Source organism: Carcharodon carcharias, chromosome 19 (assembly GCF_017639515.1).
Source record: "Carcharodon carcharias isolate sCarCar2 chromosome 19, sCarCar2.pri, whole genome shotgun sequence".
In the NCBI taxonomy this organism is placed as follows: Eukaryota; Metazoa; Chordata; class Chondrichthyes; order Lamniformes; family Lamnidae; genus Carcharodon; species Carcharodon carcharias.
In genome coordinates this window covers 60,550,861-60,622,949 of record NC_054485.1, presented here as the reverse complement: position 1 = coordinate 60,622,949, position 72,089 = coordinate 60,550,861, and the positions used below count along the sequence as shown (strand labels likewise).

Below are 72,089 nucleotides of genomic sequence, written 5' to 3'. Positions count from 1 at the left end.
GAGGGAATACCGCACTGTCAGAGGATGAATATTGAGGAACTTCCGCTCTGTTGGAGGTTCTGTACTGAGGGAGTTCCAAACTGTTGGAGGTTTAGTCCTGAGGGTGTGCCGCACTGTCAGAGTGTTACTACTGAGAGAGTGCCACATTGTCAGAGAATTAGTACTAATAGAGTGCCACAGTGTCAGAGGGTCAGTGCTGAGGAAGCGCAGCACTTTCTGAAGGTCAGTACTGAGGGTGTGCCGCACTGTCAGAGGGTCAGTACTGAAGGAGTGCAATACTGTCAGAGGGTCAGTACTGAGGGAGTGCTGCACTCTCAGGGGGTCAGTACTGAGGGAGTAGCGCACTGTCGGACCGTCAATATAGAGGAAGTGCCACTGTTAGAGGCTCAGTGCTAAGGGAGTACTGCACTGTCAGAGAGTCAGTACTGAGGGAGTGTGCAGTATCAAAGGGTCAGTACCGAGGGAGTGCCACACTATTGGAGGGCCAGTACTGAGGGAATACCGCACTGTCAGAGGGTGAATACTGAGGAAGTTCTGCTCTGTTGGAGGTTCTGTACTGAGGGAGTTCCAAACTGTCGGAGGGTCAATCCTGAGAGTGTGCCCCACTGTCAGAGTGTTACTACTGAGAGAGTGCCACATTGTCAGAGGCTCATTGCCAAGGGAGTGCTGCACTGTCAGAGAGCCAGTACTGAGGGTGTGTTGTACTGTCAGAGAGTCAGTACTGAGGGAGTGCTGCACTATCAAAGGGTCAGTACTGAGTGAGTGCCGCATTGTCAGAGGGCCACCACTGAGAGAGCACCACGCTGTTGGAGGCTTAGTACTGAGGGAATGCCGCAATGTCAAAGGGTCAGTACAGAGGGAATGCCACACTGAGGGTCAGTACTAAGGGCGTTTTGCGCTGTCAGAGGGTCAGTACAGAGGGAGTGCTGCACTGTCAGGGGGTCATACTGAGGGAGTGCCACACTGTCAGAACTCAGTGCCAAAGGAGTAATGCACTGTCAGAGAGTCAGTACTGAGGGAATGTGCACTATCAAAGGGTCAGCACCAAGGGAGTGCCATTCTGTTGGAGGGCCAGTACTGAGGGAATACCGCACTGTCAGAGGATGAATATTGAGGAACTTCCGCTCTGTTGGAGGTTCTGTACTGAGGGAGTTCCAAACTGTTGGAGGTTTAGTCCTGAGGGTGTGCCGCACTGTCAGAGTGTTACTACTGAGAGAGTGCCACATTGTCAGAGAATTAGTACTAATAGAGTGCCACAGTGTCAGAGGGTCAGTGCTGAGGAAGCGCAGCACTTTCTGAAGGTCAGTACTGAGGGTGTGCCGCACTGTCAGAGGGTCAGTACTGAAGGAGTGCAATACTGTCAGAGGGTCAGTACTGAGGGAGTGCTGCACTCTCAGGGGGTCAGTACTGAGGGAGTAGCGCACTGTCGGACCGTCAATATAGAGGAAGTGCCACTGTTAGAGGCTCAGTGCTAAGGGAGTACTGCACTGTCAGAGAGTCAGTACTGAGGGAGTGTGCAGTATCAAAGGGTCAGTACCGAGGGAGTGCCACACTATTGGAGGGCCAGTACTGAGGGAATACCGCACTGTCAGAGGGTGAATACTGAGGAAGTTCTGCTCTGTTGGAGGTTCTGTACTGAGGGAGTTCCAAACTGTTGGAGGGTCAATCCTGAGAGTGTGCCCCACTGTCAGAGTGTTACTACTGAGAGAGTGCCACATTGTCAGAGGCTCATTGCCAAGGGAGTGCTGCACTGTCAGAGAGCCAGTACTGAGGGTGTGTTGTACTGTCAGAGAGTCAGTACTGAGGGAGTGCTGCACTTTCAAAGGCTCAGTACAGAGGGAATGCCGCACTGTCAGACGGTCAGTACTGAGGGAGTAGGGCACTGTCAGAGAGTCAGTCATGATGGAGTGCCACACTTTAGGAGAGTCAGATCGGAGAGAGTGCCGCACAGTCAGAGGTGAGCACTGAGGAAATGCCGCAATGTTAGAGGGTTACTACTGATGGAGTGCCACATTGTCGGAGAATCAGTACTGAGAGAGTGCCGCACTGTCAGAGAGTCAGTCAGGAGTGAGTCCCGCACTGTTGGAGTGTCAGAGTTGAGGGAGTGCCGTATTGTCAGAGGGCCACGACTGAGGGAGTGCTGCACTGTCAGAGGGTCAGTACTGAGGGAGTGCCGCACTGTCAGAGGGCCACTACTGAGGGAGTGCTGCACTGTCAGAGGGTCAGTACTGAGGGAGTGCCACTTTGTCAGAGGGCCACTACTGAGGGAGCACCACGTTGTTGGAGGCTCAGTACAGAGGGAATGCTGCACTGTCAAATGGTCAGTACTGAGGGTGTAGGGCACTGTCAGAGAGTCAGTCATGAGGGAGTGCTGCACTGTCAGAGGGTGAATAATGAGGGAGTGCCGCACTATCAGGGGGTCAGTACAGAGGGCATGCTGCACTGTCAGAGGGTCAGTACTGAAGGAGTCCCGCACTGTCAGAGGGTCAGTACTGAGGGAGTGCTGCACTGTCAGAGGGTCAGTACTGAGGGAGTGCCATACTGTCAGAGAATCAGTACTGAGGGAGTGCTGCACTGTCAGAGGGTCAGTAGTAAGGGAGTGGTGCACTGTCAGAGGGTCAGTCATGAGTGAGTGCCACACTTTTGGAGGGTCAGAGTTGAGAGAATGCACCATTGTCAGAGGGCTACTACTGAGAGAGTGCTGCACTGTCAGACAGTCAGTACTGAGCATGTAGGGCGCTGTCGGAGAGTCAGTCATGAGAGCGTGCTGTGGTGACAGACGGTGAATACTGAGGGAGTGCCGCACTGTCAGGGGGTCAGTACTGAGGGAGTGCTGCACTGTCAGAGGGTCAGTACCAAGGGGGTGTCGCACTGTCAGAGGGTCAGTACTGAAGGTATCCGGCACTGTCAGAGGGTCAGTACTGAGGGAGTGTTGCACTGCCAGAGGGTCAGTACTTAGGGAATGCCACACTGTCAGAGGGTCAGTACTGAGGGAGTGCTGCATTGTCAGGGAGTCAGGACTGAGGGAGTAGCACACTGTCGGAGCGTCAATATTGGGGGAGTACCGCACTCTCAGAGGCTCAGTGCCAAGGGTGTGCTGCAGTGTCAGAGGGTCAGTACTGATTGAGTGCCCCACTGTCAGAGAGGCAGTACTGAGGGAGGGCTGCACTGTCAGTGGGTCAGTACTGAGTGAGTGCTGCACTGTCAGGGGGTCAGTACTGAGGGAGTGTGCACTATCAAAGGGTCAGTACCAAGGGAGTGCCACACTATTGGAGGGCCAGTACTGAGGGAATACTGCACTATCAGAGGGTGAATATTGTGGAAGTTCCGCTCTGTTGGAAGTTCTGTACTGAGGGAGTTCCAAACTGTCGGACGGTCAGTCCTGAGGGTGTGCCACACTGTCAGAGTGTTACTACTGAGAGAGTGCCGCATTGTCAGAGAATTAGTACTGATAGAGTGCCACAGTGTCAGAGGGTCAGTGCTGAGGAAGCGCAGCACTTTCTGAAGGTCAGTACTGAGGGTGTGCCGCACTGTCATAGGGTCATTACTGAGGGACCGCTGCACTGTCAGAGGGTCAGCACAGAGGGAGTGCTACACTGTCCGAGGGTTAGTACTGAGGGAATGCTGCACTGTCAGAGGGTCAGTACTGAGGGAGCGCTGCACTGTCAGAGGGTCAGCACTGAGGGAGTGCTACACTGTCGGAGGGTCAGTACTGAGGGAGTGCCGCATTGTAGAGGGTCAGTACTGAGTGAGCGCTGCACTGTCAGAGGGTCAGCACTGAGGGAATGCTACACTGTCCGAGGTTCATTACTGAGGGAGTGCTGCACTGTTCGAGGGTCAGTACTGAGGGAGCGCTGCACTGTCAGAGGGCAGTGCTGAAGGACTGCTGCAATGTCAGAGGGTTAGTACTCAGAGTGTGCCGCACTGTCAGAGGATCAGTATCTGAGGGAGTGCTGCGTTGTCGGAGGGCCAGTATTTAGGGAGTGCTGCCATGTCGATGTTCACTAATTAGGGAGTGCTGTACTGTCGGAGAGTCAGTACTGAGGGAGTGCCACACTGTGAGAGGCTCACTACTGATGGAGTGCCACACTTTCAGCGGGTCAGTATTAACAGAGTGCCGCACTGTTAGAGCTTCAGTACTGAAGGAGCGCTGTACTGTCAGAAGGTCAGTACTGAGGGAGTGCTGCATTTTCTGAGGGTCAGTACTGAGGGCATGCCGCACTGTCAGGGGGTCAATAATGAGGGAGTAGCGCACTGTCAGAGGATCTGTACTGAGGGAGGGCCGCATTGTCAGGGTCAGTACTGAGAGAGCACTTCACAGTCAGAGGTTCAGTACTGAAGGAGTGCCATACAGTCAGAGGGTCAGAACTGAGGGAGCACTGCACTGTCAGAGGGTCAGTACTGAGGGAGTAGTGCACTGTCGGAGTGTCAATATTGAGGGAGTGCCACACTGTCAGAGGCTCAGTGCCAAGGGAGTGCTGCACTGTCAGAGAATCAGTACTGAGGGAGTGTGCACTATCAAAGGGTCAGTGCCGAGGGAGTGCCACACTGTTGGAGAGCCAGTACTGAGGGAATGCTGCACTGTCAGTATTGAGGGTGTGCTGCACTGTCAGAGGGTCAGTATTGAGGGTGTGCCACACTGTCAGAGAGTCAGTGCTGAGGGAGTGCCCCACTGTCAGAGGGTCAGTATTGAGGGAGTGCCGCACTGTCAGAGGGTCAGTATTGAGGGAGTGCCGCACTGTCAGAGGGTCAGTATTGAGGGAGTGCCGCACTGTCAGAGGGTCAGTATTAAGGGAGTGCCGCCCTGTCAGAGGGTCAGTGCTGAGGGAGTGCCACACTGTCAGAGGGTCAGTGCTGAGGGAGTGTCGCACTGTCAGAGGGTCAGTGCTGAGGGAGTGCCGCACTGTCAGAGGGTCAGTATTGAGGGAGTGCTGCGTTGTCGGAGGGCCAGTATTTAGGGAGTGCTGCCATGTCGATGGTCACTAATTAGGGAGTGCTGCACTGTCGGAGAGTCAGTACTGAGGAATGCCACACTGTGAGAGGCTCACTACTGATGGAGTGCCACACTTTCAGCTGATCAGTACTAACGGAGTGCCGCACTGTTAGAGCGTCAGTACTGAGGGAGCGCTGCACTGTCAGAGGGTCAGCACTGAGGGAGTGCTGCACTGTCGGAGGGTCAGTACTGAGGGAGTGCCGCATTGTAGAGGGTCAGTACTGAGGGAGCGCTGCACTGTCAGAGGGTCAGCACTGAGGGAATGCTACACTGTCCGAGGTTCATTACTGAGGGAGTGCTGCACTGTTCGAGGGTCCGTACTGAGGGAGCGCTGCACTGTCAGTGGGTCAGTGCTGAAGGACTGCTGCAATGTCAGAGGGTTAGTACTCAGGGTGTGCCGCACTGTCAGAGGGTCAGTATCTGAGGGAGTGCTGCGTTGTCGGAGGGCCAGTATTTAGGGAGTGCTGCCATGTCGATGGTCACTTATTAGGGAGTGCTGTACTGTCGGAGAGTCAGTACTGAGGGAGTGCCACACTGTGAGAGGCTCACTACTGATGGAGTGCCACACTTTCAGCGGGTCAGTACTAAGGGAGTGCCGCACTGTTAGAGCGTCAGTACTGAAGGAGCGCTGCACTGTCAGAAGGTCAGTACTGAGGGAGTGCTGCATTTTCTGAGGGTCAGTACTGAGGGCATGCCGCACTATCAGGGGGTCAATAATGAGGGAGTAGCGCACTGTCAGAGGATCTGTACTGGGGGAGTGCCACATTGTCAGGGTCAGTACTGAAAGAGCACTTCACTGTCAGATGTTCAGTACTGAAGGAGCACTGCACTGTCACAACGTCAATATTGAAGGAGTGCCGCACTGTCAGAGAATCAGTACTGAGGGAGTGCTGCACTATCAAAGGGTCAGTGCTGAGGAAGTGCCGCACTGTCAGAGGGTCAGTGCTGAGGGAGTGCCGCACTGTCAGAGGGTCAGTATTGAGGGAGTGCCACACTGTCAGAGGGTCAGTATTGAGGGAGTGCCGCACTGTCAGAGGGTCAGTGCTGAGGGAGTGCCGCACTGTCAGAGGGTCAGTATTGAGGGAGTGCCGCACTGTCAGAGGGTCAGTATTGAGGGAGTGCCACACTGTCAGAGGGTCAGTGCTGAGGGAGTGCCGCACTGTCAGAGGGTCAGTATTGAGGGACTGCCGCACTGTCAGAGGGTCAGTATTGAGGGAGTGCCAAACTGTCAGAGGGTCAGTGCTGAGGGAGTGCCGCACTGTCAGAGGGTCAGTATTGAGGGAGTGCCGCACTGTCAGAGGGTCAGTATTGAGGGAGTGCCTCACTGTCAGAGGGCCAGTGCTGAGGGAGTGCCGCACTGTCAGAGGGACAGTATTGAGGGAGTGCCGCACTGTCAGAGGGTCAGTGCTGAGGGAGTGCCGCACTGTCAGAGGGTCAGTATTGAGGGAGTGCCGCACTGTCAGAGGGTCAGTGCTGAGGGAGTGCAGGTCCACCGATCACACACCGCTGGCTTGGGGGCAGATGGCCAAGGTGGCGAGGGTCGGCGGTCCTCAGAGAAAGAGGAGGATGAATGAGCTCTTCCGCTCCACCAGGGTACATGCACCTTCTCCTCACTCTGAACTCACACTCTCACAAGCCCATCAGGGAATCACAGTGCTACAGTCCACAGGGCTCTCACACATGACCAGCACAAGAGACATCACCACTGATTCATCTTCCCCTCTTCTCACATCTTGTGTCCTCAGCCCTCAAACACGTCCACTCAGCACACACACAGAAGACAGCATCCCTATCACCTGCTTTGGCATCCGTGCTGCTCACAGTCTGTCTGCCTGTTTCTATGTAGGACAAGGTTGCCCACCATAACAGGGAGAGACCCCTGACTGCTCGGGGTGATGCCTGAGCTCAGGCCCCTCACCACCTATGAAGAGCGTGCAGCAGAGCTGGCTGGCAAAGACCAGGACCGTGCCTGTGCCAAGGTTGAGATCAGGGTCTCCCAAGCCAGTGAGGACCCATCACCAGCTCATCCGACACCAGCTGAAACTGTGAGTGCTTTGTGGTGTTGTTGACAATGCAGCCAATCACTGACTTACTCTTCTCTCTTTGACAGGCACCATGAGGAAATGGAAGAGTGCTGCTGGCAGCCAGCCCATCAGCCCCAGTTCCCATACCACCTCGGGTGTGGATCCTGAGGACTCACTAGACGTACAGCTGTCACAGCGTTCACCCGCACCCTCCACCAGCACCCGTCGGGAGCAGGATCATCAGCTGGACACCTCAGAGCCATCCACCCAGTCACTCCACGAGTGTCCAGCTTCTTGCAGCCCCCTCTTCCTGTGACCCCATCATCTCCAGTTCCACAGGCCAAGGAGTTATGCAACTGCCCCACAGCTGGAGACCCAAAGCAGGCCGGAGCCCTCCAGGTTTCAGTCCTCCAGAGGAGGCCCACCAAGGTCTTCACAGACAACAGGGCATAGCAGTCAGCAGCCTGCCTCCTCCTCTGCTGCAGATGCACCAAGACATAGCGGTAGTATAAGAAAAATTAAGAAATACTAAGAGCACAAAGACGTTCGCAACCTGTATGTAATTTGCACACATGAAAATATAATTTGTTTCACTCAACTTGTCATCTAGTGTATGCCTTTTCAATCTGATGACGTGCTTTGTGGTCAGTCAAGTGTCACAGATGCCCCTGCCCACACCTCACAAATGTCGCATTGTCTGCCTCTGCTCTATGGTGTTTCGCAACATCTCATTACAGTGCCTGACTGTTCTCTGTGCGGTATCCTGACCTCATTACAGCCTTGGTTCAAACATGGACAAAAGAGTTGAATTCCCGAGGTAAGAGAGACTGCCCTTGACTCCAAAGCAGCATTTGACTGAGTGTGGTATCAAGGAGCCCTAGAGTCAATGGGAAGCACAGAAAATGCTCTGCTGGTTGGAGTCATACCTAACACAAAGGAAGATGGTTATGGTTGTTGGAGGTCAGTCATCTCAGCTCCAGGAGTTCCTCAGGGTAGTGTCCTAGGCCCAACCATCTTCAGCTGCTTCATTAATGACCTTCCTTCCATTAGGTCAGAAGTGTGGATATTCGCTGATGATTGTATAATGTTCAGCACCATTCGCAACTCCTCAGATACTGAAGAAATCCATCTCTAAATGCAGCAAGATCTCGGTATTATCCAAGCAAATAAAATTTGTGCCACACAAGTGCCAGGCAATGACCATCTCCAACAAGAGAGAATCTAACCACCGCACCTTGACATTCAATGCATTACCAATGCTGAATCCCCCACTGTCAACAGCCTGGGAGTTACCATTGACCAGAAACTGAACTGGACCAGCTATATAACTACTGTGGCTACAAGACCAGGTCAGAGGCTGGGAATCCTGCAATGAGTAACTCTCCTCCTGACTCCCCAAAGCCTGTCCAACATCTACAAGGCACAAGACAGGAGTGTGATGGAATACTCCTCACTTGTCTGGATGAGTGCAGCTCCAACAACACTCAAGAAGCTTGACACCGCCCAGGACAAAGCAGCCCGCTTGATTGGCACCACATCCAGAAACATTCACTCCCTCCACCACCGACACACAGTAGCAGCAGTGTGTACCATCTACAGGATGCACTGCAGGAATTCATCATGGCTCCTTGGACAGCACCTTCCAAACCCACGACCACTATCAAGGGCAGCACATAGATGGGAACACCACTGCCTAGAAGTCACTCACCATCCTGACTTGGAAATATTTCACCGTTCCTTCACTGTTGCTGGGTCAAAATCCTGGAACTCCCTCCCTAAGAGCACTGTGGTACCTACACCATATGGACTGCAGCGGCTCAAGAAGGCAGCTCATCACCACCTTCTCAAGAGCAATTAGGGATGGGCAGTGAATGCTAGCCCAACTAGAGAAGCCCACATCTCATAAAAGAATTTAAAATAAGAGTTGATATGAATGAAGCTTCTGGCTCTAAGAACTTGGTAGTTGGTAAATGCATCTCTGAGGCCTACTTTAGAGGTTGCTTTCTGAGTTTAGATGCTGCAGGTTGCTTTAGTCTCTTGATGCTTCTGCATTGATGAGTACTCAATGTGGATATTAGAGGATTGAATGTCGATCTGCATTGCAGTCTATCTCAGCCAGTGCATCTTTCACTGACCTCTATGTACTGTACATCAGCCCTCAGTGTTCTTTGCATATGCACCAAAACTTAAGGCTCTCATGTGCTCCTGGTGGTCTGCAGTGTTTTCTCAAATTAGCCTGTACATCTAAGCATCACCTCAAACTTAGTCCTTGCGATTCCTGCTCGATAGTTAAAACCATCTGAGATCAGAGGTGTACGCAAAGGTTCCAGATTCTGAAGTTTGATGCTGGGCCAAGAGGTCTGGCTAATGTCTCTTAACCCTGTGCCATTTCTCAGATAGTTAGTCACAATGGTTATGTGCTCCTTACAATGGCATTGGTGTGCCTGGTTTCCATGGAAGTATGTGGAATAAAAATGTGGAGGCCTCAAATGGGATCAAAGTGAAGGTCCAATACACCTGACGTGTTCTCTTTATTCTCAAAGACTGGAAAATGTAATGCCTAGATGGAGCTTCAGCATGTTCAGTCCCACAGATACCAAGGCTAGGCTGTATAGGAATTTGGGAAACTCCAAACAGAGCCATGGTCAGGATGCTTGACAGAGAGCAGAGCATGTTGCTGCAGCTGAAGCTTTTTCGGTGCACTGAGCTGAAATGCAGCTTTGCATTCATTACTGAGAGTTGCAGATTACTGCTTCCTGAAGATCAATCTCATGCTGGGCACTCAGTATGATGATGAGACCTTATCACACGTCCTTGCATGACTGATTGTTATGTTTGCTACGGGGTCACTTTGCTCGTGAACTGGTTGCACATTTATCTGTCAACGGGTGAGTCGATTACAATATACTGCAGACGCTGAGGCCAATATGAAATGAAGCACATGCTAATTATTTACACAAACAACAGAGCACTAACTTGGTGTGTGCTTCTCTGACTAGACCCTACTCTAGACTAACATTAACTTGGTTGTCTGTGCTGCACAGTTATTGGGTATTAGAGTCACGTGGTCAATCTGCTCACAGTCTCTTAAAGGTGTAATACACCTCAGATTACCACAGATCACCCGTGCAGACACCACACTACGGATTCAGATCAGATCTCAAACATCAAGGTGAGAAGCACTGAGTGATGATTGTCCTCCTAGAGGTGCCTTGCAACACTGCAGGCATTCTGCCACAAGTGCACTGAGGATTGCAGTGCTGCTGCCGCTTCTTGAAGGCTGCCATTGGCATTGGAATGTTGGCGAGATACTTAAAGAAGCTGCACCATCTCAACTCTGCTCACAGAACTCCCTGTTGCAATTAATATCCCATAAAAGAAAGGCCACATGCTCTTGAGGCTGCCTTACCTTCCAAGGGTGAGGACATTGTGAGGCAAGACTGCAACTACTCATTCAGAGATTGCTGTGCTTCATTGAGATGATGAGGATCATAATGAAGCTGTGAAGATGGACGTAGCTTGCAGGTCACTGCTGAAAGATGCTGTATGAGCTATTCATCATCATCCTCCTGGAACTGGGAGGCTATATGGATCACACATGCACACCTGCCTCATCTGGCCAGTTCTATGGCCTCTTCCCCGTGCTCATCAATCTCAACCCTCTCAATGTCGTTCTTATTGGAAGAGATGTACAGCTCCTCCATCACTCACTCTGCCAAGTCATCCCCACTTTGGACTGCCAGGCTGTGTATAGAGTGCAGCAGGACATGCTGATGGGGGAGACCCTCTGGGGAGAGTACTGGTGCCGCCTGACCTGTTGCAGACCTGCTACACATTGAGAGAGTTGATGAGCTCTGGCTGATGAATTGCAGTGGCTGCTGCCAGGGAGATCTTAAAGCCACATGAGTGCAGTCGATGGCCCCCTGCACCTGTGGGAATCCAGAGACAGCAGCAAAGCCCACTGCACTGGCAGCCTAGCTTGCTTCATCCAGATAGGACTGGATATAATTGTGTGCCTTGCTAAATAGGGTGTCCATAACCCCTCGATGCATTTGTGAGCAGATGCTTGAGAAATGCTGCAGAGATCCCCAACGGAGCCCTGGAATGAGTCACTTGTAAAGAAGTTCAGAGTGGCTGTCACTTTTAGAGCCACTGGCTGTGGGGGCCCCCCAGTCCCTGCGCATCGATTCCTCCTGGAGAATGTGGCAGATGTGAAACTTCACATCCCTTGACATACAAAGGCATCTATATCACCGTCACTTGCTCATCTGGAAGTATGAGAAGCATCTTCTGTACACATTTGGTCATGCCAAACAACTCCACTCAATGGCTCTGTGAGCCTCAGCTCCTGGGTCTTGAGTGAGCTCCACTGGGCTTGTTCATAAGAACATAAGAACAGAAGGAATAGAAACAGGTGTAGACTATTCGGCCCCTCGAGCCTGCTCCACCATTCAATAAGATCATGGCTGATCTTGTGTTTCGATTTTCACATTCCCATCTAACCCCAATAACCTTTGATTCCCTTGCCTAACAAGAATCTATCTACTTCTGCCTTAAAAATATTCAATGACCCCGTCTCCACCACCTTCTGAGGCAGAGAGTTCCAAAGTTGTACAACCCTCTGAGAGAAAAAAATTCTCCTCATCTCTGTCCTAAAAGGGCAACCCCTAATTTTAAAACAGTGCCCCTTAGTTCTGGACTCACCCACAAGAGGAAACATCCTATCCAAATCCACCTTGTCAAGGCCGCTCAGGATCTTATATACTCCAATCAAATCACCCCTCATTCTTCCAAACTCCAATAGAAACAAGCCCAGCCTGTCCAACCTTTCCTCATAAGACAACCCACTCATTCCTGGTATCAATTTAGTAAACCTCCTCTGAACCGCCTCCAATGTATTTACATCCTTCCTTAAATATGGAGACCAACACTGAACACAGTATTCGAGGTGCTGTCTCACCAATGCCTTGTATAATTGAAGCATAACATCCTTACTTTTATGTTCAATCCCTCTCGTAATAAAGGAGAGCATTCCATTAGCCTTCTTAATTACTTGCTGTACCTGCATACTAACTTTTTGTGACTCATGTACTAGATCCCTCTGCACCTCAGAATTATGCAGCCATTCTCTAGTTAAGTAATGCTTTGCTTTTTTGTTCTTCCTGCCAAAATGAACAACTTCACATTTTCCCACATTAAACTCCATTTGCCAGACCTATGCCCACTCACTCAACCTATCCATATCCATCTGCAACCTCCTCATGTCCTCTTCACAACATACTTTCCTACCTATCTTTGTGTCATCTGCAAATTTAGATGCCGTGTCTTCACTCCCCTCGTCAATGTCATTGATGTAAATCATAAAAATTTGAGACCCCAATACAGACCCCTGTGGGACTCCATTTGTCACATCCTGCCAGTCAGAAAAAGACCCATTTATGCATACTCTCTGCTTTTTTGCCAGCCAGCCAATCTTCTATCCACGCTAATATGTTTCCCCCTACACCATGCGCTTTTATTTTCTGTATTAATCTTTGATGAGGCACCTTATCAAATGCCTTTTGGAAATCCAAGTATAGAATGTCTGCAGGCTCCCCTTTATCCACTGTGCATGTTACTCCTTCAAAATACTCCAAAAAAATTGGTTAAACGTGATTTTCCTTTCACAAAACCATGCTGACTCTTCCCTATTACCTTGAGCTCTTCTAAGTGCCCAGCTATAACCTCCTTAACCTCAATTCTGATAACTTTCCCATAACAGACATCAAGCTAACTGGCCTATAGTTTCCTGTTTTCTGCTTCCCTCCCTTCTTGAATAGAGGGGTTATATTTGCTACTTTCCAGTCTGATGGAACCTTTCCAGAGTCTCGTGAATTTTGGAAAATTAACACCAGAGCATCAACTATCTCATTAGCCACTTCTTTTAAGACCCTAGGATGTAGTCCATCGGGACACAGAGACTTGCCAGCCTGCAGCTCCATCAATTTGCTCAGTACCGTTTCCCTAGTGATTTAATTTCACCAAGTTCCTTTCTCCCGTTCACCTCCTGATTTGTAGCTATTACTGGAATGCTTTTTGTATCCCCTATAGTGAACACAGTAGCAAAATATTTGTTCATTTTTTCCGCCATTTCCTTATTATCTACTATTAACTCCCCACTGTCATTTTCTAGAGGACCAACACTCACTTTACCTACTCTTTTCCTTTTTAAATACCTGTAGAAACTCTTCCTATCCATTTTTATATTTCTAGCTAGCTTCCTCTCATACCCTAATTTCTTTCCCCTGGTTAACTTTTTAGTCATTCTCTGCCGTTCTTTATATTCTGTCCAATCATCTGTCCTGCCACTTAGCTTTGAGGAGTTGTATGCTTTTTCCTTAAATTTGATACTTTCCTTAACATCCTTAGTTAACCATGGATAGTGGGTCCTCCCCTGAGAATTTTTCTTTATAGTAGGAATGTACTTCTTCTGAATACTCTGAAATATCTCCTTAAATGTCTGCCACTGCTTTGATCTATTCTCTAGCCTAGTTTCCCAGTTCACTTCAACTAGCTCTCTTTTCACCCCCATATTGTTGCCCTTATTTAAGTTTAAGATACTAGTCTTAGACCCGCTCTTCTCCCTTTCAAACTGGATATAAAATTCAATCATACTGTGGTCGTTGCTACCTAGGGGTGCCTTTACTCTGAGATCATTAATTAATCCTGTCACATTACATAATACCAAGTCTAATATAACCTGCTCTCTGGTTGGTTCCAGAACATGCTGCTCTAAGAAACTATCTTGAAAGCATTCTAAGAAATCTTCATCCAGGCTACTACTGCCAATCTGATTTTTCTGGTTTATGTGTAGATTAAAATCACCCATGATTATTCTCTTGATCACAAGAAGACAATATTTTCTCTTGAATACTTTGTCCTTCTGCTAGAGGGCCTGTAGACCACTCCCACTAATGACTTTTTCCCTTAAAATTCCTCATCTCCACCCAAACCGATTCTACATCCTGATCTCCTGAACCAAGGTCATCTCTAACTATTGCACCACTGCCCTCTTTGATTAACAGAGCTACCCCTCCACCTTTACCTACAAAAAACAAAGAGCAAAGAAAGAACAAAGTAATAGGAACAGGCCCTTTGGCCCTCTAAGCCTGCACCGAACATATTGTCTGTCAAACTAAAATATTTTGCACTTCCGGGGTCCTTATCCCTCTATTCCCATCCTATTCATGTATTTGTCAAGCTGCCTCTTAAACACCACTATCGTACCTGCTTCCACCACCTCTTCTGGCAGCGAATTCCAGACATTCACTACCCTCTGCATAAAAAACTTGCCCCGCACATTTCCTCTAAAGTTTTCTCCTCCCACTTTAAGTCTATGTCCCCTGGTAATTGACTCTTCCACCCTGGAAAAAAGCTTCTGACTATCTACTCTGTCCATGCCACTCATAATTTTGTAAACTTCTATCAAGTCACCCCTCAATTTCCGTTGCTCTAGTGAGAACAATCCGACTTTCTCCAACCTCTCCTCATAGCTAATAACCTTCAGGCCAGGCAGCATCCTGATAAACCTCCTCTGCACCCTCTCCAACGCCTCCATATCCTTCTGGTAATGTGGCAACCAGAATTGCATGCAATATTCCAAGTGTGGCCTAACCAAGGTTCTATACAGCTGCAGCATGACTTCCCAGCTTTTATACTCAATACCCCTGCCGATGAAGTCAAGCATGCCATATGCCTTCCTGACTACCTTATCCAGCTACCTTCCTATTCTTCTTGAATGTCATGTACCCCTCAATATTAAGGACCCAATCTTTGTCATCCTGCAGCCACATCTCCATAATTGCTATCAGATCATATTAATTTATTTCAATGTGGGCCATCAATTCATTTACTTTGTTATGAATGCTACATGCTTTCAGGTAGAGAGCCTTCAGTTTTGTAACCTTTGTAACATCTAGTCTTGACTGTTGATGTATTCTTAGGTTTTTATCTCTCTGTCCCTCCCTGCCATTTTCAGATCCACATTTCTCATATTACTATTTTGCCCTCCTGCCTTGACTCTACATCTTGAATTATTACCTTTACCCAAATTTGATCCCTCATCCCTTGTTTAGTTTAAAGCCCTCTCTACTTCTCTAGTTATGCGATTTGCGAGGATACTCATCCCAGCACGGATGGTCAACGTCTCAACAGTACAGCCCCCACTTTCCCCAATACTGATGCCAGTGCACCACAATCTGGAACCCGCTTGTCCCACACCAGTCTTTGAGCCATGCATTTGTCTCTCTAATCTTATTTGCCCTATGCTAATTTGCATGTGGCTCGGGTAATAATCCAGAGATTATTACCTTTGAGGTTCGGCTTCTTAATTTGGTACCTTACTCCTCATACTGACTTTGCAGAACTTCTTTCCTAGTTCTATCTAAGTCATTGGTATCTACATGGACCACAACAACTGGATCCTCCCCACTCCCGCTGCAAGTTCCTCTCCAGTCCTGAGCAGATGTCCCAAACTTGGCACCGTGCAGGCAGCACAGCCATCTGGACTCTCGCTGTTTGCTGCAGAGAACATTATCAATCCAACTCACTATACTGTCCCCTATTACTACTACATTCCTTTTTGCTCCCCCCACTTGAATGGCTTCATATACCATAGTTCCATGGCCAGCCAGCTCATCCACCTTGCAGACTTCACTTTCATCCACACAGGTTGTGAGCACTGTTATGAAACAGCTTTTTGGTAAAGCTATTATTTAGAATCCCTGGAGGGAAACTTTAAACAACTGTCATGACCTATATTTTAAGTGGTATGAAACAAAAACAAAAATTGCTGGAAAAACCCCTGACTTCTGAAGAAGAGTCACCTGCACTCGAAACGTTAACTCTTTCTCTCCACAGATGCTATCATACCTGCTGAGTTTTTCAAGCAATTTTTGTTTTTGTTTCAGATTTCCAGCATCTGCAGTATTTTACTTTTATTTTGTTTTTAAGTGGTATGTTTGAAATGCATATCTGAATTCAAGAATCAGACCAAAATTTCTCGAAAGGTTTTATATTAAACTAAATGAAACATTTTATTAACTTACACAAGTTAAATGCATATACATGTCTACAAATTACTACTATCATAACTTTTAATGAATTCCCAAATTAATCTCCACTAAGGCAACAGCAACCCATAGACTTTCAGCAGGCACCAGACAAAGCATTTTCAACTTACAAATTCAAAATGAGGTTCCTTTCACTTTGGTTCCTGTAGAGACAGTTGTAGGCTTACAGCTGTTTTGATCTTACATTGCATCTGCCCTGCACATACACAACTGCTATCCTTATACCTAGCACAGCTCATTAAATGTAAATTTCCATTGTATCACCAGCCTCTTCTAACAATAAAACCCCCTTTCATAGTACCAATTTTATTAGTAATATAAACATATTGCTTGGTCTCTGCTAGCTAGGTGCCAGATTTCATTCGCCTTCGTGAATGCTGTATTCAAAAAATGCAAATGCATCCTACCTCTCTTACATCTCAAAACTAGTACATGTCAAAGCACCCAGACCAGCTGGCTTTAATCCAATTAAGACACACCCACAGACTAAACCTCTATTTTAAAAGAAAAATATTTTCCAATAATATTATATAGATTAATGGCTTCATGATATCCCCCTCTCTATCAAAAAACAAACCATCATAAATCTAAAAGAGAGCTTCATTTTTTAATAAAAGCAAAATACTGCTGATGCTGGAAATTTGAAACCAAAACAAAAAATGCTGGGAAAATCTCAGCAGGTCTGATAGCATCTGTGGAGAGAGAAAAAATACAGAGTTAATGTTTCAAATCATATGATTTATTTTCAGAATTAAAGAAAAGTAAAAATGTGATGAAATTTATACTGATTGACAGGGGTGGAGCAGGTGAAGCTGGATAGAAGGCCAGTGATAGGTGGAGGCAAAGGAAAGATTGCCAGAGATGTCATGGCAAAAGGGCAAAGAAGTGTTAATGATAGTGGTGCTGGCTAAAGGAGGTGCTGATGGTGGCACTAAGGTCAGAAAGCAGAATGTGATAATAGCAGGACCGGGGTAAAGGGTGAGCATTCTGGAAAAAACAACATGAACAAGTGACAGATGGCCCTTGTGGGGGCAAAATGGGGGGAGGGAATAGTGGTGGGAATAAAGATTGAAAATAGAATAAAATGATGAATAAAAATGAAAAATAAAAATAAGTGGATAAAAAATAAAAATTAAAACATTAAAATTAAAAAATTAAAATGTATATTGAAAAAAGGAGATAAAAAGGGGATGAGGATGGAGGAGAGAGTTCATGGTCTGAAGATGTTGAACTCAATATTCAGTCTGGAAGGCTGTAAAGTGCCTAGTTGGAAGATGAGGTGCTGTTCCTCCAGTTTGCGTTGAGCTTCACTGGAACAATGCAGCAGGCCAAGGACGGACATGTGGGCATGAGAACGGGATGGAGTGTTGAAATGACAAGCGGCAGGGAGGTCTGGGTCATGCTTGCGGACAGACCAAAGGTGTTCCACAAAGTGGTCACCCAGTCTGCGTTTGGTCTCTCCAATGTATAGGAGACTGCATTGGGAGCAACGAATACAGTAGGCCAAATTGAAAGAGGTGCAAGTAAAGCGCTGCTTCACCTGAAAGGAGTGTTTGGGCCCTTGGATGGTGAGGAGGGAGGAGGTAAAGGGGCAGGTATTACACATTCTGTGATTGCATGGGAAGGTGCCATGGGAAGGGGATGAGGTATTGTGAATGATGGAGGAGTGGACCAGATTCTCCTGGAGGGAACGGTCCCTATGGAATGCTGATGGGGGCTGAAGGGAAGATGTGTTTGGTGGTGGCATCATCCTGGATTTGGTGGAAATGGCGGAGGATGATCCTTTGAATGCGGAGGCTGGCGGGGTGAAAAGTGAGGACAAGGGGGACCCTATCATGTTTCTGGGAGGGAGAGGAAGGCATGAGGGATGATGCATGGCTGATGGGCCGGACACGGTTGAGGGCCCTGTCAACCACCGTGGGTGGGAAACCTCGGTTAAGAAAGAAGAAAGACGTGTCAGAGGAACTGTTTTGGAAAGTGGCATCATCAGAACAGATGCGATGGAGGCAAAGGAACTGAGAGAATGGGATATCTCCAAATTTGCAGCTGGGGAGGAGGGTGAGCTGTGAGGAGGATGCAGTGATGCTTCAATGTGAATTGGACAAGCTGAGTAAGGGAGCAAATGCTTGGCAGATGCAGTATAATGTGGATAAATGTGAGGTTATCCACTTTGGTAGCAAAAACAGGAAGGCAGGTTATTATTTGAATGGCTATAAATTGAGAGAGGGGAATGTGCATTGAGACCTGGGTGTCCTCGTATACCAGTCGCTGAAGGTAAGCATGCAGGTGGTAAAGAAGGCAAATGGTTTGTTGGCCTTCATAGCGAAAGGATTCGAGTACAGGAGCAGGGATGTCTTGCTGCAGTTATACTGGGCCTTGGTGAGACCACACCTGGAATATTGTGTGCAGTTTTGGTCTCTTTAACTGCAGAAGCATGTTCTTGCTATAGAGGGAGCGCAGTGAAGGTTTACCCAACTGATTCCTGGGATGGCGGGACTGGCATATGAAGAGGGATTGAGTCGGTTAGGATTATATTCGCTGGAGTTAAGAAGAATGAGGGGGGATCTCACAAAAACCTATAAAATTGTAACAGGACTAGACAGGATAGATGCAGGAAGAATGTTCCCGATGGTGGGGGAGTCACAGGCTGAGGATATGGGGTAGACCATTTAAGACAGAAATGAGGAGAAATTTCTTCACCCAGAGAGTGGTGAGCCTGTGGAATTCGTTACCACAGAAAGTAGTTGAGACCAAAACATCGTATATTTTCAAGAAGGAGTTAGATCTAGCTGTTGGAGTGAAAGGGATCAAAGGATATGGGGAGAAAGTGGGAACAGGCTATTGAGTTGGAAGATCAGCCATGATCATTATGAATGGTGGAGCAGGCTCGAAGGGCTGAATGGCCTACTTCTGCTCCTAGTTTCTATGTTTCTATGAGCCCTTATAGGAAACAGGGTGTGAGGAGTTGTAGTTGAGGTAGCTGTGGGAGTCATTGGACTTGTAATGAATATTGGTGGACAGTCTATCACCAGAAATGGAGACAGAGGGGTCAAGGAAGGGAAGGGAAGGGGATTAGGGTGTTGGAGATGGACCATGTGAAAGTGATGGAAGAGTGGAAATTGGAAGCAAAATTTGATACATTTTTCCAGGTCCAGACGAGAGCATGAGGCGGCACCAAAGCATTCATCGATGTACCAAAGAAAGAGTGGTGAGAGGGTCCTGAGTATTACTGGAACAAGGAATGTTCCACATGCCCCATAAAGAGTCAGGTATAACTGGGACCCATGCAGATACCCATAGCCACACCTTTTATTTGGAGGAAGTGAGACAAGTTTAAGGAGAAATCGTTCAGTGAGAGAACAAGTTCAGCCAGACGGGGGAGAGTGGTGGTGGTTGGAGATTGTTTGGGCCTCTGTTCAAGGAAGAAGCAGAGATTCTTCAAGCCTCCTGGTGGGGGATGGAGGTGTAGAGGGATTGGACGTCCAGGGTGAAGAGTAGGTGGTTAGGGAACTGGAAATTGTTGATATGACGTCGGGCATCAGAGCGAATGCAGATGTAGGTGCGACAAGAGGAGAGAGAATGGAGACAAGATAGGAAGAAATGAGTTTTGTGGGGCAGGAACAGGCTGACCTGATAGGTCTAAAGGACAGTCCTGTTTCTGGATTTTGGGAAGGAGGTAGAAGCAGGCTGTCCGAGGTTGGGAGACTATGAGGCTGGAAACTGTAGAGGGAAGATCTCCAGAGGAGATGAGGTCAGTGACAGTCCTGGAAACAATGGTTTGATGTTTGATGGTGTGGTCATGGTCCAGGGGGAGGTAGGAAGAAGTGCCTGAGAGTTGGTGCTTAGCCTCTGCAAGGTAGAGGTTAGTACACCAGACAACAACAGCACCACCCTTGTCGGCATGTTTATAAAGTCAGGGTTGGACCTGAGAGAACGGAATGCAGCAAATTCAGAAGGAGACAGGTTAGAGTGTGTGACAGGAGCAGAGAAATTAAGATGGCCGATGTCACACTAACAATTCTCAATGAAAAGATCAAGAGCAGGTAAGAAGCCAAAGGGAATGGTCCAGATGAAGGGCGAATACTGGAGGCAGGTGAAAGAATCCGTATATTTATCGCTATTTTTATTCATTTTTTCCCCTTTTTAATCCTTTCTTAATACATTTTTATAATCCCTTTTTTATCCCTTTTTTATCCTTTTTCCACAACCATCGCCCCCTCCCCCCACCCTCAACAGGGTCATCTGTAACTTGTTCTATGTTGTTCCTTCACAGAAAGCTGACTCTTGTTCTGCTATTAACATATTTTGCTTCCTTATCTTTATGCCACTATCAGCTCCTTCTTTAGTCTTCACCACTATTATTAACACTCCCTTTGTCTTGTTTCCATGACATCTTTGTCAATCTCTCCTTAGCACCCACCTATCGCTGATCTTCTATCCTGCTTTACCTGCTCCACCCCCCCTTAAACAGTATAAATTCCATCTCATTTTTAATCCTACTTAGCTCTGAGAAAGAGTCATACGGACTCAAAATGTTAACTCTGTTTCTCTCTCCACAGATGCTATCAGACCTGCTGAGTTTTTCTAGCATTTTCTGTTTTTATTTCAGATTTCCATCAGCCGCAGTATTTTTTTGCTTATTCTTTATGAGAATTTTAATATCCAGACCTTGCTTGGCCAGAAGCCGATGTAAGTCTGTGATAGGTGAGCGGGACTTGGTGCAAGTTTGGACATGGGCAGCAGAGTTTTGAATGACCAAAATTTTACGGAGGGTTGAATGATTGAGAGTAGCCAGAATGTATTAGGATGGTCAAGAATAGAGGTAATGAAGGCAATGAATGAGAGTTTCAACAGCAGACACAGGGCAGAGTCAGACGATGTAACAGAAACGGAAATAGGTGATTTTGCTGATGGGACAAGTATTTGGATAGAAGCTCTGCTCAGGATTAAATGTGAAACCAAGGTTGCGGACCAACTAGCTTAATCTCAGCCAGAGAGAGGGATTGAGTCAATAGTTTGGGAACGGAGCTTGGAGAGGGGGGAAGAAAACAATAGCTTTGCAAAACAAAAACAGAATTACCTGGAAAAACTCAGCAGGTCTGGCAGCATCGGCGGAGAAGAAAAGAGTTGACGTTTCGAGTCCTCATGACCCTTCGAAAGGTCATGAGGACTCGAAACGTCAACTCTTTTCTTCTCCGCCGATGCTGCCAGACCTGCTGAGTTTTTCCAGGTAATTCTGTTTTTGTTTTGGATTTCCAGCATCCGCAGTTTTTTGTTTTTATATAATAGCTTTGCAATATTTATTTGGAGAAAATTTCTGCTCATCCAGTGCTGGGTGTTGGATAAGCAGTCTGATAAGTAAGCAACAGTGGAGGAGATGAGAGAGATGGTGGTGTGGTAGAGCTGGGTGTTGTCAGTGTGGAAACTAACACTGTGCCTTTGAAAGCTGTCACCAAGCGACTGCAGGTAGGTGAGAAATAGGAGGGGCCAAGGACAGATACTTGGGGGACACCAGAGAAAGCAGTGCTGGAGCAGGAGGGGAAGCCATTGCAGGTGATTCTGTGGCCACGAATTGAGTCAGGTGACTCTTGGCAGTCATCTTGTGTAGCCCATTTAGTGTCCATTTTAAAAAGAAAAGTCAGTGTTGTTTCAGGGTCTGGCACATATAGAGTGAACATGCAACTGAGCACAGGACTGCTCACAGAGTGATGTAAGACACATGATGCACACCCAGGGGTCAGTCTAGCACAGTGTCCATCCGCCCCAGAAAAAAATGGGATAAATTAACAACTACCTATCACAACAGCTGCTGAATCAACAAAGAGCAGTTCGATACCAAGGAATGGGAAAAGGAGAATAAAAAGATACCCAGATGCCAGAACTACCTCCAAATCAACAGAGTTTATCTGCATCAACAGAGTCTACCACTCCTCTGACAGTAGTGTGAATGAGATATGGAAGGGCTATAAGGCCTCCAGAATGCCTGAATCTATGAACACAGAGACTTGAAGGGGGGAGATGGGGTCGTAATAATAATGTAATACAGGAGTAAAGTAGAATAACTTGAAATGCATTGGATGAAGACTTGGGGTGAGGTGCAGCACAAGGGTCTGGCACATATAGGGTTAATGTGGGACTGAGTACAGTACCGCCCACACAATGATGTAAGAGAACACAGCCTAGTGATGGACATAGCCTTATGTGCAGCTCCTAGCTGGTACCCTTTACATGTACGTAGTTCTTGTGGTTAATAAGTACATACAGTTTACCTATTTAAGACTGAGGACTTCATTAAGACCTACTGAACCATGTCCAACGCCCTACAACAGTCAGTTCAAAAGATTCCACAGTGGGTGCAGTTTATGTTTTAATAGTTATGAAAGTCACATGCTTTTATTGTGCAGGTGGATTAGGGGATGAGAGGTCAGTGACAGCTGATCAGATGCTTTCTTATTATTTCATGCGATGTGGGTGTCGCAACCAAGGCCAGCATTTGTTGCCCATCCCTAATTGCCCTTGAACTGAGTGGCTTGCTTGAGCATCTCAGAGGGCAGTTAAGAGTCAACCACATTGCTGTGGAGTCAGGAGCCACATCTAGGCCAGACCAGGTAAGGACAGCAGATTTCCTTCCCTACAGGGACATTAGTGAATCATATGGGTTTTTATAACAATCAGCCACCATTATTGAGACAAGCTTTCAATTCCAGATTTATTATTTAGATTTAAATTCCACCACCTGCCATGGTAGGATTTGAACCCATGTTTTCGACAACATTAGCCTGGGTCTACTGGATTACTAATCCAGTGACATTATGCCACCATCTCAATCTTAGTACAAAGAAATTCATGAACTCCTCGCAATTATTGTTGGAGCTGAGAGTGGAGGAGATGGGGAGTGGGGTTTAAGAGGATGGTCACATTAGAGAAAATAAGCTCGGATGTTATCTTTACATTCTGGGGTGAAACTGGAACAGTGAGTTGTATGACAGACAAGAAAAGGACCTGACAGTGTTTTAAGTGATTGATGCAGTTGCATTGCTAACATGATGTGTTGAGTGGCCTCTTTTTGTGCTGTATTTTCTGTTGAAGTAATTTAGTCCCTCATGTTGGTGTCCCTGGTAAAATATCCATCCACGTATCTCGTAACTGAGCCACTAATTACTCCAGTATCTCTCTCTATCTCCTGTATCATCTGTTTCTCCAATATCGCAATAACTCATTTCCCCCACTTGCCTTCAGCTTCTCATATTGGTTATTCATCTCTGTGCAGTCTTTGATTACTTTACCCTCTCTGCAGAATTGTGTGCCATTTGAAAGTTCCCTGAGGGTTTGCTTGCTGAATGTGCAGTTGCCTTATGCAGTGTTCTTGCTAATGAAGTCCTTTCAGACTTTTTATTTCCACTACCAATTCACCTTTGTTACTTACTCTGTGGTAAACACCATTGGTGACCCCGAATAACTCAACTCAGCCAATTTGCTTTCTGCAAAACCCTGAGTACCTAAACCACTTATTTGCTGCATCTATTCTCTCACTTTTTTAGCTCTTCAATAATATTCCTCCATTTGCAAATAAGTTTGAAGCACTATATATTGTCCTGAGTTCCCTTATTTATGACAGCCAAGAACCTATTCCATGTTGCTGAGTTCAGTCTCAGGCACATGCCAACTTCTCAAAGGCCAGGGCCACAAGTGTGAAAATGGAAATTCAGTGAAATTCTACATGATCACCTGGGGAATTTCAGACTATCACCAAAACACACGAGGAACTGCTTCCTTGCACCAATCTAAAATCGTGGTCTTAGACTGGAGCCTAAGGCACTTTATGATGTTTACATCTAAATATTTTGTTATGATGGTTGACCCTGCGCGGAGAATGTATCTGGAGTTTTCTATTGAATCTCTGCCTTTCCTGCTGTTTCTTTTAGCCTTGATTTCCCTGTTGCTGGGATACTGCTGCCTTCCGCTTGTAGGGTGTATTTGGTCCTCTGTTGCTCGCACTGCCATTGTATTAGTCTTTTTCAAAAGAGGAGCAGTGCAGTAAAATCTGCCAACTTTAACTGATGGCTGATGACTGATTATCAGGGAGCTGACCGTCTAATTGTCCTTTTGCGGTTGAGATAATGTCCTTTCCACTGACATAATTTAAATGTGGAATTTGCAGAGAGGCACGATCTTTAATGAATGAATCGTTTTAACAGGAAGGTGTGTTGTCTGCTCTAGGTGACAGCTATCATTTCCACTTCGGAAACCCTTCACAACTTCTGTAGGCAAACATCTGTCCCATCTCTTTCATAAAGTTTTTTTCTCTTTAATCTCTCCCTCATTTCCAATCTCTCCTTCGCTCTCCTATTGCTAATAACTCCATCGTAAACTTGATCTCCCTTCTTCAAATAATAGAACAAAACAAATTCAGATCTCATTTCAACTTTGAATTATTAGTATTTAATCTACAAAGGATGAACAAGCATGTAACTAACTGTGGTATATCACATTTATAGGTTTATGGTCAACATCCTTGTCTCGTCAAAATGAAAACATTATAAATAACAACCTAGTTCTTTCTCAAATGCAATCTTTCTCTGTGTCTTGAGGTTTCACCCGAACAGTTGTGGAGTTACCAACAATATCTGCAGGTTCTGAGCATGTGCAGTTTGCAGAGTTGCTCAGCATGAAGTGATGGGCCCTTGTGTTTCAATGCAGAAAACCCACTGAATACCACAATAACTCATTGATAACAGCAAGAATGGTGACGCCAATTATTTAATTATTTAACTTACTCGGCAGGAGTGTGGAAATTTAAGAATCACTAGTTACACATGAGGCTAATCCAACTGATAAATTCTGGCCTAGCCAGAGACACCCACATCCCATGAAAATAATAGACCTGAGGACTGAACACCCCCTAAGGCTCCCTGTTCTTTTCTGAAATGTGTTACACATAGCGAGGAGCTAAAGGCAAAATGGATTATTTATTAGCAACACCAGACCTGGCAGCTCCAGTGCACATTTAAAGTAGCAAAATATAAACTCTAAGCCGACAAAATCTAGGAAGAAGCATGGATAGCTGTAAAGATTTTTACACAGTGTAATTCTCCAGAGATCAGTTGGAGGCTTTTATGTTTTGGGTTATCAGGTTCGCTTTGTCCTGAGAATGCTAGCTGCACCCGTGATATTAACACATTAGTTAGTGCTTGAAATAATACAGGCAGAGAGACCGATTAACTAAACAAGCACTGGTGGTTTACTGAAACTAAGAACAGAGCACTAACACCATGTGTGCTTCTTCAATCACCTCCAGCTCTAGACTTATAGTTATCCAAATAGCCCGCACTGTATAGCGATTGGTCAACACAGTCACATGGTCAATTAACTACATTCTCTTAAAGACACATAGCACTCCACTTTACCACAGAGACTCTTCGATAATTCTCAGGAATGCAAGAAAATGGAACCTGCCTCCTCCCACTCCCCAACCTCTGGAACCTATTTTGAGCAAAGAAATCACCCAGAAAAGGATTTAGTGGTTCCGAGTGCTTTCCTTGACAATTCTTACATGTTGCAAGCAGTCAGCAGGTAGTGAGCGGACAGCAGACTCATTCCAGACAAACTGAAGGCAAGAACAGAGGCAAGGAGAGAAACTTAGAGGAACAAAGGAAGCAGGGCAATGACAAGGAGACAAAAAGCCACATTAGTGCTAAATGTGAGGAAATGTTTGTACAATTAGATGGATGAAAAAGAGACAGAAAGGAAACAGGAAAATTGGAATTGAAAATAGATTTGAAGATAAAAAGAGTGAGCAGGAATGTGAGGGAGAAAGAAAAGTTCAGTGAAGAAGCAAGAAACCAGATGAATGGAAAATAGAAAATGGAGATGAACAGAAAAGGTAATAGAGGGAGAGAAAAATGAAGATATATCAACATATCAATGAGTTTAGGCATCTGAAAGGGAGGAGAAAATGAAACTAAAGATGAGAAGACAGAGGAACTAGATAAATGACAGGTGAAGGCAGGGCAGGTGAGCAAAAAGACAGTAAAATCAGGTGAGAATGAAGCTAAGAAGAAGAGGTCTGGGAGAGGAGGAGGGAGCAGGAGACAAATGACAAAATGTAGAAAGATGTGAAAGATACTGAAACGTACATTCGAAAATAAAAGGAACAGGAGGGGTGAAAACAGAAAGAGATTCCAAAGAACCACAAACATACTGAAAGAAAAGGAAGATTCAGATTCAGACAGAAAAGCAGAGAAGAGGAAAAATTAAAATAATAAAAAAAAGTAATGTAAAGAAGAGAAATGAGAAAACAAAGAAGTGACAGGTGTGGATTGTTTTGTGTTAGATTTCCACATTGCATAATGTTTGGATTTCTCATCAGGTAACTTGTGGCTGAATCTTTATTGGGAAGGCTTCCCTGACTCATGAGTCACTTAGGTCTGACTCAGGTAGGTTTCTTCAAAACTACTTTATTTACTCTATATAGATGATAAGACACTAGGTAAATACATCTCTCTTGTGTACAGACTAGTCCATCGCTCTACCCAATCTCTTGCACATGACTGCTGACATCACTGTTACATCATGAAACTCATCCCGATCTCATTACCATAACTATTAACCCATTATGCTACATGAAGAGGGAAAACACAAAACTGACTGATGAGATGGAGAAAAATCAAAAAGAAAGCAAGAACAATGAAGTGACAATGTGAAGAGAGGAATAAAGAGAAATATGAGACAGGGACAGGAAACACTAAAAAAGGAAAAGGAAGCAAAAAGGATGTGACAGTGAGCAAGATGAAGGAATGAAAGGGTAAATAGGTAAAGGAGAGATAAGTGACAAAGAGAAAGAAATGAAATCAAAATAAGACAAGTAAAAGGAAAACATATGCAGAATAAGAAAGAAAATATGAATCGAGGAAAATTTTGCTGGAAAACATTAGGATATGCAGAAGAGAAAAGTGGAAAAAGAAGACAAATAAATGTAAACAAAGGCTTTGAAACATTGAGTACAAACACTAGGAGGTTATACTGAATCATTATGAAGCGCTGGCTAGTTGTTCTGGAGCTAAGACCTCACTCTATATTTTTATTTTATATATATATATCAGCTTATCAGCATTCAGAACAGCTACAAACTTGTAATCCCTGAAGGGATGCTAATAATCTTGTGCTTGCACAGACCAAATTCTAAGGGAATTGTACAAAGACCATTTACATTTCTAAAGCCAGATCCAATTTCCAAGGTCACAACTAGAGTATTGCATCCAGTTCTGGTCACCACACTTTAGGAAGGATGTGAGGGTCCTTGAGAGGGTGCAGAGGAGATTTACCACAATGTTTCCAGGGATGAAGGGGGTTTTAACTACAAGGTTAGATTGGAGAAGCTGGAATTGTTCTCTTTGGAGCAAAGGAGATTGAGGGGAGATTTGATAGAGGTGTACAAGATAATGACAGGTTTAGATAAAACAAAGAAAAGATGTGCTAATTAGCTGATTGTACAAGGACTTAGGAGACAAGATTTAAGGTTTTGTCAAGAGGTGAAGGCAGGATGTGAGAAAGAACTTTTTAATGCAGTGAGTGGCAATTACCTAGAACTAACTGTCCACGAGGCTGGTGGAGACAATGAATGATTTCAAAAGGAAATTGAATGGGCACTTGAGGGAAGTAAACTTGGAGGGCTACGGGGATAGAGCAGGGGAATGGGTCTGATGGGATTGCCCTATAGAGAGCCAGCATGGACTCAATGAGCTGAATGGCCTCCTTCTGTACCATAATTATTCTATGACCCTATAAGAATGTAAGGAATAGGAGCTGGAGTAAACCATTTGGCCCTTTGATTCTGCTCAAACATTCAATGAGATCATGACTGAGCTTCAGCCTCAATTTCACCACATGGCATTATCCCCAAATTCCTCAATTCCCGTACCCTAGTACCCAATCTAGTACCCAAAAATCTATCAACCTTTGTCTTGAATATGCTCAATGACTGGGCATCTGCAGCTCTCTGGGGTAGAGAATTCTTAGAATTTTCTCCATGTTTCCATCCATCCTAAATGGTCAGCCATTCTTCTGAGACTGTGACCTCATGTTCCCCCAATTAGAGGGAAACATTTTCTCAGCATTTACCTTGTCAAGACCCATAGAGATGTCATGCTTCATTTAGGTCACCTCCCATTCTTTTAAACTCCAAATAATATCAGTTTAGTCTCCTCAATCTCTCCTTAGTGGACAATCCCTTCATCCCAGGAACCAGTCCTGTGGACCTTCATTCCACTTTGCCTAGGCCAAGTTTGTCCTTCTTTATGTAAGGAGACCAAAACAGCACACAGTGCTCCAGGGTGGTCTCACCAATGTCCTGTTTAATTGCAGTAAGTCTTCTTCACTCTTATGCTCCAACCCCTTTGTAATAATAGTTAATAGGCAGTTTGCCTTCCTAATTGCATCCTGTATTTACATGTTAACTTTCTGTGATTCAGGACACCCAGATCCTTCTTCCACAGGCTCCAGTCTCTCAGCATTCAAAAAATATTCTGCCATTTTCTTGATTGTTGATAAGCAAAGGTTGGGGGTGGGGGGGGGGGGGGGGTGGTGGTGGTGGTGTGGGGAGGGGGTTGGTGGCATGGGGAAGGTTATGGCAGGGGGAGGTGGGTGGTGGGAATATGGAATTGAGATTATAAGCAGATCAGCCATGATCTTATTCAATGGTGGTGCAGGCTTGAAGGGCCTATGTTTGTATGTACATATGTTCATATGTACGTCTGGTCATATGCTTTTTCATTTTTCCTTTCAAAGTGGATAGGTTTCACACTTCGCCAACATTGTATTCCATCTGCCATGTTCTTGCCCATTCACCCAACCTATCTCTAGCTGGCTGCAGCCTCTTTGTGTCCTCCTCACTGCTTGCTTTCCCTCCTAACTTTGTATCATCAGCAAACTTGGATACATCATACTCAGTCTCCTCATCTAAGTCATTAATATAGATTTTAAATAGCTGAGACAAAGCACTGATCCTTGTGAAGCCCCACTAGTTATGGCTGTTACCATCGTTGTGGGTCTTAGATGAGGTTGTTCATGGTCCGGATTTATAGATTATGCTGGAGGCAAAGCTGTTGGTAAACATTACCTTTTATTGAACATTATACTCACTCTCTACACTACAGACTCAGCATGAGGCTCTACATAGAACTACCTCTCAGCATGCTCTGTTGTCATGTGACCTTACATCACTAATGATGTAGACTATCTACTGTTATGATACTCAGCCAGATCCCATGTCCCCTCTCCCTGTACCTTCCCCCTTTGGGATCTCTCCCTGTCCCCTCTCCCTTTGGGACTTCTCCCTGTTCTCTCCACTTCCAGTCACACGACCAGGGTTTTCTTCATCTACAGGTGCACTGGGTCAGTCCTCAGGCCCAGATAACTAAAAAAATACAGAATGGCTCATGTACTGCCCGCTCCCAGTCTGCGCATGTGCAGCCCGCTCCCAGTCTGCGCATGTGCAGCCCGCTCCCAGTCTGCGCATGTGCAGCCAGCTCCCAGTCTGCGCATGTGCAGCCCGCTTCCAATCTGCGCATGCGCAGCCTGCTCCCAGTCTGAGTATGCATGGAAACTCCAAGGTCTGTCAGGACCTGGAGCTTCCAATCTCCCACTCTCCAAAGGGGTGAGTATAGTTTTCATAACAATATTTACATATTTAGGGAGCGACTTCCAGAATTTTAAATACTGTGGCTACAAGCGCAGGTCAGAGGCTGGGAATCTTGCAGTGACTAACTCACCTCCTGACTCCCCAAAGCCTGTTCACCATCTGCAAGGCACAAGTCAGGAGTGTGATAGAATACTCTCCACTTGTCTGGATGAATGCAGCTCCCACGACACTCAAGAAGCTCAACACCAGCCAGGACAAAGCAGCCCACTTTACTGGCACCCCATCCTCAAACATTTACTCCCTCCACCACCGATGCACAGTGGCAGCAGTGTGTACCATCTACAAGATGCACTGCAGCAACTCACCAAGGCTCCTTAGGCAGCACCTTCCAAACCCACGACCACGAAGACAAATGTAGGTCGCTTGCAGTCAGAAACGGGGGAAATTAAAATGGGGAACAAAGAAATGGCAGAAGAATTTAACACATATTTAGGTCCTGTCTTCACAAAAGAGGACACAAATAATTCCTAGAAATGTTAGGGAACCAAGGGTCTAATGAGAGGGAGGAATTGAAGAATATCAGTATTAGGAAAAAAAAGAGAAATTAATGGAGTTAAAGGCTGAAAAATCGCCAGGGCCTGATAATCTACATCCCAGAGTACTAAAGGGAGTGGCCCTGGAAATACTGGATGCATTGGTGGTCATTTTCCAAAATTCTATAGACCTTGGTGCAGTTCCTACAGATTGGAGGGTGGCAAATGTAACCTCACTACTTAAAAAAGGAGGGAGCGAAAACACAGAGAATTATGGACCAGTCAGCCTAACATCAGTAGTGGGGAAAATACTAGAGTCCATTGTAAAAAATGTGGTAACAGAACACATTAACTGGATCAGACAAAGTCAGCATGGGTTTATGAAAGGGAAATCATGCTTAACTAATATACTGGAGTTTTTTGAGGGTGTAACAAGTAGAATAGATAAGGGAGATCCTATGAATGTGATGTATTTGGGTTTCAAGAAGGCTTTTGATAAGGTCCCACATAAGAGGCTAGTGGGTAAAGTTAAAGTACATGGGATCGGGGGTAATATACTGGCATGGATCGAGAATTGGTTGACAGACCGGAAACAGAGAGTGGGAATAAATGGGTCTTTTTCCGGATGGCAGGCGGTGACTAGTGGTGCACCGCAAGGATCAGTGCTTGGTCTCCAGCTATTCAGGATATATATAAATGACTTGGATGAGGAAACCAAAAGCAATATTTCCAAGTTTGCTGATGACACAAAACTGGGTGGGGTTGTGAATTGTGAGGAGGATGCAAGGAGGCTTCAGGGTGATTTAGACAAGTTGTGTGTCTGGGCAAACACATGGGAGATGCAGTATAACGTGGATAAATGTGAAGTTATACACTTCAGTGTGAAAAACAGAAAGGCAGAGTATTATTTAAATGGTGATGTATTGGGAAATGTGGATGTACAAAAGGATCTGGGTGTCCTTATATACCAGTCAATGAAAGTAAACAAGTAGGTGCAGCAAGCAATTAGGAAGGCAAATGGTATGTTGGCCTTAATTGCAAGAGGATTTGAGTTCAGAAATAGGGATGTCTTACTGCAGTTATACAAGGCCTTGGTGAGACCACATCTGGAGTATTATGTGCAGTTTTGGTCTCCCTGCCTAAGAAAGGAGATACTTACCATAGAGGGAGTGCAGCGAAGGTTCACTAGGCTGATACCGGAGATGGCAGAACTGTCGTATGAGGAGAGATTAGTTCGATTGGGCCTGTATTCACCAGAGTTTAGGAGAATGAGAGGGGATTACATTGAAACGTATAAAATTCTAACAGGGCTAGACAGACTAGATCCAGAGAGGATGTCTCTCCTGGCTGGGGAGTCTAGAACCAAGGGCACAGTCTCAGCATGCGGGGCCGGCCATTTAAGATTGAGATGGGGGCAAATTGCTTCACTCAGAGGGTGGTCAACCTGTGAATTTCTCTACCACAGAAGTCTGTGAAGGCTGGGTCACTGAGTATATTCAAGAAAGAAACTGATATTTTTTTGGATATTAGGGGCATCAAGGGGTTTGGAGAGAAAGCAGGACTATGTCATTGAGATAGAGGATCAACCATAATCATATTGAATTGTAGAGCAGGCTCGATGGGCCAAAAAGCCTACTCCTGCTCCTAGTTTCTATGTGTCCATGTGGAAAATTGCCTAAGTATGTTCTGTACACAAAAAGCAGGACAAATCCAACTTAGCCAGTTACCGCCCTATCAGTCTACTCTCGATCATCAGTAAAGTGATGGAAGAGGTAATCAACAGCGCTATCAAACGGCAATTGCACAACAATAATCTGCTCACTGATGCCCAGTTTGGGTTTCCCCAGGGCCCCTCAGCTCCTGCCGTCATTACAGCCTTGGTTCAAACATGGACAAAAGAGCTGAACTCCCGAGTTGAGGTGAGAGTGACTGCCCTTGACATCAATGCAGCATTTGACTGAGTGTGACATCAAGGAGCCCTAGCAAAACTAGAGTCAATGGGAATCAGGGGGAAAACACTTCACTGGTTGGAGTCATACCCAGCACAAAGGAAGATGGTTGTGGTTGTTGGAGGTCAGTCATCTCAGCTCCAGGACATCACTGCAGGAGTTCCTCAGAGTAGTGTCCTAGGCCCAACCATCTTCAGCTGCTTCATCAATGACCGTCCTTCTATCATAAAGTCAGAAGTGGGGTTGTTCGCTGATGATTGCACAATGTTCAGCACCATTCGTGACTCCTCAGATACTGAAGCAGTCCATGTCCAAATGCAACAAGACCTGGACAATATCCAACCTTGGGCTGTCAAGTTGCTAGTAGGCAATGACATCTCCAACAGGAGAGAATCTAACTATCGTCCCTTGATGTTCAATGGCATTACCATCCCCACTGTCAACATCCTGGGGGCTACCATTGACCAAAAATGAACTGGACTAGCCATATAAATACTATGGTTACAAGAGCAGGTCAGAGGTTAGAAATCCTGCGATGAGTAACTCACTTCCTGACTCCCCAAATGCCTGTCCACCATCTACAAGGCACAAGTCAGGAGTGTGATGGAATACTCCCCACTTGCCTGGATGAGTGCAGCTCCCACAACACTCAAGAAGCTTGACACTGTCCAGGACAAAGCAGCCCGCTTGATTGGCACACCAGCCACAAACATTCACTCTCTCCACCACTGACGCACAGTAGTAGCAGTGTGTACCATCTACAAGGTGCACTGCAGGAATTCATCAATGCTCCTTAGACAGCACCTTCCACACCCATGATCACTACCAGCTAGAAGGACAAGGGCAGCAGATAGATGGGAACGCCACCATCTGGAAATTCCCCTCCAAGTCACTCACCATCCTGACTTGGAAAGATATCGCCATCCCTTCATTGTCGCTGGGTCAAAATCCTGGAACTCCCTCCCTAACAGCACTGTGGGTGTACCTACACCGCATAGACTGCAGCAGTTCAAGAAGGCAGCTCACCACCACCTTCTCAAGGACGATTAGGGATGGACAATAAATGCTGGCCCAGCCAGCAAAGCCCATAACCCAAGAATGAATAAAAAAAATATCAGAGTAAGACTACAGTCTAACTAGGGGAGGTAGGTTACACATACCTGTAACCAAGAACCACACCACGAGTCCACGGATCATGGTGGCAATGCAGAGCAACTGTCATCACCACACTCTGCAGTGAGATCTGGACTGTGTATCAGCGACACGGAAGAGAACTGGAGAAATTCCATCAGCAATGTCTCTGCCGCATCCTCTGGATTCAATGGGAGAGCCATCAAACAAATGCTAGTGTCCTGCTTGAAGCCGGCTCCACAAACATTCAGCCAAAACTCCTGCGGTGGGCTGGACACTGTCAGGATGGCCAAAAGCTATTTCCCACACCAGGCCCTGTTTCCTCCACTTTCAAATGGACAACCTTCCAGAGGAGGACAAAAAAAAAACACTTCAGAGACACTCTGAAACTCTCCTTCAAGCGCGGTAGCATTGACATTAATGCCTGGGAGGAGTTTGCTATCAGTCGTTCAAAATTACAACAACTTGTTCATCAAACTGCATCACACTTTGAACCTGTGTCTAAATGATAAGGCAGAGCGACAGCTGAGATGAAAGAAAAGGAAGCCAGTCCTGCACTCCATATCCCACTACCTTGTGGGGCTTCCTGCCCCATGTGCCCAAAGATCAGTGGGTCAAGAATCGGCCTGTTCAGTCACATGAAGACACAGAGCAGAAACTTACATTCCTGAGTAGACATCATTCTCGAATCGAGGGACAGCTGACAACAGTGATCCCCTGGCTTGATAGTAAGGGGATATGCCAGGCCATGAGGTTAGAGATTGTGGTTGAGTACAATTCTGCTGCTGATGGCCCACAGCACCTCATGATTGCCCAGCCTTGAGTTTCTAGATTTGTTCAAAATCTAAACTATTTAGCATGGTGGTAGTGCCACACAACACAGACAGTGACAAGGTCTTCAATGTGAAGTCAGGACTTTGTCTCCACAAGGACTGTGCGGTGGTCACTCTTACCAATGCTGTCATGGAGAGTTGCATTTGTGACAGGTGTGGTCTGGACAAGGTCAAATAGGTTTTTCCCTGTTGCTGGTTCTCTCACCACCTGCCACAGGCCAAGTCTGATAGATATGTCCAGAACTTGGGCCTGCTCGGTCTGTAGTGGTGCAATTGAGCCACTCTTGGTGAAGTCCTCCACCCAGACTACATCCTGCCATTCTCAGTGTTTCCTCCAAGTGGTGTTCAACATGGAGGAGCACCGATTCATCAGCTGAGGGAGGGCCGTACGCAGTAATCAGCAGGAGGTTTCCTTGCCCGTGTTTGACCTATTGCCATGAGGCTTCATGGGGTCCGGAGTTGATGTTGAGGACACCCAGGGCAACTCCCTCCTAACTGTATACCACTGTGCAGCCACCTCTGTGGGGACAGGACATACCCAGGGATGATGACGGTGGTGTTTGGGACATTATTTGTAAGGTATGATTCCATGACTTTGTCAGGCTGTAGCTTGACTAGTCTGTGAGACAGCTCTCCCAATTTTGGCACAAACCCCTAGATGTTAGTAAGGAGGACTTTGCAGGGTTGACAGGTCTGGGTGTGCTGTTGCTGTTTCAGGTGCCTATGTTGATGCCGGGTGTATTGCTGGAGTTACATCTAAGCTAGAACAGGTAAGGATAGCAGATTTCCTCCCCTAAAGGGAATTTGCTTCATAGTTACCATCACTGGGACTAGTTTTTAATTCCAGATTTAACAGAATTTAAATTCCACCAGCTGCGGTGGGATTTGAACCTGTGCTCCCAGAGCATTAGCCTGGGCCTCTGGATTACTAGCCCAGTGATATTACCATTATCTCACTGCCTCCTCTAAGACAATCAGAGCTGGGAACAGTCAGAGCTGGGTACAGTCAGAGCTTTGGAAAAAGCTGAGTACAGTTATAGCTGAAAACAATTTGAGTTGGGCACAGTCAAAGTTGGGATAGTTGGAGCTGGAGATAGTGGGAGTTCGGGATAGTTTGAGCTATGAGATAGTTGGATCTGGGGATAATCGGAGTTGGGGATAGTTAGAGTTGGGGATAATCAGAGTTAGTATTAGTTGGAGCTGGGGATAGTTGGAGTTGGAGTTGGTCAGAATTGGGGGTAGTGGGAGCTGGAGATAGTTGGAAGTGGTGATAGTCTGAGTTGGGGAAAGTCAGATCTGGGGATAGTCGGAACTGGGGATAGTCGGAACTGGGGATAGTCGGAACTGGGGATAGTCGGAGCTGGAGATAGTTGGAGCTGGAGATAGTATGAATTGTGGAGAGTTAGATTTAGGAGCAGCACACATCCCTTTGTATCAGATATGAATAATCTTTATTGGGGCACACAATGATCTATGTCGCTACAACATATGAACTTTATCAGAGTACATGCCAATCTTGATATGGAGGCTTGGTCCTTCTGTGCAGCATCTGCAAAAACAAAAACTAGTGTCAGAATCTGGAACCTTGTTCCCTCCCTAAGGTGTCAATCACTCTCTTGTACCCTGATCAAATTATCTTTTCCCAAACTTGAGTCTAGACATTGAGTTTGATTGCCTATATCATGATGGCCTTATTGCTAAGATCCCTCCTGTCCTCACCTGATGCCCAGATGCACATTACAGAATGGGATTCTTGGATAATAAACAGCAATTGAAGCATTGGCTGTGTTTCTATTACTGAAACAATAATCCAGAGAAAAATAGAAATGTAGAAAATAGAAGCAGGAATAGGTCATTCGGCCCTTCGAGCCTGCTCCACCATTCAGTATGATCATGGCTGATCCTCTATCTCAACGCCATAATCCTGCTCTCTTCCCATACTCCTGATGTCTTTAGATTCTAGAAATCTATCTATTTCCTTCAAATATGTTCCACAGCCCTCTGTGGTAGAGAATTCCACAGGTTCATCACACTTTGAGTGAAGAGGTTTCTCCTCATCTCAGTCCTAAATGGCCTCTCCCATATCCTGACACTGTGACCCCTGGTTCTAGAGCCCCAGCCAGAGGAAACATCATCCTTGCATCCAGCCCTGTCAGAATTTTATACGTTTCAATCAGATCCCCTCTCATTCTTCTAAACTCCAGTGAATATCGGCCTAGTCAGCCCAATCTTTCCCCATATGACAATCCTGCCATCCCAGGAATCAGTCTGGTGAACCTTCATTGCACTCCCTCTATAGCAAATATATCCTTTCTTAGGTAAGGAGACCAACATTGCCCACAATACTCCAGGTGTGGTCTCACCAAGGCCCTGTATAGCTGAATTGAAATTCCACCATGGAGTTCATAGAATCACAGAAATGGATGGTGCTGAAGGAGCTATTCAGTCCATTGTGTCTGTGCCTGAATCTGAGTTTGGGAATTTGAGTTCATGTTATTAAAAATAACCTGGAAGTCAGAAACTGGTATTAGTAAAAGCAACCACGAATCTGTTGTAAACACCCAACTGCTTCACTCATATTCTTCAGTGCCCTACCCTAGCCCTGAACTCACATCTTTCACTATCCCACCTCCCATCATGTGCCCTCTCAGCTCACCTTGTCCATCAGACCTACCTCCAGCTTCTTCACACTATTCCCATTAGACTGCTGACCTCCAATTTCCCCTTCCTGGTTGCCATTTTAGCTGATATTGTTAACAATTCCCTCCCTTCTGGCAATGTTCCCGTCCCCTTCAGATTTATAGTCATCATCCCTCTACTCAAAAAACCCACCTTTGATATCTGTCCTTGCAAACTATATTCCATCTCCAAACTTCCTCTTCTCTCCAAAGTCCTTGGATGTGTTGTGGTCTCCCAAATCTATGATCATCTTTTGCAGAACTCCATGTTTGAATCCCTCCAATCAGGTTTCCACCCTGCCACAGTACTGAAACACCTCACATCAAAGTCACAAATGACACCCTATGTACCTGTGACCATGTTAACTTTCCCTCCTGATTCTTCTCAGCCTATCTACAGACTTTGACAGAGTTGACCATACCACCCTCCTCCAATGGCTCTCCACTGTCACCCAGCTGGCTGGGACCGCTTTCACCTGGTTCTGTTCTTATCTGTCAGTTTGGAACCAAAATATTTCCTCATTCCACTTTCAAACTGTTGCTTCTGAAGTTGCCCAAGATTTTTCCTTGACCCCTTCCTATTTCTCATCTACAGTGTGCCCCTCAGTGACATCATCCAAAAACATAGTGTCAGGTTCCACTTGTTCACAAATGACACTGAGCTCTATCTCACCAGCAGCTCTCTTGGCCCTCCACAGTCTCTGAACTGTCACACTGCTTGTTAAACGTCCAGCACTGAAGGAGCAAAAACCTCCTTCAACTAAATATTGGAAAGACTATTTTGATCCACACTCCCTGTGGTAGCGAGTTCCATATTCTCACCACTCTCTGGACAAAGAAATTTCTCCTCAATTCCCTACTGGATTTCTTGGTGACTATCTTATATTGACAGCCTCTAGTTCTGCTCTTCCCCACAAGAGGAAACATTCTCCGTATATGCACTCTATCAAAACCTTTCATAAGTTGAAATGTTGGGCCACCCTTCAGCCTTCTCTTTTCCAGTGAAAAGGGACCCGGCCTGTCAATCCTTTCCCGATATGTATAACCAGGCATTTCTGGTATTATCCTTGTAAATCTTCTCTTGCACCCTCTCCAATGCCTTTTTATAATATGGTAACCAGAGCTGCATGCAGTGCTCTAAGGCCACAATTTATTTTCCCCCAACTCATCACCCTGGCAGGTTCTGGGGTGGGGGCAGGGCATTGGACGGGAAGTCTGCCTATACCCCAATTAAGGCCCTTAAGTGGCGACTTGAGAATTCTATCTTGGGTGGGAAGGTGGGGGAGGTGGGGTGCATCTCCATCAGAAGCCCCCTTCTAACTGGGGGTGCCCTCACCTGGCCTGTTGACCTCATTCCCTGCCCAGCCTATGCCCCGGGACCCCAAACGCCCTTCTTGCATTCCTCCAAGGCTTTCTCTAACCTCCCCGCCCAGGGACCCCTGCCACTTACCCCTCCTCCTGGCATTTAGTTCCAGGCAGCTCCCTGCAGTAACTCTTCTGGCCACTGCAGTAATGTTCCTGGAGGGACTGGAGAGCTGCCGGCCAACCTGATTGGCCAGCAGCACTTCAAGGCAGGACTTCCTCCCGATGGCAGGCGGATGTCCCGCCTAATGTCAATCAATGCTCATTAGAGCGTGAAATGGCATCAGGCCTGCCGGAGTTAGTGGGGATATGTTCCCCGCCAACTCTTTAGGGTGAGGGCTAAGCACCCGCCATCCTGAAAATTCAGGCCTAAGTGGTCTAACCAAGGGTCAATACAGGCTTAGAATAACTTTCCTACTTTTCAATTCTTTCCCTCTAGAAATGAAAATCTAGTGCTTGGTTTGTATTTTTACAGCCCTGTTAACCTGTGGGGCAACTTTTAGCGATTGATATATTTGTACTCCAACATCCCTCTGTTCCTCTACTCCACCTAGACTCTCACCTTCTAAGTAACAAGTGACCTTCTTATTCCTCTCATCAAAATGTACCACCTCACATTTATCTTTGTTGCACTTCAGTTGCCAATTATTTGTCCATTCTGCATTTAATTATCAACTCTGTCCATTGATTAATGCCCTCCTGTAATTTGTTATAATCCTGCTCAGTATTGACCAACCCTCAATATAGTGTCATTTTTAAAATTCATTCATGGGATTTGGGCTTCGCTGGCTGGGCCAGCATTTATTGCCTAACCATCATTGCCCTTGAGAAGGTGGTGGTGAGCTTCCAAAGTTCAAATGGTTAAAGTAAATTGTGAATGGCAGTGATCCCAGCGCTGATCCTTGTGGAACACCAATTCCCACCTTCTGCCACTCTGAATAACACCCCTTTACTCCCACTCTTCCTGTATTGAAGCCAGCTAGCAATCCATTCTGTCACTTGTCCCCTGACACCATATTCTGTGACCTTATTCATTATTTGATTATGGTGCACTTTATCAAAGACCTTTTGAAAATCCAGATAAATTACATCTACAACCTTACTATTGTCTACTCTCTCAGTTACCTCCTCAAGAAATTCAATAAGGTTGATGAAGTAAGATTTTCTCTTTTGAAATCCATGTTGAGTATTGATTATCTTTTCTCATTTCAAGATGTTCTTCGATTCTCTCCTTCAGTAAGGATTCCATTATTTTTCCTAGCACCGATGTTAAGGTCGATAATTCCATGGACACATGTTATCCCCTTCTTAATGACATCAGCTATCCACCAGTCCTCTGGTCTTGTAGTTTATCTATCTCTTCCCCAGATTCTTTTAAAATGCATGGATACAATCCATCTGGACCCATTTGAGTTTGTTTAGTTTATTTAATACATCTTTTTTTATTTTAAGTGCACTTATTTCATTGCTCATCTCATCATTCAATATCATACCTATTTGTTCTAACTCCCTGGTAACACTCAAAGCAAAATAATGATTCAATATTTCTGCCATTTCTCTATTGTTTGCTCTGGTATTATCCTCTTTATCTCTTAATGGTCCTATCCCCATCACAGCCTTCCTCTTTTTATTGAGGTGGCTGTAAAATGTTATACCATTTTGTTTGATGATCCTTGATAATTTAATTTCATTGTTCCTCTTTGCGTTCCTAATGTTTTTATTTTACTTTTCTCCCAAACTCTTCATATTTTCTCTTATCCTGCTCTCCTCAGATGCCTGTGTGCTTAATTTTTGCCTCTTTCCTAACCCCCCAATAGTTTCTTCATGTCTTTATTCACTCATGGGCTCTCACTTGTATTTAGTTTATCTTTGCCCTTCAGTGGAATATAGTTTCCTGCACTTTGTTGAACATGGTTTTACACAGTGAGTCATTGTAGAAGGTGATTTTTCAGACTGGAGGATGGTAGACAGGATGATGTTCCCCAAGGGTCAGTGCTTAGGACTGCAGTTCTTTTTGATGTATATAAATGACTTGGATATTGGAATACAGAGTAACATTTCAACATTTGCCAATGATACCAAACTTGGATAAGTGACTGTGATGATGATGTGAATCACCTACAACAGAACACAGATAGGCTAGCAGAATTTTCAGGCAAGTGGCAGATGGAATTTAACACATAGAAGTGTAAGGTGATACCTTTTGGCAGAAGGGAGAGGCAATATAGACTTAATGGCACAGTTCCAAAGAGTGTATAAGAACAGTGGGACCTGAAGGTGCATGTACATCAATCATTGAAGGTGGCAGGACATACTGAGAGAGCGGTTAGCAAAGCATATGGGATCTTGGGCTTCATAAATATAGGCATTGAGTACAAAAGCAGAGAAGTTATACTGAACCTTTATAAAGCTCTGGTTAGGCACCAACTAGAGTATTGTGTCTGGTTCTGGTCACCACACTTTAGGGAGGATGTGAGGGTTCTTGAGAGACTGCAGAGGGGATTTGCCAGAATGGTTCCAGGGATGGGGGATTTCAGCTACAAGGCTGGGTTGGGAAGCTGGAGTTGTTCTCTTTGGAGCAAAGGAAATTGAGGGGAGATATAACAGGTGTACAAGATTATGACAGGTTTAGATAAGGTAGACAAAGACGATTTCTTCCCATTGGCTGATGGTACAGTACGAGGGGAGACAGATTTAAGATTTTGGGCAAAAGTTTGGGGGAATGTGAGGAAGAACTTCTTTGTACAGAGGGATCTGGGTGTCCTGGTACAGCAAGTGATTTGGAAGGCAAATAGAATATTGGCCTTTTTGGCAAGGGGAATGGAACATAAAAGTAGAGAAGTTTTGCTACAACTACACAGGCCATTAGTGAAACCACATCTGGAGTATGGTAATTAGGAAAGTTCATAGAATGTTATTGATTATTATGAGGTGAATTAAATGCAAAAGTAGGGAGGTTATGCTTCAGTTATACAGGGCGCTAGTGAGACCACACCTGGAGTGCTGTGTACAGTATTGGTCACTTTATTTAAGGAAGGATGTAAATGAATTAGAAGCAGTTCAGAGAAGGTTTACTAGATGAATACCTGGAATGGACAGGTTGTCGTATGAGGAAAGGTTGGACAGAATAGAATAGGCCTGTATCTGCTAGAGTTTAGAAGAGTAAGAGGTGACTTGATTGAAACATGTAAGATCCTGAGGGGTCTTGATAGGGTGGATGTGGAGGGGACGTTTCCTTTTGTGGGAGAATCTAGAACTAGGGATCACTATTTAAAAATAAGGGGTTGCCCATTTAGGACAGAGATGAGGAGGATTTTATTCTTTCAGAGGGCTGTGAGTCTTTGAAACTCTCTTCCTCACAAGATGGTGGAAGCAGAGTGTTTGAATATTTTTAAGGCAGAGGTAGCTAGATTCTTGATAAGTAAGGGAGGTGAAAGGTTATCGGGGATAGACAGGAATGTGGAGTTGAGGTTATAATCAGATCAGCCATGATCTTATTGATTGGTGGAACAGGCTCGAGGGGCCAAGTGGTCTACTTCTGCTTCTAATTCTTATGTACGTATGCTCAATGCAGAGAAATGTGAAGTTCTTCCTACCAAAAAGAATCACATGGAGAGTGTGTAAAATGGCAGGTACTACTCTAAAGGATGTGCAGGCGCATAGGGACCTGGGTGAATATGTGCATAAATCATTGAAGGTGGCAGGACAGGTTGGGAGAGCAGTTAATAAAGCATAGTGTCCTGGGTTTTATTAATAGGAGTATAGAGTACAAGAGTAAGGATGTTATGCTGAACTTGTTTCATTCACTAGTTTGGCCTCAGCTGGAGTTTTGCCTAGTTCTGGGTGCCGCACTTTAGGAAGGATGTGAAGGCATTAGAGAGAGTGCAGAAAGGGTTCACAAGAATGGTTCCAGGATGAGTAACTTCAGTTATGAAGATAGATTGGAGAAGTTAGGACTGTTCTCCTTGGAGAAAAGAAGGTTGAGAGGAGATTTGATAGAGGTATTCAAAATCATGAGGGATCTGGTCAGAGTAGATAAGGAGAAACTGTTCCCACTTGTGAAAGGATCAAGAACAGAGGGCACAGATTTAAAGTAATTAGTATGTCCCATCCAGAAGCCAGGAAGGAAAATATGTACCTACGTCAACCTGGCTACTCTATGAAATTATTATTCTATTTTTTAAATGGACAAGTGTCAGAAAGATATAATAATTTTTATAATGTTATTGGAATTCATTGTAAAGTAGAGTAACAGTGGGGTCTGTGTCTATGGGTATGTGTTTGCATTTGGTGCTTAATTGAATTAAAGGCAACTGGTCTGAAGGCTTTGATGTATTAGAAGATAAGCTAAGTTTGAAATGTTAAGTAGGTGAACATGGAGAATGTTTTAAAATGTAATGTGTAAAGGGAACATCTGCTTTTGTAAATAAACCAGACCAGCTTGAATTCAAAAGAGGGAGTGAAATGTTACACCTAGCCAGGAGAAGTTAAGAAACAGTGTGCTTATTTTTCCCAAAAATTACTGGTAAAATTGATACTTTGATAGATTTTTATTATTAGAGAGGTAAACGTTCAAAGACATCATGAAACAATGGGAATTTGCATTCAAAGAGGAAAGTATGTATAAAGGAGAGACGGCTGTGTGTAAGGGAAGGCATTCTAAGATCTAACACAAATGTGAAAAGCCTCCAGCTGCTGTCTACAAGGAACTAAAGCTGAGAAAAACTCACTTTGAATTCAGCTGTTCAGGGTACTGTGTGTCACTTTGTCTGGGCCTTTTACAATCTATGTGTCTCACTGTTGTCTTAGCGAACATGTAACTGGGGTTTAGATCAATTAGGGGATTTAGAAGTTATCATAATAGTAATTTGTACATCTATATATGTGCTTAAAGTCATTTCTTCTGTTAATTTAATTTAATTTTGTATGAAACATATAAGATGTGGTGGCCTTTTTACTGAATTCAAATCTGTATCTGGAAATAAGTACAAATTGCAAATAGTTGTGGCAGCTGCTTCAAGTTCCCCTCTGAGATTTTGGCAGCTTGGCATTTACCATCCATCTGCCATAACAGAAATTGGGGGCTTGTCCGGGATATATTTGAAATTCCTTCATTGGTTTGGAGTTAGTGAATCTTAAGGTTATGAGTACGAGAAGCACTTTGAATTCAGGAGTTGGTGTGAGGTTTTGTTTTTAGTGGTGAGACTACAATATGGCTTTGGCAATTGCTAAGACTTATCTGGGAGTTGAGTTATAACTTTGGCTGGTTTACAAAAGGTAAATAATGTTAAATTGATGGAATTGGCGAATAAGTTATAATTGGGATTACCTGCAGGGACAAAGAAAGTGGACAGAGTTGAAGGTATAGCACAGCATTTAAAGTTAGAACTGAGACTTCCGTTATAAATGAAGAAGTTTGAACTTGAACAAGCAAAGGAAATGAAAAGAAATGGAACTAGAGGCAGCAGAAAAGGAAGGAGCAGGAAAAGAAAAAGAGAGGGCATTTCAAAGGGAGCAAGTGGAAAGGCAGAGGGAACAAAGGAAGCTGGAGCTGGAATTCCAGGCAAGAGAGGAGGATAAAAAAAGAGATGCAAGGGAAAGAGAGAAGGAACGAGAAAAGGAAAACCAGCTTAAAAGGCTGGAAGTTAAAAAGAGACTCCATATTATGAAAAGTTCTGATGATGAAAAACCCTATAACCTAAGACCCAGTGGGGAGATGTTTAAATTTGTACAAGCTCTTCCAAAGTTTGAGGAAAGAGATGAGGAAGTGTTCTTTATTTCATTTGTGAAGATAGCTAAACAGATGAAATGGCCACAGGAAAACTGGACATTGTTGTTACAATGCAGGCTGGCGGGTACAGGACATAAGCTTTATGCTCCACTGTCAGAAGAAATGTTTGTGAAATATGATGTAGTTAAAAAAAAGGCTATTTTGAGTGCATATGAGTTGATTCCTGAGGCATACAGGCATAAATTTAGGAATATGAGAAAACAGCCCGTACAAACTTATATTGAATTTGAAAGAGTAAAATAAAGTAATTTTGACCGGTGGATACAGACATTAAAGATAAAGACAACATATACAGCTCTTAGAGAGGTAATTCTTTTGAAAGAATTTAAAGATTCAATTCTTTCAGTGGGGAGAACTCATGTGGAGGAACAGAGGATTCAAACGGTAAGACAAGCAGCAGAGATAGCTAATATTATGAGTTAGTTCACAGAGCTAAGCCTTTTTTTGTCACCCTTTTAAATCAGAAAAGGATAGAAAGGGGGAAGGTGAAAGGAAGTTTTAAGAGATACAGGAGCTAGATAATCCTTAATGTTGCGGGATAGTGATATTTGTTGTTCAGAGGGAGTATTGCAGGAATAGGTGATAATAAATGAGGTTCATGGAGATATTAAACCTATTCCCTTGTGGAAGGTAAATCTAAAAAGTAAATGGAAAATTGGTGAAGTGCCTGTTTGGAGTGGTGGAAAAACTGTCGTTTGCAGGTGTTCATTTTATTTTGGGTAATGATATAGCTGGATCACAGATGTGGGTGATGCCTATGGTAGTTGAGCAGCCTATAGAAGTGTTTTCAACAGAAGAGTTGCAGAGAGAGCATCCTGGATTGTTTCCAGATTGTGTGATAACGAGATTACAGGCTCATAGGTTGAAACAAGAAGAGCAGGAAGTCAAATGTAGAGGGAAGGTGTGGAAGTCCAATTAGCTGCCACTGTTTGATAACATTGTTCAGGAAGAAAGAAGAGAGGACAATTCAGCTGAAGTGTTTAACTGAAGGCTGTTAGTGGAGTTAGAGAAAAAGGATACGCATATAAAACATTTATAATCAGACAGCCTACTCAGAATCAGGGGCAAAATGTATTCCAGAAGGTTATTACCTTAAGGGTAATGTTTTAATGAGAAAATGGAGGCCTTATCATGTTTCAGCAAATGAAAGTTGGAGGGAGGTACATCAGATTGTAATTCCATTTGGATATAGGAATGAGATTCTGAGGATAGCTCATGAAATTCCAATGGGAGGGTATTTAGGAATTAGCAAGACAAAGGTGAAAATACAAAAACATTTTTTTGGCCTAAATTGTGTAGGTATGTAGTCAAATTCTGTGGAACATGTCAGGTGATAAGGAAACCACAAGCAGTGATTAAGCTGGCACCTTTAATTCCAATTCCAGCATTTGAAGAACCTTTTACTAGGGTCATGATTGATTGTGTATGACCCCTCCCTAAGTCTAAAAGTGGAAATCAGTATTTACTTACAATAATGCATGTGTCTACCAGGTTTCCTGAAGCATACCTTTGAGAAATATTACAGCAAAGAAGATTGTGTAAGAGTTAACTAATTTTTTTTTACAAGGTATGGCTTACCTTAAGAAATACAATCAGATCAGGGTTAAAATTTCATGTCACAGCTGTTTAAGGAAGTAATCAACAATTTTGGATTAAACAATTTAAGTCATCAGCTTATTATCCCAGGTCACAAGGGGCTTTAGAAAGATGGTATCAAACTCTAAAAACTATGATGAGAGTGTACAGTCAGGATTATCCACAGAATTGGGATACTGGAATTCCATTCTTATTATTTGCTATTAGAGATGCTCCTAATGCATCAATTAGTTCAGTCTTTTCAAACTAGTTTATGGTCATGAGGTAAGGGGACTGCTGAAATTGATTTATGAGAAATTGATTGGTCAAAATTCAGAAACTAGTCTCCGAGATTATGTATCAAACTTCAGCGAGAGATTGGACAGAGCATGTGAATTGCCAAGGGAACATTTAAAGAGATCACAGCAACTGATGAAAGTGAAAGCAGACAAGAAGGCTACAGCTCAGAATTTTGTTGCTGGAGGGAAAGTGCTAGCACTGGATGACTCATTAAAGGCAAGGTTTATTGGGCCATACAGGATTGAAAAGAAACTGAGTGAAGCAAATTATTTAATAAATACTCCAGACAGAAGAAAGAAGCAAAGAATGTGTCAAGTAATTATGCTTAAAAAGCACTTTGACAGGGAAGAGGATCAACTTGGGGTGCTAGTAGTAGATAATGAGAAAGACGTGGAAATGCAGGATTCTGAAATTGATTTTCCTCTAATATAATGAGGGGGTACTTGAAAATTTAAATGTACTATTAAATTACCTTCCAGACAAGGTCCAAAATGATTTGGGAAAGCTATTGCAGTCACGCAAAGCTATTTGTGGAAATAAGTTGGGGAGGACAGATTTAGCTAAACATGATGTGTCTGTAGAAGTTTCATCTTCAATAAGGCAACATCCTTACAGATTAAATCTGGCAAAGTTATCACAAGTACAGAAAGAAACTGACTTCATGCTTCAAAATGATGTCATTGAGTCTAGTTGCAGTAATTCGCCTATTATACTGGTACTGAAACCGGATGGAACACAAAGACTGTGTGTGGACTATCATAAGGTAAATGCGGTAACAAAAATGGATTCATATCCCATACCATGGTTGGAACATTGCATTGAAAAACTGGGACAATCAAAGTTTATCACAAAGATTGACTTGCTGAAAGGATATTGGCAAGTATCGTTATCAGAGAAAGCAAAGGAGATATCGGCTTTTGTGACCCAAATGGACTATATCAGTTTAAAGTCATGCCATTTGGTATGAAGAATTCACCTGCAACATTTTAAAGACTGACAAACAAAGTAATTGCAGGACTGAGCAATTGTGCTGTTTATATTGATGACTTGATAGTCTTTAGTGGGAGGAGCACTTACAGCATCTGGAAGAATTACTTACTCGACTACAAGAAGATAATTTGGTGATGAACTGGGCTAAAAGTGAACTTGTAAAAGTGCAAGTTATGTATCTAGGCCATACCATTGGACATGGTTGGGTGGCTCCGAGAGATGTGAAAGTCAAGGGTAGCGTGGATTTCCCAGTGCCTACAACAAAAGTTTTGAGGGTTTTAAGATTTCTGAGCATGACTGGGTTTTACTGGAAATTTGTACCATATTTTAGCAGTGTGGTTGTTCCATTGACTGAACTATTAAAAAAGAACAAGAAGCTTCAATGGACACTGGAGTGTCAGAAGGCATTTCACAGTTTGAAAACTGCACTAACTACGACACCACTTTTGGCAATACCCAATTATGCCAAGCAAGTTAAGCTGGCCGTTGACACAAGCAATGGATGTATTGGGGCTGTACTGTTACAAGAAGATGAAAATGGAATTGAAAAACCAATAGGGTATTTTTCACGATATTCAATGATCGAAAAGGAAACTTTGGGTTTGGTGGTAGCGTTGCAGCATTTTGAGCTTTACATTGCAAACAATTCATCAGAAACAATTGTTTCTACAGACCACAATCAGTTAAAGTTTCTGGACAAATTTTGAGACAGAAGTGCAAGTGGAGGTGGAGTTTATTACTGCAACCTTTTAATCTACAGATTATAAATGTGGTGGGATGAGAAAATATGATTGCAGATGCATTATCAAGAGTTTGAAGCTTAAAAGGAAAATTAGACATCTAGAAACCTGGGGCAGAATTTTTTGCCTGTCAAGCGGGCGGGTCCAACCCAATCTCCGGCAGTCAGGGAGCCGATCCCCACCGGAGAGGTGGGCCCCGCTGCCATTTTAAGTGGGTGGGCCAATTAAGGCTAGATACTGCCTCAGAGAGATCACTGAAAGCCTCATAAACTTTAAAAATAGGAAAATAAAAAAAATCATTAACATGTGCCCCTCATGTGAAAATGTCACAGAGATGGGACATGCTAATAAATTTCAGTGAAACTTTAATAAAGTGTTTTAAACCCTACATGAAGCCTCATCCTGCTGGTGGGTGAGGTTTCATGTTTTTTCAGAAGCCCACCGGGCCTTAAGGTTGGATAGGCAGGTCCTTTAATTGCTTTAATTATCCTGTCAATGGCCTCAATTGGCCAATGACAGGTTGGTGTGCGAACACCTGATCTCGCTGTGCCCCCGCCTTCCTGAAGATTTAAATGGGGCGGGATGACATCAGGGGTTCCCCCGATGTCATCCCGCACCATTTTCACATCAGCGAGTGGGCCCCGCCCCCAGCTCGCCGACAGAAAAATTCAGCCCCTGGACTCTGAACTGGAATGCTTTCTGTTGATGTGAATGATTTGTATTTCTAGAACAAAGAGCAAAGAACAAAGAAAAGTACAGCACAGGAACAGGCCCTTCGGCCCTCTAAGCCCGAGCTGATCATATTGCCTGTCAACTAAAACATTTTGCACTTCCAGGGTCTGTATCCCTCTATTCCCATCCTATTCATGTATTTGTCAAGCTGCCTCTTAAACACCACTATCGTACCTGCTTTCACCACCTCCTCTGGCAGCAAATTCCAGACATTCACTACCCTCTGCGTAAAAAACTTGCCCCGCACATCTCCTCTATACTTTTCTCCTCTCAACTTAAATCTATGTTCCTTAGTAATTGACTCTTCCACCCTGGGAAAAAGCTTCTGACTATCTACGCTGTCCATGCCACTCATAATTTTGTAAACTTCTATCAAGTCGCCCCTCAATCTCCGTCGCTCTAGTGAGAACAATCCGAGTTTTTCCAACCTCTCCTCATAACTAAAAACCTCCAGATCAGGCAGCATCCTGGTAAACCTCCTCTGCACCCTCTCCAATGTCTCCATGTGCTTCTGGTAATGTGGTGACCAGAATTGCACGCAATATTCCAAGTGTGGCCTAAACAAGGTTCTATACAACTGCAGCATGACTTCCCACTTTTATACTCAATACCCCTGCCAATGAAGGCAAGCATGCCATATGCCTTCCTGACTACCTTATCCGTCTGCATTGACACTTTCAGTGACCTGTGGACCTGTACACCCAGATCCCTCTGCCCGTCGATGCACTTAAGGGTTCTTCCATTTATTGTAATGTTATATAGTATAGTATAATATAATTCTATTAATATAACATAATAATATAATTATGTTAATCCAAGCATCTGGTATTGTAATAGTGTAAGTGTATAGATAGGTATAGGAGATAGTATAAGATGGTTTAATAAAAATTAAGTTGTCTTTTAAAATTATGACGGTTCATTTTTTAATAAGGAGGGGGATGCCAGGAAGATAGAATAATGTCTATAATGTTATTGGAATTTATTGTAAAATAGAGTCTGTGTCTATATGTATCTGTGTGTGTGTGAGACTCAATTGAATTAGAGACAGCAAGTCTGGATGCTTTGAAGTAAGAAGAGAAGTTAAGTTTGAAATGTTAATTAGGTAAACATGGGGAAGTTTTAGAATGTGGAGTGAAAAGGAGGCAATTTTCATATTTAAACAAACTAGTGTGGATTGAATTCAAAAGTGGGGGTATAATGTATGCATAGCCACCAGAAGTAGTAAAAACTAATGTGTTTACTGATTTTTCCCAAAGATTACTGGTAAAACTTAGTGCTATGAGAGATTTTTTTAATCAGAAATATAAAGTCCAAAGACATAGTGAAACAATGAGTATTTACATTCAAAGGTGAAAATATGTATAAAGGAGCGAAGTGTGAAACCCCTTCAGCATGTATGTACCAAACTGCTGCCTTCTGGGACTGAGGTTAAGAGAACTCACATGGAATTCAACTGTTCGGGGTATCATTTACTCTGCCTGAGCCTTTTAAAATCTATGTGTCCTACTGACAAAAGTGTAACTGGGAGTCAGATTGAGTAGGGGATTTAGGAATTATCATGGTAGGAATTTGTAGATCGATGTATGAATTTAAAGCTATTTGTTCAATTAATAAACGTTTAATCGAGTTTTGTAAAAACCTAAAGAATATGGTGGTCTTATTACTAGGCATGCATTTTGAACTTTATACAAATTGCAAAACAAGTTGTGGTAGTTATTTCAAGTTTCCCTTTGGGATTTGAACAACTCAGCATTTACCATCGACTGTGCCATAACACCCAGCAGAGGTGGTGGCACAGTGGTGTACAGTTGGGAGGGAGTTGCCCTGGGTGTCCTCAACATCGACTCTTGACCCCATGAAGTCTCATAGCATCAGTTCAAACATGGGCAAGGCAACCTCTGCTGATTACCATGTACTGCCCCCACTCAGCTGATGAATCAGTGCTCCTCCATGTTGAACATCACTTGGAGGAAGCACTGAAGGTGGCAAGAGTGCAGAATGTACTCTGGGTAGGGGGACTTCAATGTCCATCACCAAGAGTGGCTCAGTAACATCACTACTGACAAGCTGGGCAAGTCCTACAGGACCTAACTGCTAAACTGGGTCTGCGGCAGGTAGTGAGGGAACCAACAAGAGGGAAAAAAATACTTTACCTCGTCCTCAACAATCTTGCCACAGATGCATCTGTCCATGGCAGTGTCGGTAGGAGTGATCATCGCACAGTTGCTGTGGAGATGGAGACCTGCCTTCATACTGAGGACATCCTCCATTGTGTTGTGTGGTGCTACCACCATGCTAAATGGGATAGATTTTAAACAGGTCTAGCAACTCAAGACTGGGCACCCATGGGGCACTGTGGACCATCAAAAACACAAGAATTGTACTCAAACACAATCTCTAACCTCGTGGCCCAACATATCCCCCACTCCACTATTACCATCAAGCCAGGGGACCAACCCTGGTTCAATGAAGAGTGTAGAAGGGCAGGAGCAGCACTAGGCATACTTAAAAATGAGGTGTCAACCTGGTGAAGCTATAACACAGGACTACTTGCATGCCAAACAGCATAAGCAGCAAGTGACAGACAGATCTAAGTGATCCCACAACCAACAGATCTAAGCTCTGCATTGCTCCAAATCCAGTTGTGAATGGTCAAGGACAATTAAACAACTCACCGGAGGAGGAGGCTCTGCAAATATCCCCATCCTCAATGATGGAGGAGCCCAGCACATCAGTGCAAAAGGTAAGGCTGAAGCATTTGCAACAATCTTCAGCTAGAAGTACCGCGTGGATGATCCATCTTAGCCTCCTCCGGAGGTCCCCAGCATCACAGATGCTCTTCAGCCAATTTAATTTACTCCACATGATATCAAGGGCCCTGACAATACTCTGGTAATTGTACTGAAGACTTGTGCTCCAGAACTTGCTGCGCCCCTAGCCAAGCCGTTCCAGTACAGCTACAACACTGTCATCTACCCGGCTATGTGGGAAATTGCCCAGGTTTGTCCTGTAAACAAAAAGCAGGACCCAGCCAATTACTGCCCCATCAGTCTACTCTCGATCATCAGTAAAGTAATGGAAGGGGTCATTAACAGTGCTTTCATGTGGCACTTGCTTAGCAATAACCAGCTCACTGATACCCAGTTTGGGTTCCACCAGGGCCACTCAGCTCCTGACCTCATTACAGCCTTGGTACAAACATGGACAAAAGAGCTGAACTCCCGAGGTGAGGTAAGGGTGACTGCCCTTGAATCAAGGCAACATTTGACTAAATGTGGCATCAAGGAGCCCTAGCAAAACTGGTGTCAATGGGAATCAGGGGGAAAACTGTCCACTGGTTTGAGTCATACCTAGCACAAAGGAAGCTAGCTGTGGTTGTTAGAGGTCAGTCACCTCAGCTCCAGGACATCACTGCAGGAGATCCTCAGGGTAGTGTCCTCGGCCCAGCCATCTTCAGTTCCTTCATCAATGACCTTCCTCCCATCATAAGGCCAGAGGTGGGGATGTTTGCTGATGATTGCACAATGTTCAGCACCATTCGCAACTCCTCAGATACTGAAACAGTCCATGTCCAAATGCAGCAAGACCTGGATAATAACCAGACTTGGGCTGACCAGTGGCAAATAACATTCGCGCCACACAAGTGACAGGCAATGATCATCTCCAACAAGAGAGAACCTAACCATTGCTCCTTGACATTCAATGGCATGACCATCACTGAATCCCCCACTATCAACATCCTGGGCCTTACCATTGAGCAGAAACAGAACTAGACTAGCCATATAAATACTGTGGCTACAAGAGCAGGTCAGAGACTAGGAATCGTGCGATGAGTAACTCACCTTCTGACTCCCCAAAGCCTGTCCACCATCTACAAGGCACAAATCAGGAGTGTGATGGAATACTCTCCACTTGCCTGGATGAGTGCAGCTCCCACAATGCTCAAGAAGCTCGACACCATCCAGGACAAAGCAGCCCGTTTGATTGGCACCACATCTACAAACATTCATTCCCTCCACTACCAACACAAGGTGGCAGCAGTGTGTACCATCTACAAGATCCAAGGCTCCTTAGACAGCACCTTCCAATCCCATGACAACTAACATCTAGATGGACAAGGGCATCAGGCACATGATAACACCACCAACTGGAAGTACCCTCCAAGCCACTCACCTTCCTGACTTGGAAATATATTGCTGTCCCTTCACTGTCGCTGGGTGAAAATCCTGGAACTCCCTCCCTAACAGCACGGTGGGTGTCCCTACACTACATGGACTGCAGCGATTCAAAAAGGCAGCTCACCACCACCTTCCCAAGGGCAATTAGAGATGGGCAATAAATGCTGGTCCAGCCAGTGACTCCTACATCCCAATAATGAATGAATTAAAAAAAAGGCAGCTGATTTGAAGGTTTTGATCTATCAGAAGATCAGCTAGGTTTAAAATGTTAAGTAGGTAAACATGGAGGAGGTTCTACAATGTAAGGTGTAAAGGGAATATTTGCATTTTTAAATAAACCAGACTAGCTTGAATTTGAAAGAGGGGGTGAATTGTTACACCTCGCCAGGAGAAATTAAGAAACAGTGTGTTTATTTTTCCCAACGGTTACTGATAAAATTGATACTTTGATAGATTTTTATTGTTAGAGACGTAGAAGTTCAAAGACATAGTGAAACAATGGGAATTTGCATTTAAAGGGGAAAATACTTATAAAGGAGAGAAGGCTGTGTGTAAGCGATGGCATTCTAAATCTAACATAAGTGTGAAAAGCCTCCAGTATCTAAGCCTCAAGCTGCTGTAGAGAAGAACTGAAGCTGAGAAAAACTCACCTTGAATTTCGGGTATTGTGTGTTATTTTGCTTGGTTCTTCTATAATTTATGTGTCTCACTGTTGCCTTATTGGAGGTATAACTGGGGTTTAGATTAATTCGGGGATTTGTAAGTTATCATATTAGTAATTTGTAGAATTACTTATGTGCTTCAAATGATTTCTTCTATTAATAAAGGTTTAATTTAGTTTTGTAAGAAATCTATAAGACTCGCTGGTCTTCTTTTTACTGAATTCAAAGCCAGCATCTCAAAATAAGTATAAATTGCAAATAACTGGCAGCTGCTTCAAGTTTTCCTCTGGGATTTGGGAAAATTGGCATTTACCATCTGCCTGGCATAACACAAAGGTTTTACCCTGACATGCCTGACTAGCCATGACTCCACACCAGAGGAATTTCTAACCTTCAGAAACCAGCAGGGGCCTTGTTACCTTTAAAGAAATGCAGCAACATCCTTTACATTTCTAAGGCAGAGCTCTGGACCACAGAGACAGTTTGACTGCAAGGACAAAAGGAGACCCTGACTCCTCCAGTCAACTTCTCAAGATTCCCAACCTAGGGAAATACATCCTTTGTACAAAACCCAGGAGGAGAATGGGAGGTATGTCACATGAACACCCCCCCCCCCAACCCCAACCCCCACCCCAAAGCCCCCACAACCAACTAATGTTGCTGAATCTGTGGAACTGAACCCAGGTAGTCCACCATTTTACCACCTAACAGGTAGCAGCAGAAAGCGATCTGTGCAGGTACATTGCCCAACCCTCATCTACACTGTGAGCTACTGGAACATCGGAACTCCTGTATCTGTGGCTATGAGACTCATTCATTTCTACGTGCCTTCTTCCACTGTGGAAGCCCTCACTTCTGGAAAGTCGGATCACCCTGTAACAGTTTCAGCCTGCCAACTTCTGAAAGAATACCCCACTGGACTTCTGATTCTGGACTCTGGACTCAGGTGAAACCATAACTCTTATTTTTATCATGGTCTTGCCCTGTACCCCTTTCTTTCCCTTATCCCTCTGTTATTGGCTGAGTGCAAAAAGGGACAGATGTGAAGCCCCTTCCAGCATTTTATGTGTGTGTAAAATAAACCAACCGTCTTATTTTACCTTATCTTGAGTTTGCTGTTAGGTTATTAATAGAGGATTAGATCACTTCAAACTGAAGGGTTGGAGAAAACACCCCAATGCTTATAAAGGGAGAAATCAAAAATCAAAAACACCTTTCTGTTTACAGACAGGTAGTGAGTGGAGAAATCAGGGCTGTTTAAATTAATTCCTTTCCTGTCCGTAATAAATAAACAAAGCAAAAAAGTGCCATGAGGAGAAACTTTTGTTTATGCAGCGGGTTGTTAAAATCTGGAATGCATTGCCTGAGAGTGTGGTGGAGACAGATTCAACTGAAGCGTTCAATAGGGAATTAGACTATTATCTGAAAAGGAAGGATGTTCAGGGTTACAGGGAGCAGATGGGGGAATGGCACTAGGTGAATTGCTCATTTGGAGAGCTGGTACAGACACGATGGGCCAAATGGTCTCCTCTGCACAGTAACAATTCCGTGATTCTGTAAACTTGCAAAAATGAATTGGATAAATACCAAAAGGACTAGGGTGAAAGAGGGGGACAACAGACAGCTCGACACAGGCACAATAGGCTGAATGGTCTCCTATTCTGCTCTATGACTCTTTGATATGAAGAATCAGCTGAGGCAGGATGGTGTTTGCTATGATGCCAATAAACGTGGACAGTGTGTTGACACTTGGTGCCTCAGGAAGAGCAGGTTCTTAGGAAAGTTTCACAGGTTCAGTTAGCACTGATGGAACCTTCACCTAACCAGAGTACATCCAGTGACGTGGTAAGAGAGAAGCAAGAGTTTTAATGAAAAAGGAGGTGGCTGTTTCTCTTACCAGTGCTACCCATTGTGGTTACGCAACTCACGAGCCATTCGACAGAGTTCACATGGACCACAGAACAGCATCATCAAGGCATCATTGCAAATTGTTCCCTGTAACACAGAGAATAGACATTATAAATAATCCTTCCTTCTAAATGTACATTTCCCAGAAAGTGTGCAGGATATTCCAAATTCACCAACATCTCACCCACGGGCAATTCTTCGCCTGTCTGCTTGGAGAGTTAGTACCAGTGGCTTTTCATCCAGGGAAGGAATCACAGCCAGGTCCAATCCTGTTTTCACCTGTTGTGCAAACACACACTGTCCAGCAGAGATCACTGGATCACTGCAGTGTAATTTGGAACAGGAACGCTGGCTAATTGGCCCATTCCCCTTCCCACTAACTCACCACAAACCAGCGAGTCATCCTTCAAGGCACTTAAAATGCCTTTAAGTCATTAGCTTAAATAGCCTGACTGAATTAAGATATTACAGTGACTAGATAGCCTCAGCTACAACAGCTTTGCATGAAGTGGATTTGGCTGCTAGTCATTCATGTTTTACTCAAACCCTCTTCATTTTCCTAATTTTGGCAGAGGACAGATCTATAAAGCACAAAACCTTTCAACAACAGGTGATGGACACCAGGGTCAAACAAGTCCATTTCCTTCAAAGCTCCAACCTCAATGGCCAAACTCCTCAAAACATCCTCAACCTCCTAAAAATATCCTCAATTTCCTCAAAACCTGAGTTAGTGGAGAGCTACACCAGCAAGGAACAGTGAAACAGGAGAGTGAGAGACTTTGGGAGTTGAGTGAGTCATAAAGCATCAAGGGAGTCATTGAGGGTTGCAGGGCAGATTCAGAGAGTGATTCAGAAAGCAGACAGTAACCTGGGTTTGATTAATAAGGGCATAGAGTACAAGAGCAAGGAGTTTATATTGAACTTGTTTAAAACACTAGTCCAGCCTCAACTGGGAGTATTAAGTCCAGCTCTGGGCATCACATTTTAGGGAGGATGTGAAGACATGTGGAGGATGTAGCAAAGATTCATGAGAATTGTCCCAGGGATGAAGCAATTCAGTTACGTGGATAGACCGGAGAAGTTAGTACAGTTCTCCTTAGAGAAGAGAAGGCTTTTAAACCTTAACAGGAAATTTCAATCAGGGTAAGTAGAACGTTAATTGAAATAATAACATAATCACAGGCAGGAATAGGAGCATTAATCAACATTTAATTAGTAATACAATTAATTAGTTAATTAAAGTACAATAAAGATGGCAGGGCAGGTGATGTGTTGCAACTGCAGAATGTGGGGTTTCCTGGACCCTGGGGTGATCCAGGGGAAGCAGGTGGGCAGTAAGTATCAGTAGCTTGAGGAGCTTCGACTGAGCTGGAGGCCGAGCTGCAGAAAATGTGATGCATCGGGGAGGAGGAAAAGTTTCCTGAACACTTTGTTCCGGAAGGCAGTCACACCCCTTAGGAAAGGGTCTTCTGCTTTGGTCAGGGACAGGAGGGTGTGTCTGCAAATCAGGCAGGTTTTTTTTATTTGTTCATGGGATGTGGGCATCATTGGCTAGACCAGCATTTATTTCCCATCTCTAAATTGCCCTTAAGAAGGTGGTGGTGAGCTGCCTTCTTGAACCGCTGCTGTCCATGTGCCGTAGGTAAACCCAGAGTGCTGTTAGGGAGGGAGCTCTAGGATTTTGACCCAGCAGCAGTGAAGGAACGGCGATATATTTCCAAGTCAGGATGGTGAGTGAATTGGAGGGGAGCTTCCAGGTGGTGATGTTCTCATCTATCTGCTGTCCTTGTCCTTCTAGATAGAAGTGGTCATGGACACTAAGAAGGTAGAAGGCTTTGTAATTGTCCAACAAGTTCAAGGTTCTTGCAATTTCTATGGACGAGAGTAGAGACTGCAGGACGGATGAATGAACTGACAATGGCACGATGGTACAGGAAGACATTCTAGCAAGGGAGTTAATAGGAATGTAGTGGTATTTGGGGACAGTGTAGTCAGCGGATTGACACACTGCTCTGCAACCAAGAGAGAGAGCCCAGAAGGCTGTGTTGTCTACCTGGTGCCAAGGTTCTGGACATGTGCTGTGGGCTGGAAAGGAACTTGCAGTGGGAGGGAGTAGAATCCACGTAGGTAACAATGACATAGGTAAGACTAGGAAAGAGGTTCTGCTTAGGAAGCATGAGCATCTAGGTGCTGAATTAAAAAGCAGAGCCATGATCAAATTGGAGTAAGGTAAATAAGATTAAAGATTTAAATGCATGACTCAAAGACTAGTGTGCGATTAATGTATTTCAATTCACGGGGCATTGGCACCAGTACTGGGGAAAGTGGGAGCTGTACTGTTGGGATGTTCTTCACCTAAACCATGCTGAGGCCAGTGTTCTTTGAGTCATCTAGCTAGTGCAGTAGGGAGGGCTTTAAACTAAATAGTGCGGGCAAGGGCTCAATTGAGGGAAAATGTGATAATTTAAAGGGAGAGGAAAGACAAGAGAACATAGTAACAATAAGGGCAATGCAGGAAGGTGCGCTGCATACAAACTTAAGCATGTGCCACCAGATAAGGCCGGCAGATGCAAAAATAGTGAAAAGGCAGAATTTAAGGCTCTCTTTCTGAATAAGTGTGACATGCGTAACAAACCAGAGGAGTCATCAGCTCATGTAGAAATATATATGTATGACCTGATAGCCTTTACAGAGGAATGGCTGCAAAGTGACCAAGGCTCGGATGTGAATATTCAAGGGCACGTGACATTTCAGAAGGACAGGAAGCTAGGAAAAAGGTGGTGGGGTAGCTCTGTTAATTAAGGATGACATTAGTTGAATAGTGAGAGATGACCTTAGTTTTAAAGATCAAGATGTAGAATCAGTTTGTGTAGAGATAAGAAATGGTAAAGCTAGGAAGTCACTTGTGGGAGTGTTTTATAAGCCCCCTAACAGTGTAGGATGGGGGAATACAGGAAAAAGTAATAGGGGATTGTGAGAAAGGTACAGCAATAATCATGGATAATTTTAATCTGAATATAGATTGGACAAATCAGATTGGCAAATGTAGGTTAGAGGAGTTCATGGAGTGTTTTCTGGATAGTTCCTTAGAAAAGCACATTCTAGACCCAACCAGAGAGCAGGTTATACTAGACCTGATAATGTGCAATGAGTCAGGATTAATTAATGAGTTCATAGTAAATGAGCCCCTAGGCAGCAGTAATCATAACATGATTTAGTTTTGCATTCAGTTTGAGGGAGAGAAGAGTGGGTCTAAGACTAGTGCTTTAAACCTATTTAAGGATATGAAGACAGAGCTGAAAATAGTGAACTAGGGAATTAGGTTAAGGAATAGGTTAGTAGAGATGCAGTGCAAGACAATTAAGGAGATATTTCATAACACTCGGCAAACATACATTCCAGTGAGAAAGACTCTCGAAAAGGACACATCACCCATAACCAACTAAGGAAGTTAAAGGTAGTATCAAATTGAAAAAAAAATGTATAATTCCACAAACATGAGTGGCAGGTGAGAAGATTGGCACAATATAAAGAGCAGCAAAGAATGACAAACAAAAAATAAGGAGGGATAAATTAGAATTTGAGAGAAATCTAGCTAGAAAGATAAAAATGGACAGTAAGAGTTTCTACAGGTATTTAAAAATAGAAATAGTAAGTGAAGTGAGTTTTGGTCCTCTAGAGAGTGAGAATGGGACATTTATAATAGAAAATAAGGAAATGGCAGATTAATTGAACAGATATTTTGTATCTGTCTTCACAATAGAGGATACAAATAACATCCCAGAAGCAATTATGAATCAAGAAGTAATTAGTTTGTGGAATTCTCTTCCCCAGGGAGCAGCGGAGGCAGAGTCACTGATTATGTTTCAGGTTGAGTTAGATAGATTCTTGCCTGATGAGGGAGTCAATACTGCACTATCTAAGGAGGTAGTCAGCTGTTTAGCATAATTAAAGGCCCAATTAAGGGCTATTTAACAGTGGTGTTGGCCTTTAGCTGATGGCAGAGTGTCCACCACACGGGGAGGTGGCAAGCTAAGTGGAAGCAGCACGAGGGGCAGCCCAAGGTCATCAGAGCTGGAGGCTCAATCGCCCAAAGCAGCTCCCGAGCCCCAACACACTCCCCAGAGGGGTTTGCTGCTGACACTCAGCCCCGTGATTTAATTTTTTTTAAACTTACCTGGCGTGGCTCCCGAGGTCTCTGACCTGCCTGAGCAGCAACTGCTTCTCCTGCTGAGCCTCCTTCTGATTGGGCCAGCAGCATTTGGAGCCCTGTCCACTGCCCTCAATTGGATGTGGGGCTGCAGGTGGCCTGCAGTTAAATTGCCGAGCCAACCCCATTGGCAGCAAGTGCAGGCAAGAGACTCACATTTCATCCCAACATCAGGGTCTGAAACCCATAGGGAAATTCAGGACCAGCAGGAAGCCATTCAGCCCCTCAAGCCTGTTCCACTATTCAATGATATCATGGCTGATCTAAGACCTAACTCCATAAACCCACTTTTGCCCCATTTCCCTTAATATTTTTGCTTAACAAGAATCCAACTCAGATTTAAAATTAACAATTCATCTGGCATCAATTGTCACTTGGGGAAGAGACATCCAAATTCTGCCAGCCTTTATGTCTTGAAGTGTTTCCTAATTTTACTCCTGCACGGTCTGCCTCTAACTTTTACAGGATGACCCATAGTCCTAGACTCCCCAGCCAAAATAAATATTTTCCCTCTATAATATTTCCTTAATTTCTTGAGAAATTTGATCAAATAACCCTTAAGCTTCTAAATTCCAAGGAATACAACAATAATTTGTGTAATCTCTCCTCATAATTTAACCCTTAGAGTCCAGGTATCATTGTGATGAATCTATGCTGCACTCCCTCCAAGGTCAGTCCATCCTTCCTAAGGTTTGGTGCCGAGAGCTGCTCCCAGTAACTCCAGGTGTGGTCTAACCAGGGCCTTGTATATGACTATTACTACTTTGTAAAAGACTACTACACCCGTTTATTCTAGTCCTCAAGATATAAAGACCCATCATTGCATTAGTCTTTTGATAATTGCCTGTACCTGTTTAAGACATTTAACGATTGATATACCCGAACGCCCCAGTCTCCACGCAGAGACAGTTGAATGAATAATCAAAACATAGTGATAAATACACCCACAGTTTTAACAATCTGATGTTGAAAATTCAGCCTGTTCTGAGGGTCGGAGTTAATCGGTCAGATAGATGGATTTCTTTTGTGCTGATGGATTTGTTCGATAACATGATGAGCCAATCTGAAGTTGGCCTAAGGCTATAGGCTCACTGTGACACAGCTGAAGCTTCCACTAAAGACTCCACTAAGGGTGGGGAGGCAAATTTAAACCAATGTTTCAAAGTCAATTAAACTAAATCCAAATAAGGGCAAAATACTGCGGATGCTGGAAATCTGAAACAAAAACAAAAAATGCTGGACAAACTCAGCAGGTCAGACAGCATCTGTGGAGAGAAACAGAGTTAATGTTTCAAGCCCCTGTGACTCTTCTGTAGGAGAGACGCACGGACTGATAACTTTGTCTCTGTTTTTGTTTCGAACTAAATCCAAACACTGCAACTGTTGGGAGACTGGTTAAGAGGACACACACAGTGATTGGTGGAGAAGGCGCGCACAGTGATTGGTGGAGAAGGCACGCACAGTGATTGGTGGAGAAGGCATGCACAGTGATTGGTGGAGAAGGCACGCACAGTGATTGGTGGAGAAGGCACGCACAGTGATTGGTGGAGAAGGCACGCACAGTGATTGGTGGAGAAGGCACGCGCAGTAATTGGTGGAGAAGGTACATGCAGTGATTGGTGGAGAAGGCACACACTAATTGGTGGAGAAGACGTACTCAATGATTGGTGGATAAGGCACACACAGTGGATTGGTGGAGAAGACATACTCAATGATTGGTGGAGAAGGCACACACAGTGATTGGTGGAGAAGGTACATGCAGTGATTGGTGGAGAAAGGTTATCCATTTTGGTCGGAAGATTAAAAAGGCGACTTATTATTTAAATGGAGGGAAATTTCAGAATGCTTCAGTGCAGAGGGATCTGGGTGTCCTTGTGCATGAATCGCTGAAAGCTAGTATGTAGGTACAGCAGGTAACAAGGAAAGCAAATGGAATTTTGGCATTTATTGCTAAAGGAATAGAGTATAAAAATAGGGAAGTGTTGATGCAACTGGACAAGGCATGGTGAGACCACACCTGGAGTGCTGTGCACAGTTTTGGTCCCCTTACTTGAGGAAGGATGTAGTTGCATTGGAGGCGGTTCAGAGGAGGTTCACTAGATTGATTCCAGAGATGCGGGGCTTGTCTAATGAGGAGAGGTTGAGCAGTTTAGGCCTGCACTCGCTAGAGTTTAGAAGGAAGAGAGGAGATCTAATTGAGGTATATAAGATGCTAAAGGGGATTGACAATGTAGACGTGGAGCGGATGTTTCCTCTTCTGGGGCGTTCTAGAATGAGAGGCCATAGTTTTAGGCTAAGCGGTGGTAGATTTAAATCAGAGATGAGGAGGAATTACTTTTCTCAAAGGGTCGTGAATCTGTGGAATTCACGACCTCAGAGTGCAGTGGATGCTGGGACGCTGAATAAATTTAAGGAGGTGATAGACAGATTTTTAATTAGTAATGGGCTGAAAGGTTATGGGGAGAGGGCGGGAAATTGGAATTGAGGCTGAAATGAGATCAGCCATGATCATAATGAATGGCGGGGCAGGCTCGAGGGGCTGAATTGCCTACTCCTGCTCCTAGTTCTTATGTTCCACATCTTGGTCTGTCAAGTTTGGAGGAATGGTAGTAGTACTCCATGTTTCTGGTACTTGGTTATCTCTATTTGATTCCCTTTTTGAGCTCCTTCAAGTTGTGTTTCTCTTTATTAACAACCCATCTGCTTTTTCCAGACACTGTGGGCTTGTCCGATTCCTTCTGCAGGGAATGTGCATTCCTAGAGAGCCCATGAATTTTCTTTATCCTTGGTGTTTGCCATGCTTGCTGGATGTTGGCATTTCACAAATAGAACTTTCATTTCCATTTGAATCACATTCTTAGCCAAACTTCTGTTTGCTGTTTCATTTTCCAAATCATTTTTCAAGTTTATACATCTTTACATTCAGCTCATCATTTTTTTGCAAAGCTCACTTGCATCATGTTGAGTTTTCCTGTAATTCAGCAAAGTCTCCTCAAGTTTCTTCTGTTGTTCTTCCATTCTGCTGTTTAAGACAGTCTTCATTTCTTCATGTTGCTGAATGGTTAAGCATTCTTTCAACTGTTTATTTTAGTGCTGACCTCTTGTCAACTCATTCTGGGCTTCATTGCATCATTTCATTGCTACTGATAGTTCCAACGCAGCTTTTTCTGAAGTAACATTCAATGTCCTTTTTAGTTCCTCATGTCTTTCCATGGCTACATATTAATTTTTCAAAGAGTCTTTCAGGGTCGCAACTTCTTTGCATGCCTTTTCTGCCTGCTATTTCACCTGGCTGCACATGTGGTTGAGTTTGCCAAACTCCCACTTTGATTTTCCAGCTTTTGAATTGAGGTTGTTGTTACTTCCTCCTGATACCTTTGAGTCATCTCCAAAATTTGTTTGCTCAGATCTTGAACAGCTTGGTTCATTGAAGATTTCAGTTTATCATGCATTTTCAAAGGTATATACTCAGCTTGAACCTGGCACTTAGAATCTTCTAGTTCAGCCCTAATGCAAACATTTTCCTACAGAACATCTTCATTTATCTTTTGCTTATTTTGAGTTACCTCAGATAGTTTTCCTTCATTCATAGCCATCTGCTCACTCTGCACTTCCATTTGCTGTTGCAGTTTGGGTATTGTGTCAGTATTTTATTTTTTAAAAACTGTTTTTAATCTTTTCGGCCGCTTCTCAGCCATTTCTTTCTTCTGCACTAACCTCTTCGGCTTGTGCATTTCATTGCACTGCATGGTCAGCAACCATCTTGTGGTTTACTTGAATATTTTCTCCCTTGCTTTGAGGTCTTTAGGCTCCTTCTTTCTAGGGTTTTCTGTTGCCCTCTCTCTGGGATCTTTTGTTGCCCATGGTGCTTCACTGGGGGTGTGCTAGACCTTCTTCTAGAGTCTGCGCTCTCCACAACTTGCAGTTTAACATATCTGTCAAAGCCTTTTAATATCTCACTAAATGCTGTTGAGCATTGACCTATACGATTGGCTGTGGAGTATTTCACTGCAAATGAACCAAACAGCAATAAAGACTTGTCAACTTGTACTTCTTATTTAATTATTCTTACTTAATCCTGTAATTCTCATGTAAACTAAAAATTCTTTTCTCCAGGACTCTTGGGACTGGCTTAGCTATTTTCTTATCCAAAACGGGTCTGGCTCTACTAATTCTTTTTGTCTATGGCCTTTGTTGTAGTAGTTGCAGCTTTAAATGTTGTTGCCCTTTTAAGGCTGTGGCCATTTTTTTCACTCAGGCTGTGTATAGCCTGTTGGCTCGCTCTCTGTCAGCCCCCCACAATTTTTCAGATTCGACAAGATCCCCACGATCGTGACCCTTCTGAGTCCCTGGGACTGCCACCTATTCCACAATGTAAATGCAATTTCTTTTTTGTAGTTTTACTCACCCATCTTGTGATCTGACTAGGTTCCTTCACTCTGCATCCCTCAGGGTCTTGCAATGAACCTTGACTCACTCTGGTGGATTCCTGACTTCCAAGTTTGTAGTACAGCTTCTTCAACTGTTTCTTCGCTCCTTCTGAGGCTCATATATCTCAGGTCGAGCTTCAGCTGCTTTTAGTTTTTCATATCATAGGATTCTGTCCTGGGTTCATCGTTCAAATGCCACCTTTCATACCACGGCTGATCACCATGCTGTGTTATTGGTTCATTTAGTGTCTCGTTGATGAGATCTTGAGGCTTGGATGTTTAAACATGAGCCACTTATTGATAATCCTTAACTATGTACAGATTCCAGTTACTGCCATGCACGGTGCTGCTCCCATGCGGGCTCTTTCTAGACTGTTCTACGAGTCTATTACCACGTGAAGGCATCCTCAGTGATTGGTGGAGAAGACATGGTCAGTGATTGATGGAGAAGGCACACAGTGTTTGGTGGACAAGACGTGCTCAGTGATTGGTGGAGAAGGTGTACTTAGTGATCAGTGGAGAAGGCACACTCTGATTGGTGGAGAAGGTACGCTCAATGATTGGTGAAGGAGGCACACTCAGTGATTGGTGGAGGAGGCACACTCAGTGATTGGTGAAGGAGGCACACTTAGCGATTGGTGGAGGATGCACCCTCAGTGATAGGTGGAGGATGCACACTCAGTGATTGGTGAAGGAGGCACGGTCAGTGTTTGGTGTGTGTTTAAAGTACTGGGTGTGATGATGGTCCTGGCTATAAAGGCCTTTCTCTGGCCCAAAGCATTCTATTGTCAGAGGTTATCTGGCAAATATTGGTTCATCCTTTCAGAGGGTCTCAACTCCTCAGTCTAATCTAATCCTGAGAGAAATCCGATCATGAATAGAATGTCCTGTGTTGCTCAATGTGCCCTGAGCTGGTTAGCTTGTCCTGAGCTGGTCAGTAGGTCTGAGCTGGTAGTCAGCCAGCCGGTCAGTCAGTCTGAGTTGATTAGTCGGTCTGTGCTGTTCATTTGGGCAGTGGATCTGAGCCAGTCAATTGTTTTGAGCAAGTCAATTACTCTGAGCTGGTCAATCGGTCTGAACCAGTCAATCGGTCTGAGCCGGTCAATTGGTCTGAGCCGGTCAGTAGATCTGAGATGGTCAGTCAGTCAGTTGGTCTGAGTCAGTCAGTTGGTCTGAGCTGGTCAGTGGGTCTGAGCTGGTCAGGCAGTCTGAGTCAGTCTGAGCTGGTTAATCAGTCTGAGTCGGTCAGTGGGTCTGAACCGGTCAGTGGGTCTGACCACAAACACAAGCTCCAGTGGTGAAAGGGCAGTGCACTTGTCCCGAGATTTAAAAATAACTTAAGAGACCTCATGAATGGGAGAGTGTGCGGTGAGGGATGGGAAGAGGGTGGGGGATGGGAAGAGGGTGACAGATGGGGGAGAAGGTGCGGGATGGGGGAGAGGTTGAGGGATGGGGAAAAGGGTAGTGGACGGGGAAGAGGGAGGGAAATGGAGGTGAGGATGGGGGATGGGAAAGAGGGTGAAAGATGGGAGAGAGGGTGAGGGATTGGGGAGAGAATGAGGGATTGGGGAGAGGGTGGAAAATGGAGGAGAGGATGGGGATGGAGGAGAGGGTGGAGGATGGGGAAGAGGGTGATGAATGGGGGAGAAAGTAGGGGATGGGGAAGAGGGTGAGGGATGAGGGTGAGTGAAGGTGGATTGGGTGGAGGATGAGGAAGATGGTAGAGGATAGGAAAGAGGGTGAGGGGTAGGGATGAGGAAGGAGGATGGAGAAGAAGGTGGGAGATGAGGAAGAAAGTGGAGGATGGGGAAGAAGGTGGGGGATGGGGAAGAGGGTAGGGGATGGGGAAGAGGGTGGGGAATGGGGAAGAAGGTGGCGGATGGGGAAGAGGGTGGGACATACCTCAATGTTATAGGAAAGTCTCATGTGGGTTCTCAGTGCAATGAGAGCCCCGGGGGCCAATGGCAAACAGCAATTCTCTCCGTAACTATGGGCTACATGACAGCCCAGGATGCTGGGGCAGAAAGTACCGAGGATACCTGTGGGAAGAAACATTCCTCATTCAGTATCTATCATTCCAAAAGCTTTTTATTTACTTTCCCTTATCCTCACTCTCCACATGTCTCGGTCAGGGGGAAGGAGAGGGCATTAGCTGCCCTATGATCAGTTTAAATGTCCAGTGAGAATGTTAGTGAATGGGGGAGTGGCTGAATGAGTGAATGGGTGAGGTGGCAGGTGGGTGAGGTAGCAGGTGGGTGAGGTGGCAGGTGGGTGAAGTGGCAGGTGGGTGAGGTAGCAGGTGGGTGAGGTAGCAGGTGGGTGAGGTGGCAGGTGGGTGAGGTAGCAGGTGGGTGAGGTGGCAGGTGGGTGAGGTAGCAGGTGGGTGAGGTGGCAGGTGGGTGAGGTGGCAGGTGGGTGAGGTGGCAGGTGGGTGAGGTAGCAGGTGGGTGAGGTGGCAGGTGGGTGAGGTAGCAGGTGGGTGAAGTGGCAGGTGGGTGAGGTAGCAGGTGGGTGAGGTAGCAGGTGGGTGAGGTGGCAGGTGGGTGAGGTGGCAGGTGGGTGAGGTAGCAGGTGGGTGAGGTGGCAGGTGGCAGGTGGGTGAGGTGGCAGGTGGGTGAGGTAGCAGGTGGGTGAGGTAGCAGGGCAGGTGGGTGAGGTGGCAGGTGGGTGAGGTGGCAGGTGGGTGAGGTAGCAGGGCAGGTGGGTGAGGTGGCAGGTGGGTGCAATGGTAGTTGAGTGTGGTGGATGATCAGATGGGGTCGGGACAGGAGGGTAGTTGGTTGATTGGGGCGGGGGGACGTTGGGCCTGGTCAGTGGGTAGTCCAGACTTTGGGATGTAGTTGGGTTGGGCCAGGTGGGTAGTCAGAGGGCCTAGTTGATTTGGGCTGGGGTTTGCCACCTTCTCAAGGGCAACTAGGGATGGGCAATAAATGCTGGCCCAGCCAGCGAAGCCCACACCCCATGAATGAATAAAAATAAATTAAATTAGTCAGGCTGGGGGTGGTCAGAAGGTGCAGTCGGGGGGGGTTAATTAATTTGGGGGGGGGGGTCAGAGGCATTAGTCGTGTCAGGCTGGGGGTTAGTTGGGGGGGTCAGAGGGTGTAGTCAGGTCAGGCTAGGCTTATTCGGGGAGGTCAGAGGGCATAGAAGGGTCAGGCCGGGCGGTAGTCAAGGGGTCAAAAGGTGTAGTCGGGTGGATGAGGGGGTGGTTGGTTCTGGTTGTGGTTGGGGAGGTGGCGGGGTGTCAGTGTGAGTAATTTAGGGGGGGGGAGGGTGTGGTTAGTGAGTATTCCCCAGGTGTTCAACTAGGTTTTTTTTGTCTAGCTTTTTGTGGGTAATTATCCAGGTAAGTACACTAGATTTGCCTGAAGTCTCTGATTCTAACTCAGAGTCAGAGTCCCAGGGAACAGTGGAATTGCCCTTCGGAAGTTTAAACCTCCTGAGCAATTCCCACATTGGTCAGCACATCAGGACTCCCACAGGGTCCGGACATGCATCTCAGTCACACGCCCAGTCTTTGTTAATCCAGAGACTGGAAGGTTTGGGCGTTATGTTCTAACGTTTGCACTCACCTCCTCCCTGACCCTTGACCCCACCCTGACATCTGCCTTGATCCTTGCCTGACCCTTATTATCACCTTTGCTCCACCTCTCCCCCTGATCCCCACCCCCACTCTGCCCCTCAACATTGCCCTTGCCCCAGCTCTTGCACTGACCTCCTGCCTTCACCCTGGCCCTTGCCCTCGGCTCACCTTGCTAATGATACTTACAGATAGGTACATTGTCAGCCAGGCTGCAGAGTCCCGTGCTCCATGTCCCCGATCCTAGCAGTGGTTTACGTTCAGTAATGGGCTGCTGGGTGATTACACCTGTCAGACTCATTACTGCTGAGACCTCGAGTTACCCGTGGGAAACAGCAGAGACAATGGCTGGGCTGCAAAAATAACACAAATCAGCACAGGGTGAATAGCACTGATGGGAAACAGACTCTTAACAGTGGTGATAACACAGGACACTCCAAGCTGTAAAAATACAAACATTCACAGAGTCTCAGGTTCTTTTCAAACTACAAAATTTGATTAAGCAGGACAAAGTGAACAATACAAAAGATTGTTAATGAACCAGTCAAATAGCAATGCAATCCAGAGTCAGAGATCGAAAGGGAAATGATTTGTTAAAGTTTGTGTAACCCTGTCTGTGGACGGGGCTAGTGCAGGTTAGTTGTGTAACCCTGTCTTTGGAGGGGGCTAGTGCAGGGTAGTTGTGTAACCCTGTCTGTGGACGGGGCTAGTGCAGGTTAGTTGTGTAACCCTGTCTGTGGAGGGGGCTAGTGCAGGGTAGTTGTGTAACCCTGTCTTTGGAGGGGGCTAGTGCAGGGTAGTTGCTGATTGATGCTCAGGCTGGTCCAATACCATGGCACCAAATAACAAGGAGAGTTCCAATGCTCCGTCCAATCAGAGGCATCAACAAACGGGTCAGAACCGTAAGATCACCCAACCCAAGAGTGATCTGAGAAATCTGCTCACCCTGTGAAAAACATCAGTCAATATTTCTAACGGATTTTATAAATAGGGACACGGAGTAAAAGTCACTGGTTCGATCACAGTTACATAATGTGTTAAAAGCAAAATACTGCGGATGCTGGAAATCTGAAACAAAAACAAAAATAGCTGGAAAATCTCAGCAGGTCTGCAGAGAGGAACACAGTTAACGTTTCAAGTCCATATGACTCTTCATCAGAACTAAAGAAAATTAGAAATGAGGTGAAATATAAGCTGTTTGAGGGGGGTGGGACAGGTAGAGCTGGATAGAGGGCTAGTGATAGGTGGAGATTGCCAAAGATGTTGTAGACGGAAGGACAAAGGGGTGTTGATGGTGGTGATATTAGCTAAGGGATGTGCTAATAGGTGACATTAAGGGTAGAAAGCAGGACGAGCAAGGTACAGATAGCCCTAGTGGGGGTGGGGTGGGGGGAAGGGATCGAAATAGGCTAAAAGGTGGAGATAAAACAATGGATGGAAATAAATTTTAAAATAATAATGGAAATAGGTGGGAAAAGAAAAATATATTTTAAAAAATATATCAATTATTAGAAAAAAAGGAGGTCAGAAAGAGGGTGGGGATGGAGTAGAGAGTTCATGATCTGAAGTTGAACTCAATGTTAAGTTCAGAAGGCTGTAAAGTGCCTAATCGGAAGATGAGGTGCTGTTCCTCCAGTTTGCATTGAGCTTCACTGGAACATTGTAGCAGGCTAAGGATGGACATGTGGGCATGAGAGCAGGGTAGAGTGTTGAAATGGCAAGCGACAGGGAGGTCTGGGTCATGCTTGCGGACAGACCGAAGGTGTTCCGCAAAGCGGTCACCCAGTCTGCATTTGGTCTCTCCAATGTAGAGGAAAATGCATTGGGAGCAACGAATGCAGTAGACTAAATTGAGGGAAGTGGAAGTGAAATGCTGCTTCAGTTGAAAGGAGTATTTGGGCCCTTGGACGGTGAGGAGGGGGGAAGTAAAGGGGCAGGTGTTGCACCTTCTGCGATTTCATGGGAAGGTGCCATGGGAGGGGATTGAGGTGTAGGGGGTGATGGAGGAGTGGCCCAGGGTGTCCCGGAGGGAACGGTCCCTACGGAATGATGACGGGGGGGTGCAGGGGGCTGAAGGGAAGATGTGTTTGGTGGTGGCATCATGCTGAAGTTGGTGGAAATGGTGGAGGATGATCTTTTGAATGCGGAGGCTGGTGGGGTCATAAGTGAGGACAAGGTTCTGGGAGGGAGAGGAAGGTGTGAGAGCGGATGCGCGGGAGATGGGCCAGACACGGTTGAGGGCCCTGTCAACCACCATGGGTGGAAAACCACGGTTAAGGAAGAAGGAGGACATGTCAGAGGAACTATTTTGGAAAGTGGCATCATCGGAACAGATGTGACGGAGGCGAAGGAACTGAGGGAATGTGATGGAGTCCTTACAGGAAGCGGGGTGTGAGGAGCTGTAGTCGAGGTAGCTATGGGAGTCGATAGGCTTGTAATGAATATTGGTGGACAGTCTATCACCAGAAATTGAGACAGGTGAAGGAAGGGAAGGGAAGCGTCAGTGATGGACCATGTGAAAATGATGGAGGGGTGGAAATTGGAAGCAAAATTAATAAATTTTTCCAGGTCCAAATGAGAGCATGAAGCAGCACCGAAGTAATCATCGATGTACCGGAGAAAGAGGAGGGGGCCTGAGTTGGACTGGAACAAGGAATGTTCCACATACCCCATAAAGAGATAGGCATAACTGGGGCCCATGCGGGTCATGGAGTGGAGTGCGGATGGACATGGGAGGTGGGAGGGCAGGACGGGTGGACACTCAGCCCCCTGCTTTTCAGATGAGTGCCTCGCAGTCCTCCTGGAGGAGGTGGCTGCCAGGAGGGTTAACCTTTTCCCAGAGATGGGAGGAAGAGGCCACCGCACCTCACAAAGAGGGCATGGGAGGAGGTGGCAGCATTGGCTAGCAGCCATGACATGGTGTGGAGCAGATGTGTGCAGTGCTGGAAGAGGTTCAATTACCTGCTGCATTCAGGAAGGGTCAGCACCGTGTTGGTATGGGTCAGTGTGAAGATGTGTTACGAGCCGGCCTTCCCCCTATGGACCTCAGGGGTGTTAAAGTGTGAGTGCCAACTGTCGATGATGCTGGAGCTGGCCAAGGGGGTGAGCCCTGGCTGCTTGGACTGAGTGCCTTGTGGCTTGAGGGCCACGACTCAGGTGTGCCCTGCGAGGCGTTCCTCAGGTGGGGTTGGTCAGGCTGCATTGGCGCCGCAGGTAGAGAGCGGACTAATCAATGCTCCTCTGTCCTTTCAGAAGTCAAGCCATAACCAATCATACAGGTTACGTAACGGTGGAGGTCCTGCCCAGCCCGCTGCTACTCACCAGGTTTGAGCTCAAGAGCTGGCATGCTCCCCGTGCAACCAGTCGGGGGTGCCAATGCGCAGAGATGAGACTTTCGGATTGTGCAACCATTCTAGTCCAGTCTCTTCATTGATGGGAACCTCAAACCTGGAGTCCCCATTAATCATTGGAAGACAAGAGCACCATGATGCAGATCTCCATTGTCTCACCAGGGTGCCTGGCATGCACAGTGACAGTGTAATGACTTAAACTAATGACATGTCCTTGTTCTCCCTTAGATTCACCAGCACACACTCGCTGTCTGGACCCCAAAGAGTCCCCTGATACCGGAGACCACCAGGCTTCATTTGCACCTGCATCATACCCGCTCTCTGAACCAGGCACCAGCGCAGATACCAGCACCTTAGTGGGCATCAGATCAGTGATTAGAATGTCGGGGCACATTGGTGAGGGCACTTCACACTCGCTTGAGATGGAGACGGAGGCAGAGAGTGCCCAGGGCGATGACAGTAGGAGGACTGCTGGAGACTAGGACAACGCAGAGTCGAAAGCTGATGATGAGCCTCTGGAGTCGTCCATTAGGCGGCAGATGCTGGATGATTAGTGGGATGTGTGGAAGGATTTGGCAAAGAACCATAAGGGTCTGTGTGCCACGGTCTCCATGTGGAGGAGTACATGTGGAACATGAATACTGTGTTGACTCTCATGGCCGAGCGCACTGCCTCCTCCATTGAGAGAGTGGTGACTCTCATGGAGAGGCAGCCCCAAGAACGGAATCAGGGGCTCCTGGGGATGTGCTCGGACCTGTAAGCCCTCACACAGGTACTGACCTCAGGTGGTCATTGCCAGTGTGGGAGATGGATGGGGCACCCAGTATCCCAGCTTGGTGCCCGTCCATCAATGGCGAGCAGGGAGGTTCAGAATGACCTCATGTTGGCACACAAGCTGCTTGTCATCTCTGCAGGCTCCTCTCAGGGCACTCTGGATCATGGCAGCAGCTCCTCCACCCCTCAGCCAGTGACCGTGGCATCTGATGAGGCTACGATGACTGGAGAGATGCCAGCTGCGGCACTGGCCGCACACTCCCAGGCGGGGTCAGCACAGGCTCCACTGGCCAGAGGACATCCGCCAAGGTCATCAAGGCCAACAGGACAGCAGAGTCGGCAGGCTGCCTCCAATGACGGTGCCAGGGAGGCAGGGGCACCAAGACACAGTTCTTGCGAACATAAGTTAAAGGCACCATGAGCACAAGAGGGACAGGTCACGGGTGATTTTCTTTTAATTTATGTTTGGTTTATATGTTGCTAGTGTGGACATCAACACCAGTAATGGGTATGTCATTATGCTTTCAATGTAATAATAAATTAAATTTGCTTTGGTTCTGATGGCCTGAATACACCTCACATTTTTTTTCTGGTGCAGAGCGTGCCAGTATGTAATG

The 72,089-nt window shown here is 45.2% G+C and overlaps 1 protein-coding gene across 1 annotated transcript; it reads right to left on the bottom strand.

The window, feature by feature from the left end:
• Positions 1–35,644: 35,644 nt before the first annotated feature.
• Positions 35,645–67,701, bottom strand: LOC121291822 (cornifelin homolog A-like). The gene is made up of 4 exons (XM_041213419.1): positions 67,538–67,701; positions 65,671–65,807; positions 55,118–55,215; positions 35,645–35,761 (listed from the first exon to the last, which is right to left on the bottom strand). Exons 1-3 carry the CDS (start codon positions 67,647–67,649, stop codon positions 55,123–55,125), a joined length of 342 nt encoding a protein of 113 aa, XP_041069353.1. The 5' UTR covers positions 67,650–67,701; the 3' UTR covers positions 35,645–35,761; positions 55,118–55,122.
• Between the last annotated feature and the right edge of the window lie 4,388 nt (positions 67,702–72,089).

Coding starts and splice junctions, on each gene's coding strand:
- LOC121291822 (XM_041213419.1), bottom strand. CDS start 67,649: ATGAGTCTGACAGGTGTAATCACCCAGCAGCCCATTACTGAACGTAAA. Junction 65,808..67,537: donor GGCTGACAATGTACCTATCT/GTAAGTATCATT, acceptor TTCTTCCCACAG/GTATCCTCGGTACTTTCTGC. Junction 55,216..65,670: donor GACTTTCCTATAACATTGAG/GTATGTCCCACC, acceptor TCTGTGTTACAG/GGAACAATTTGCAATGATGC.